General features: G+C 41.7%; 5 protein-coding genes across 5 annotated transcripts in view; 4 read left to right on the top strand and 1 right to left on the bottom strand.

The window, feature by feature from the left end:
* pnp4a (purine nucleoside phosphorylase 4a) overlaps positions 1–1,622 on the top strand; it is a 6,261-nt gene extending 4,639 nt beyond the window's left edge. The window contains exons 5-7 of the mRNA XM_070959234.1: positions 42–232; positions 731–810; positions 1,236–1,622. Of these exons, the coding sequence (XP_070815335.1) occupies positions 42–232; positions 731–810; positions 1,236–1,382 (418 nt within the window). The 3' untranslated portion in view covers positions 1,383–1,622. The remainder of the gene's footprint in view (positions 1–41; positions 233–730; positions 811–1,235) is intronic.
* A 6,266-nt stretch (positions 1,623–7,888) lies between these two features.
* On the top strand, positions 7,889–15,429 carry rem1 (RAS (RAD and GEM)-like GTP-binding 1). The gene is made up of 5 exons (XM_070959269.1): positions 7,889–7,967; positions 10,211–10,611; positions 13,920–14,002; positions 14,411–14,618; positions 14,739–15,429. The coding sequence occupies exons 2-5, from the start codon at positions 10,245–10,247 to the stop codon at positions 15,014–15,016; spliced, it is 936 nt and encodes a 311-aa protein (XP_070815370.1). The 5' UTR covers positions 7,889–7,967; positions 10,211–10,244; the 3' UTR covers positions 15,017–15,429.
* A 7,862-nt stretch (positions 15,430–23,291) lies between these two features.
* On the top strand, positions 23,292–37,430 carry LOC139329373 (protein SSUH2 homolog). Its single transcript, XM_070959667.1, has 12 exons — positions 23,292–23,426; positions 24,571–24,651; positions 24,732–24,807; positions 25,004–25,133; positions 28,145–28,205; positions 28,501–28,622; positions 29,568–29,630; positions 29,865–29,944; positions 30,833–30,925; positions 31,752–31,857; positions 32,440–32,547; positions 33,812–37,430. The coding sequence occupies exons 1-12, from the start codon at positions 23,414–23,416 to the stop codon at positions 33,950–33,952; spliced, it is 1,074 nt and encodes a 357-aa protein (XP_070815768.1). The 5' UTR covers positions 23,292–23,413; the 3' UTR covers positions 33,953–37,430.
* Positions 37,431–40,940: 3,510 nt separating this feature from the next.
* Positions 40,941–57,674, top strand: st3gal8 (ST3 beta-galactoside alpha-2,3-sialyltransferase 8). The gene is made up of 9 exons (XM_070958482.1): positions 40,941–41,024; positions 52,266–52,635; positions 53,120–53,243; positions 53,330–53,468; positions 54,658–54,851; positions 54,929–55,108; positions 55,780–55,825; positions 55,971–56,090; positions 56,309–57,674. The coding sequence occupies exons 2-9, from the start codon at positions 52,485–52,487 to the stop codon at positions 56,474–56,476; spliced, it is 1,122 nt and encodes a 373-aa protein (XP_070814583.1). The 5' UTR covers positions 40,941–41,024; positions 52,266–52,484; the 3' UTR covers positions 56,477–57,674.
* Positions 57,675–60,909: 3,235 nt separating this feature from the next.
* The window catches only part of unm_sa1614 (un-named sa1614), a 16,006-nt gene continuing 11,915 nt past the window's right edge, over positions 60,910–65,000 (bottom strand). The window contains exons 22-28 of the mRNA XM_070958936.1: positions 64,559–64,832; positions 63,984–64,151; positions 63,794–63,857; positions 62,744–62,787; positions 61,758–61,912; positions 61,433–61,558; positions 60,910–61,119 (exon numbers count right to left, since the gene is read on the bottom strand). Coding sequence (XP_070815037.1) covers positions 61,045–61,119; positions 61,433–61,558; positions 61,758–61,912; positions 62,744–62,787; positions 63,794–63,857; positions 63,984–64,151; positions 64,559–64,832 — 906 coding nt within the window. The 3' untranslated portion in view covers positions 60,910–61,044. The remainder of the gene's footprint in view (positions 61,120–61,432; positions 61,559–61,757; positions 61,913–62,743; positions 62,788–63,793; positions 63,858–63,983; positions 64,152–64,558; positions 64,833–65,000) is intronic.

The following is a 65,000-nucleotide window of genomic DNA, read 5'->3' as shown; positions in this document are numbered from 1 at the left end:
TTGCTTATGGTATTGTTTCAGTTGTTTATTGTTGTTTACAGGTTCGGGCCTCGTTTCCCGGCCATGTCAGGTTGCTATGACAAAGGCCTGCGTTGCATAGCGATGGAGATCGCCAAGCAGCTGGGCGTGGCCGGCATCATGCAGGAGGGCGTGTATGCCATGGTAGGTGGACCAAACTTTGAAAGCATCGCTGAGGCCAGACTGCTGCATCGACTCGGGGTGGACGCTGTCGGTAAGAGTCTTACAGGTCATTCAAATCTAACGGCTTTATCCTCTGAGGGGCAGGAAGTATTTGGGGGGGGGGGGGGTTTATGCTGTTAGATAAAATCATCATACTTTATAATGGATTATTCATTTGTAAACTGGGTCATATAAACTGACAAACAGGGATGAATATGTAGATTTTGTTTGTTTAAATTTATTACATTTGTTGTATTATGGTTATCTAAGGCTCTGTGTATGTTTAATTTACACTGGTTTACATTATAAATTAGCCTTTTATATGAGGTTAATATGTTGTGCAGCTAGATGCTGTTTACACACTGAAATGTTTGGTTTATCAATGTGGTAGTGGTCAACACAGTAGTGGTGCCAGTACTGTTACTGTTAGAGTAACAGTGTAACACTGTTACTGCTGTTACTGTTACTGTAAGAGTAACACTGTTATAGTACACAGTTTTATCAAGTCATGTGACCCGTCTCAGTAACTTCAGGTGTTGTGTCTTTACAGGTATGAGTACAGCTCCTGAGGTCGTCGTGGCGACTCACTGTGGTCTGAGAGTCTTCGGCCTCTCTCTGATCACCAACAAGGTAAATGCACCAATCAATAATCCATTAATGTATTAATGGATTCTGACTAATCAACTCCTTAATGAGATTGATCAAATTAACCTTCTGGGGTCAATTTGGTAGCTTTTTGATTGAGTGATCGACCACTGATTGATTGATTGATCTGCGATAGGTGGTGAAGAGTTATGAGGACTCAGGCAAATTGATTGATTGATTGATTGATTGATTGATTGATTGATTGATTGATTGATTGATTGATTGATTGATTGATTGATTGATTGACACATGTGACACATGGTAAAGGGCTACAAGGACACAGATTGATTGGTTGATTTATTAGCTAATTGATTGATTGATCTGTGATAGGTGGTGAAGAGTTATGAGGACTCCGACAGATTGATTGGTTGATTTATTAGCTGATTGATTGATTGATTGATCTGTGATAGGTGGTGAAGAGTTATGAGGACTCAGACAGCGTGAACCATGAGGGCGTCCTGGAGGTCGGTCGCCTGCGCTCTCACACAGTGCAGCAGCTGGTGACCGAGCTGATCAGCAGGATGGAGATCAATAACAACACCAATAATGCTGTCTGAACACACACACATACGGGCTGTATATATTCAATTGTTGTATTTGCAACTTTGTTAGAGCTTTCTCTGATTTTCTGTTTTTCACCCTTCATGGTGTTGTTTATTTTTATTGTAATAAAAACTTTATTTATATCAACATGGTGCCTAATAATCCTCCATCAGGGTAAATTTGAATGTAAGTATGCATTTATGATATTTTACATTAATCCTACAGATTAATATAATGACAACGGCTGTGTTTGATGGTGCTTTAAAATATGAGACAAAGTTTTTTTTTTAAAGATTCTTCTCTTGTACATTGTTCCTGTTGAATCATGGGATTTTATTTTGTAAAACTTCCTGAACTGCATTAAAACTGATTAAAACATTCTGACAAACCCCCTGCTTCCTGTTTCCTGTTTTTGCAGCTGCAGTTCCTCTAATGTCCACTGGAAAAAAACACAGACTTACACAGACTACAAATACGGTCAATACAGTTTTGCTCTTCCAGGGACAATAAGCTCATAAATAAGATGAGGAAATAGGCCACCAAAGGAAAGACCAAAGGAAACCAATAAATGGTATTTTGATTTTGAAACGACGAATCATGAAATGGCAAATAAGAAAACATCTTGAAAAAGACAAGACAACATCACAGAATGTTTTTGCTCTAGAGGACAGAATAACTGTATTTTCCCTTGAAAATGCAAATCATTGTGGTTACAATTCAATCTGTACTATGGAGACTAGAAGCACCTGAAAGCAGAATAGAGACAAGAGAAAGAGACATAATCTACTTAAAGCAGCGTATTTATTGTGAAGTTCCTCTTTAAAGTTTTCTTCTTCAAGACGCTGACAGAGTAGAAAGGTGTCCAGTCTGAGACAGAGACAGAATATTCCTCAGTTGAAATGATGGTCAGTTCAGTGTTTAAATCCAGTGTTTTGGAAATTCTGATTGGTTCAGAAATTCAGCAGATTAGAATGTTTTCTTTCGACAGGAGGTTTAACCTGATAACTGACTTCACAGTTATTATTTAACTGATTTCCTTCCAACTACAGGATCCCAGCCAGAGATAACAGTAAGTTAAACATACACATCAATACATGCTGGAGGAATAATGTTTCACAATGACTGTTAGTTGTACAGAACATATCACTATGACTTCATGTCCCACCAGCCCCAATATGAAACATGATTTATCTGTTATCTGAGCCTTAGCTGTTGTGGAGCTAAACATCTAAATTAGATATAGAGGAAACCTTTCTCAGGCAGAATTTCTCTTTGTTTTTGTTTTATTTTGATTTGTCTTGTTTTGCTTTTTCTCACCTTAAAAATAGTTTGTTTTTTTTACGAGCTGCTGTTTGACTGAAACAATAGTGATGGGCGATGACAAGGTCCTGGTTCAGGGCTAAAAACCAGCCAAGGCTGAATGAGATGAATGATGGCAGAGGCCCTTTGAGCTGTTCTTATTCATGGTAGCTTAAAGGTGGAGGTTCAAACACCACTTTCTGAGGAAGACTGCATGATACAATCAAAAGCTCAAGGACTAAATGGACCTTGTGGTAATATTATTTTCTGGTGGTTCCAAGATCAAGAATAAACTCTAAATCTAATGTTAACCTACATTGTTTTCCAGAAACAGGTGTGTAGGTTTCAGGAGCCCATCGCTGCCCCCTGTTGTTCGGCGTCAGTGTGACAATGACCCAGATGTGGACTTCTGCACTCTTCTTTGTGTCCCTGCTGGTTCTGCTGCTGGTGCTGATGGTTCTGCTGGTTCTCTGCTGGATCCTCAGACAAAGCAGAAGCAGGTAAGAACCCGAAACTGCCTCATACAAGCATCTGCAGCTCAAATTGACTTTAAAACGCAGCATCAACATTTTTCCAAAGTATATTTTTATTCACATTTGGCCGATTGTTTGTGTGATGTACTTTTGAAGCTCTTTGAGTTTAGAAGCGCTTCTGAGTGTTTTGATTCCTCAGAAACCTCACAGAGCTGAAGCTCTCAGCAGGACAGCCTACTGGTGTCCTTACCATCAGAACTGATCCAGGCCATGCCCCCCAGTTGCTGGACCGCCTGCTGGATCGACTATTTCTCCAAGAGGAACCCAGAGCTGAACCTCAAGAGGAACTTGGAGGAGAATATGGACCTCATTCTGGATCAGACCCAGATGTTTCAGCAGCAGCTTCTCTCAGCAGAGGTAGGTGTTACTGAATATTCAGCTGGAGCAACAGCTGAAGCTGGAGTAAAAAAAAATGAGTTTAAAGGACTGAAAGACGAAGTGTCACGTGAAATTTGTGTTGACTGAATTGAAAGTTCTGAAATGAGTCCAAGAGTCTATGAAAGAGTCATCGTTGAAATGTTGGTTATACTGTGAGCTGAAAAGAGTAGAGGTGTCAGATGCATTCAAAGTGTTGAGAGGAGTTGAAATGTCAGCTAAATAGAAAATGTTATAAAGAGTTGGAGAGTCAATTAAAGTGCGATGACTGAGAGTAGTCGACAAGTTTGCTAAAGTACAAGGACTGAAAGGGGGATAGGAGCAGTTAAAAAAACGCTTTTTTTCCTAAAATTTTTATTTATTTTGGTACAGTTAATTTTACACTGATATCCTTCACCAGCTCCCTCAGCCACTCCTCCTCCTCCTCCTCCTCCTCCTCCTCCTCCTCCTCCTCCTCCTCCCACCAGTCAGGATCAAACCGATCACCTCGACCCTCAGCAGTTGGATGCATCCCAACATGCCTCTCTCTCCTCTCAGGGTGACTCCTCCTCATCCTGTTGCTCCGTCTCACAACTTTAGAGAGAAATAAAGCAATCAACTGTAATTTCTGTGAGGATTAAGGACTTTTATTTGATATGAATAACATTTAAACACACACTGACTGACTGACAACCTTGTTCGAATAAAGCTTAATGTTAATCCTAATGTTTAAAATATAGCAGAATAAAAGCTAAAACAAAATAAACATGTACACATATGTAGCAGCACTACAGCACTAACTGAACTGTTGGATTCGTTGCTGCAGCACAGTGTTGCAATTCCTCCAGCGACCATGTGGTGGCAGCAGAAGTCAATATTCTACATAACACAACTACTCACAAGTAACTATTAATATATTAAATCTACTAGATCCACATGGTTCTATGATGAATAATCCATTTCAGAGCTTTAGTGGTTTATTTAATAGAATAGTTTACAAAATTATTGTTGATAAAAATAGACTGAATATTTGCAAAGATTGTGGAAAGTGATTATTTTATTATTATTATTATTATTGAACCAAACAGAAAGGAGGTATAGGTAACTACAGGTCTGCACAATAAACATATAGCAGCCATGAATTTACAAATTATAGCAGGAACAGTATAAAATGAAATAACAGAAAACATCAGATTTGTAATGTCTTTAACAACAACAGAGAGCTTGTCTTTGTCTCAATTCAGCTGCTAAAGCATCCAGAGATATAACAACAACAATAGAAGAGGAAAATAGAGGATATAAAATATGACAATACCAAAGTACATAGAATAAATCAAAATCCGTAAATATCAAGCATGTAATTTACAATATCAAAATTTACAAGAGAGACATTAAAAGAGGGAAGTGCCATTAGATACAAAGCAACACACTGTATTATGTTGAAGTGTGAGATGATGTAAACTTATTGTACTGGGTCTTTATTGTTTTATGTTTTATTGCACATTCTGGGGGGAAGGAGTCAACAGCCAGAACAAGGATTAAACACAACGTGAGATGCAAATGTAAAAATGTCCAGCAAAGCCATAGTAGTAACAAAGCAGTACTTCCAAGGCCAGGCATCTTATAATTAACTAAATATATTACTTTGTGGGATGACGGGTCTGAAAATTAAACCACAAGTTCAGAAAAATTACTTTGTTTTCTGAAGCAACTAAAAATTAACAAAGAAACTGAATCTGAACTCATCTGATCAGTCAGTCAGTCAGTAACATCAGTCTGCCTGCAGAGGGAGTGATGGAGCTGCTGAGAGCATCTGGTTTTACTGATAAAGGGGGATTGAGTTGATGAGGAAACCCCTCCTCTGTTGATCTTTTTAAACTTTTAAACTGAGGGGGAGGATCAAATCTAAACATTTATGACATCCGGAGTTTCAGTAAGAGTACTCACTCTGACAAAGAGGAAGTTAAGTGTCTGTTTCATCTAATTTTCCATGTCTGCTCATGTGTAAACTTTGGAAACCCATTTCTGCCAGAAGAAATGTTTGAAAAGTTAAGTTATGTGATGCTAAATTAAAATGCTGCCTGACTCATGATTAGAAAATTTAAATACTATGAGTACTGGGGCTTCCATAGTAACCAGATCCAGAGTTCAAAAGATACTACAACAATGAGGTATGTGACTTCCAATAAGCTGGAGTATTAACATTTAAAAAAGAATAGTCAAAACCTGTACAGCAGAGGCTGGCCTTTAACCCTCAGTATGGGTGAAGCTCCAGAAACACTGCACATTCATGGATGTCCATGCATGTCTACATTGGCCATAATACCAGTTTTTTTATTGGACCCTCCCAGCCTGGTAAACTCAACACCTGGTACTGGTATATATCAATTAGTCTTACATCTGCCTACTAATTGGTAAACTGGTCCCTGTCAGCTGGCTAGTTAGCAAACAGGCCCTTAAGCTTACTATCATTAATAAAGCAGTATCTTTGGTGGTTAGTCCTCCATCAGCTAGCTAGTTGGTAAACTGATGTCTCTATCAATTAGTCCTTTTCCAGCCTACTAGTTACTAAACTGGTGCTTGTCAGGTAGCTAGTTGGTAAACTGGTATATGTAAGTTAATCCTCAGCTAGCTAAACTGGTGACTCTTCTGCTAGTTAAACTGATATTTTATTTTTTAACAATCAGTCCTTTGTGAGCTCGCTACATCAGTTGGTAAACCGGCGAGTCATCAGCTAGCAAGTAAACTGGTATTTTTTCATCAGTTGATCCCTCATCGACTTGGTAGTTAGTACCTTTATCAATTAGGTCTTCATCAACCCAACAGTTAGTAAACTGGTCCTTGTCAGCTAACGTTAGCAGGTTAGTACACTTGTCCTTTGTCAGCTAGTTTGTTAAACTTTTGTTGGTTAGTCCGTCAGATAGCTAGTTGGTGAACTGGTGATTCATCAGCAGCAAGTACATTGATATTTTCATCTATTAGGCCTTCATCAGCCTACTAGTTAGTAAACTGGTACTTGTCAACTAGTAAGTTACTACACTTGCCTTTTATCAGCTAGTATGTAAACTGGTGTCTTTGCAGGTTAGTCCATCATCAGCTAGCTCGTTGATGAGCTGGTGATTCATCAGCTAGCTAGTATGCTGGTATGTTCTTTATCAGTTAGACCTTAATCGGCTTGTTAGTTAGTAAACCACGGTCTTTATAAGTCCTTCATTAGCCTACCAGTTAGTAAACTGGTTCTTCTTCAGCTAGCTCATTTGCAAATTGGTATTGGTGTTGGTTAGTCCTTCATCAGTTAGCTAGTCAGTCAGTCAGTCAGTCAGTCAGTCAATTGGCGATTCATTAGCACACTGCACTGGTATTATTATCACTTAGACCTTCATCAACCTGCTAGTTAGTAAAGTGCTATTTTTGTAGACCTTTATCAGATAAACCTGTATCATCATTCATTAGCTAGTTAGATTAGTCAGTAAACTGAACCGGTCCTGCGTTAGCTAGCTGTTCCTTTATCAGTTGTAAACTGCTGGTTAGTTCATTGATCCTTTATGTTAGTTATCCTTTATCCGCTAGTTAGTAAACTGATAACATGATAAATAGTGCTGCATCAGCTCGGTAGTCATTTCCCTTCTTCCTCATTAGCCAGTTATGTTCTCTGTTATTCAGTATCAGTATGTCTTTAAACGTGTCATATATAGAAGTTTCTGTTTCTGTCTGTAAAACGCATCAAAGAACCTTTTATCACGCAATGTTTTCTCTGTAAACTAGTCTAACTTATCCTGACTGAAGGCTTTCAACAAGCCAAACTGAGTCTTGTCTTGGTCGAACAGGAAGTGACCAAAATGTTTCCAAAACCAACTCACCCTACACACTGATAACACAACACACATCCACACACACCCCTCACCCCCCTAACGCACGCACACACACACACACACACACACACACACACACACACACACACACACACACACACACACACACACACACACACGCTCCCTCCTCAGTTATCTGTTTCTCCTCTGCTGTCACTGACACACACTCACACTCACTCACACACACACACACACACACACACACACACACACACACACACACACACACACACACGCTCCCTCCTCAGTTATCTGTTTCTCCTCTGCTGTCACTGACACACACTCACACTCACTCACACACACACACACACACACACACACACACACACACACACACACACACACACAGAGGGAGGTAGACAACTCTGTGATTCCACTGCTGAATTTTTAACGCTGTTGTGGAACTTTTTTTTTTCCAGGCGGGTTACTGTGGCACCGGGGCTGGCTACTGTTACACTGACAGAGACAGAGAGACAGGGTTCACTTCAGTCCCGTTGTTTACTGAGGCTGGACGCAAACGAGACTGTTCATGGGGTGTACGGTAAGCTATTCCATCTATTGCATGCTATTTTCTGCTGATGTTTTTATTTCTTTGAGTTTTTCAGCACTCCGTGGATAAAAACTTTAGGCTTCAAAAACAAATTCACATCATATCAGCACATGTGATTTTCATGTATTTTGCATGCAAAACCCCCAATTTAACATTTAATATCACGCGAAAGATATTTAACACAGAGATGTGTTTTGGACATTCACTTGGAAGATACAGGAAGGATGTGGTTTTCGGACACTTTTCGTCTAATTTGGTTATGTTAAAACATACTGTAGTTTCTGGTTGATCTCATTTTTGTAAAAGCGCCTGATTAGACACATACTATGTGATATTTTACATGAGAGACTTGTGACCTTTGACCTCCTGACTGTCTGGTGTTGTGGTTCTGCTGTGGATTAATTAGCAAAAATTTTAAATATACTTATTGGTCACCAAAATTTTGCAGGATTTTTGAAGATGTTTCTATTCACCCAAAATAAGTTACAGCAAGTATGTCCCTAACTCCCCCCAGAGGCAGGAGCTCTGACCTGGCCAGACCTCACCGTCACTGACTGTCGTACTTGGCACCTTTAAATGCTTGAATTATTTATGGTAGAGGGTTTGTTTGTGTGTCTGTGCTCTCTTAGGCATGGTAGACTCTTCATGGGTACATTTGGTTTCTAGTAACCAGGATTCAACCTTGGGCTCGAGTTGTGCAGGTGTTCAATCATACTCTGATCTTCTTTTTTTTTTTAAATTGAATTAGTAAATTGTTGCTCATATAATTCAACAGATTATGCTCCCAGTATATATTGTTCATTATGAGAAACCTACAACAGACTGTTTTGAATGTATGCAATAATGTTTAAACTGGTGTAAAATTACCCTTGTCTAGTCCAAGTATCAGTAACTTTACAACACAGCAGTGTTAGCGTTCAGTGTCATCGTAAATGTAAAGGGATGTAGTCTATCACAATAAATATGCTTCCTCTGGCTCTTCTATCATCAGTCTCTCCTTTCTTTCTAACAGACAATCTTAATCAGGAGTGAATTTCATTGCTCAGAAGGTTTTACATTTTAAATTTCATCTTAACTCTGTGTTGCATCTAACTTGCATTGTGCCTGTTGTAGTAAGTTACAAATTAACTAACTAACTTTAAACTAGGCTATGTTTTAAACATTGCTGGTGAAACAGAATGCTGGTATCAGCTATAACATAAATAGGTTGTAAACTGGCTGGTTACGGTCAGCCATATTTTCCAGAGAAAAATCCAGTATTTGTGGATATAAGTTGCCCCTAAAGTAGTTCACTCTGCTCCAATCAAGAAATAAAAACAGAAATCAAATGAAATGAGATCTTAAGTTGCTCTTTAACAAGTAAAGCCAGTTTCACAACAGCAAAACACACAAGAGAGTCTGAGTGAGGTAGTGTGCGGAACAACGAACGGATCATAATCGAACCAAGAAGCAACAGACTACATCGGAATCTAAATAATCATAATACACATTTTATACCCTGGTATCGTGGTCCTCCGTCCTCTCATTCCTATAGGATCAGAGAGTGGAGTTATAGAACTCTTGAGAATTCAGTGATCAAAATAAACTTCTTGTCGTCTAGCTTCTTCCGTCAATGCCGAATCCCTCTGGACACACATTAAAACCAGGTGGAAAATCGGCCGAGCACAGCCACTCTCCATATTGGAAATAATTTGACTTATTCTTATTTACATAGTTCTTATTTAAACAGGATGTCTCTCGAGATACAATATCTCTTTTTAAGAAAGACTTAGCCAGAATGGCTGCATGCAGCACAGTGCTGTATTTGCACTTCTGATGTGAAAACCCTGTGAGCTCTCTGGTTTAAAGTTCCCAGTCTGTTGCACCTGCAATCACACCTAGCAGTGATGTCAGAGTGTACTGACACACCCAGGAGTACACTCCCGTAGTTTAACTTTTCCCCAGCTGAGAAGTTAAACTGTGGGAGGTTGGTAGAGGCCATTTCTACTTGTAAAAGGTTGTTGACCGCAGTCTTAGAACATGGACAAAAAACTTAAAAAGCAGCATCATGTTTCAGCTTTACAGAGAACTGTGATTAGATTGGAGGGGCTGCGGGACGTCTCCTCTGTCACGCCAAAATAACACTCAGTGTTTGGTCGTTTTCAGTGTCAATCAAACAACCTTTCAAGAATGTTAAAGACCATAGTGAACCAGACTTTATTCTCAAACCTGAGACCACCTTTCTACTCCCTCAGGCCTGTCCTGTCCTGATGCCGTTACCGTAGCAAGATGACTCTCAACACCCAAAGAGAGAAGGAGCCCCTGCAGCGGCGAGGAAGTACACCAATTCCTCCCTCCGACTTTTACCAGCACCCATCCTGGACTCGAGACCCTCAGCTTCCCAGCAGCGCCCAAACCAACCCTAAGCAGTCCTGCACCCAGCGCAGCCACCCACCTTTGGGACAGTCGGCGTCCTACCACCCTGGAGACAAGTCACTCCACTACCGCGCCGAGTGGAGTTCAGACTCGGAGGACGACTCACAGAGTGACTCGGACTGTGTTTACAGAGTGGTGTTGCTAGGCGACCATGGTGTCGGAAAGACCAGCCTCGCAGGAATCTTTGCTGGGATCACAGAGAAAGATGAGCAATCTGGAGGTGAGATGCTGCCATTGTTGGCCTGATTAGTTCATGTAGTTAACTGTTAATCCTTCACATTCTCACTTTAAACAAATACCATATGAAATAAAACGCATGTTTGGGTTCAACACTCAGGGGTTTTGTAGCCTGTCTTGGTCTGGTAGCTCCTGGTGGCTAATGGTAGCAAACTTCAGGTGGATACTGCAGTGTGGCTGACAGCAGTGAGTCAGTTTATGCACAAATCATCTTTGCAAATGTCTCTGGGCAGAATGCTTTCTGGGCTGCAGGAGATTTTTCTGGTTGCAGGAGAACCTGACAGGTGACCAACCTGATGGAATGTATTAAAGAAAAGGTTTGACATTTCGGGAAAATGTTCTTGCCAAGACTCCACTTTCTTCACTCTTGTGTTTGTACAGTAAATGTGAAGCTAATGTCAGCAGCAAGCTAACTTGACCTAGCATAAACAGCTCGCCAGGGTCTGTCCAAAGGTAGCAAAACCCACCCAGCAGCACCTCTTAACATCACTAATTAACATGTATCTTGTAGCTTCTAGCCTGGTTTCCCAGGCAAATGGTCCTGACCCAAAAATATTGTGGCCTCCAATAAAATGGCCCTTTTTTTACACTTCTGTTTTTGTACAAATACAACAAACAAGATAATATCTTGTTTGTTGTATGTGTTAATTATTGAGCTTTAGAGATGCTGGTAGGTGTATTCATATTTAGCGTACAGACAAGAGATGAGAGAGCGAGATGAGAAACTTCTCATCAACCCCCCAGCAAGAAAACAAATATAAGCATATTTTCCAAAATGCAAACTCCAGCTCAGTCCTCAGCAGATCAGTGCTCAGTCTCTGTCTCTGACTTTGATCTTGCATCACAACCTTGACTGACCCAACACCATTGATCCCTTCCTGTGTCACGTGTTGATTGGCCTGGAGCCATGATTGATAACCTGTATTGATCCATGACAGTCTGACATGGTGTGAGGGGGTAGAGCCTGTCTGCTGTTAGTTTTCAAGTAGACTGAGCTCTATGTGCGGTTACACTCTCTGCTTCATGTGTTTATTGTTTTTGTTGTATGATCAGATTCCTCATGCTGTTGTTTGCTTCAATTTATTGTGTTGAAGTTTGCCAGGTTTTTATTTGTCTCTTCATGATCGCAGATATAATTTGTTGTTGGTTCTCCATGTTGCTTATTATTTTTAGCCTTGCTTGGGTCATGGCTGCAGGAATGAAGATGCTGGCCAGTCGGTCCACCACTCCTGAAATATCTCAACAGCTATTGGATAGATTACCATGAAATGTTGTGAAATGTGGAAATATAATAAATCCGGTGATCCACTGACTTTCCATGTAGCCACATTATCAGGTTAATACCTGCAGGTTGGATGGTGTTCTGCCCTTGTTCAAACAAGATGTGTGAATGTTCTGGCAAGAGGGGGAAACACTGGACTTATGCTATGAGAACACCAATGCCTATATGGACTGAGCACTGCCACCACTGGGCTCCATTGACCCAACACTGTCTTCCTGCTTCTGCAATACAAACAAGCACTGAAATGTCAAAGGCCACAAACATATGGCACTAACCAGTGGTCGGAAGATGCAAGTTCAGGGGTACCTTGCATGCACTGATTGGAGTATTCTCAGTGGTAATCTGAATGACAGGGTTAACATCAGGATTACATCAATTTTTGCACATCAACCACCACCCCAGTCAGAAGAGTAAAGAGGTATTTCAATTCAAAACCATGGATCACTCCCCACAATAAACACAGACTACAGGAGAAACAACAGGCCTTTCACTGCAAAGACTGGATTTCATTCAAAGCCATAAACTGCTGTGTGAAAAATGACATCAGGAAAGCCAAACTCAGACAACCTCAAACAAGACTTCAGCAATATGAACACCAAACAGACTTTTCAAAGGGTGAGGACACTTACAGGGAACAACAATAACTCCGACATGACATTACTGGAAGACGTTGCCTCATTCACCAGAGAGATGTGAGCGCTTTTAATGCCCACTTTGACACCTATGACTCCACTCCATCCTCACTGAATCCCTCCAGACTGTATCAGTACCTGTTCTTTGGAAATAATACCAGTCCCCAGGAAACCTACCTCTCTGAACCAGGCCACCACAGACCAGGGGCACTTACCTCCATAGTATTGACATGTTTTGGAAAAAACTGGTGCTGATTTCCATCCTCCTGTTGTCAGCCCGCAAGTAGACCCTCACCAGTTTGCATTTAAATCCAAACGAGGGATGGAGGACGCTGTGGCATGTCTCCTTCCTACCCTACAGCACTTGGACTCCCCTGGCTACTATGCCAGGATTCTGTTCATTGATTTTCACTCTGCCTTCAACACCATTCAATACAACCAGGTGATTAGCGAACTCTACCATCTAGACATCCTGCTCCTCTCATCCACTGGGTGTACAGTTTCTGTAGTAACAGATTCCAAGCTATCAGGATGGGTACTACTACATCACCCACCATCATCACCAATGCTGGAGCCCCACAAGGCTGTGTTCTGAGCCCCTTCCTGTATACCCTCTATACTAAAAACTGTCACCTTCTCCTGAATGTCACAGAGAACAAGGAACTCGTCACTGAAACCCATACTAAACCCAGTACCCAACAGATGTTCTCCATCATCTGGAAACTCTGGGAACTCTCAGTCACACCCCACCTCCTGCTACTCCTGTACAGGACCATCATTGAACCCATCCTCTTACTGTTCTACATGCTACTTTACTATGCTCACTGTCTCCAGCAGGAACAGACTCCTCAAAATCACACACAGTGTCTCTAAAATCATTGGTCTTCCTCATTGGCACTACCATCACTGTTCCCATCTGGCCACAGACACAGATCTCTGATCTGTGAACAAGCACGATACAAGAGCTTCTCTGCCATCACTGCCCTCAGCAAATTGTAGAAATAACACTCAAATGGACTCACTGCATTGTGATCCTTGTTCCTTAACTGTTCTTGTGTGTACCGGCTGTGGAAACAAATATCTATCTATCTTTCTATCTATCTTATTTAATGTGCTCAATATGACCACATACCTGCAAAGCTATTGACATTGCTATCACACACTTTGTGTATTTAGATGCTTAATTAGTATTATCATTGTATTTATGCTAAACTGGATGATGAACATTGTAAACATCATATCTGCAAAACATCAGCATGTTAGTATGCTGACTGTCATTTAGCTCAAAGCTTGCTGTGCCTAAGAAAAGCCTCACAGAGCTGCTAGCGGGGCTTCTGAGTCTTGTTGTTTACTGTTTGTGTTGATTGTTTGTTACAGAGGACGCATACGAGCGTACACTGACAGTAGACGGAGAGGAGACCACACTCATCGTCATGGATACCTGGGAGAATGACAAACTGGTATAGTGTGTGTTGATGAAGGAAAGCTGTGGAACATTAGAGATCACTTTTGAAGTATGGGAACACGGCATCCTGCAGAGGGTTTCATGTTTAGACCCACATAAGATAATAACAGTGATGGCCACTCACATTACGCTTTGGATAGTTTTTCTAAGATCATGAAATGAAAAGCAGAATAATTTGTTGTGAATAAATGCCTTCGACAGCAGCAGTTTACATTCATGGTATCTAAACAGCATTATATTTCACTGAAGCTCTGTCAGCACAACAAATCAGCAAACGGAAGTCTTCTGTGAGTTACATAAAAACACAAGCAGGAACATAAAGATGAATCAGATCAATTTTTCCAAACTGGCTCTTGAAACGTGGATTTCTTTCCTCCTCTGTGTCCATGTCTCTACCCGTCAGGAGGGGGAGGACGGCTCCTCTCAGGACAACTGTCTGAAGGTTGGGAGTGCTTACGTCATCGTTTACTCCGTCACCGACCGCTCTAGCTTTGACTCAGCCTCTGAGCTCCGTATCACGCTGCGACGCGCCCGCCAGGCCGAAAACCTTCCCATCATTCTAGTGGGCAACAAGAGTGACCTGGTCCGGTCCAGAGAAGTTGCTGTGGAAGGTGGGGGTCAAAGGTCACGCGAGGTTTATATATGCACAAATTGATATACAACAAATGATAATGGGTAATGATTGACTGATGCTAGTAGAATAATTTATTCTCTTTCTGTATCTTTCCCAGAGGGGCGAGCATGTGCTGTGGTGTTTGACTGTAAGTTCATTGAGACGTCGGCGTCTCTGCAGCACAATGTGGCCGAGCTGTTTGAGGGCGTGGTCCGACAGATCCGCCTCCGACGAGACTCCAGCGAGGCCGTCAAGCGCCGACGCTCCATCTACAAACGAAAAGAGAGCATCACCCAGAAGGCTCGGCGCTTCCTGGACCGACTGGTAGCACGCAACAACCAGCGCATGGCGGTCAAAGTGAGGTCCAAGAGCTGCCACGACCTGGCCGTCCTCTGAGGACACATGTCCACCAGGAGCGTCAGGTTGGACTTTCTTTGACTTATTTAAGTCCTCTCTGGTTGTGATATAATGGACGGTGGTGTCTGCTGTGATTCTCACGTTCAGCGAGAAGACAAAAACAATCAGCAGCAAACAGAGTCGGTGGACAGTTTCGTACTGCACGTGCTTCACTGTGACCAGCTGGTTTTCCTCAATGACCATTTGGTCTCAAAATGTCCTTCAGGTGACCTGATTACAAAAAACAGACTGACTCTAAAAGGATCATCACTGTAAGGTTAAAGGTTGGATTAGTGTTCAGTTTGTGTGTGTGTGTGTGTGTGTGTGTGTGTGTGTGTGTGTGTGTGTGTGTGTGTGTGTGTGATGATGATGACTGTTCAGGATGTCCTGGAGTTTCCATTGTGTCCACTGTACTGTCCTCCTGAGGTTTCTGCTGTTTCTTCTGTTCAACACTGTGCAGAATAAAGTCTTAAAGGAACAGTCCTCTCAAAACAATGTTTGACAGACCTCAACTGCAGATGATCACCAATATGTCAGAGATATGGATTCCTCTCAGTTCATTCTATCACTTTTCATTCATTCTTCCTGGACCCCGAAGGTCTGCCATGACAGAGACAGTAATATGAGAATTTGTTGGATTTTGACTATATCAAGACCAAAATGGCTATACAATTATAAATGGTCAAGGTAGGTCAAGCAACATGGCCGCCATCAACCAATAAATGTTGCAAGGGGCGGGGCTTAGCAGGGACATGGACATAAATCGTTAACAATTTTTCCAATCATCATAAATATGGGTACATTTCTTCAAGATGTGTTTGGGAAAAGGCAAACTCAAACACTTTGAGCTCGACCCATGGGGGCGCCACAAACACCAAAACATCAAAACCCAGTTGACAGAACTTCATCAATTTCGGTGTGCATGCTCTGTGGCCAAGTATTTACCAAATTCTATGAGAGAAAAAAGGTGCTATATTAGTTTGTATGAGTGGCCTATCCCATATTTGCTCATAACTCAAAATACCTTTGAGCAATCCTGATAAAACTCTGTGGAGACATCATGTGCTACCTCTTGAATACCCCCACCAAGTTTTGTTCAAATCCGATGAAGGGTGAAACAAGCGTGTGATTGGTCCCACTCCGTATTAACCTAGCTGCAGTGACTTAGCTCTGTGCTCTGTGGCTTAGCTTTGTGAAGCCTGAAAGCTGCTCATTACTGCTTGCGGCTTTAATTTTGGCCCATTAAGCTGCTTCATTCTGTTGAGTGCAGAAGGGTCCAAACCCAAAATTGCCTTCTGTGGCTATATCTTTTCCTTATTTCTATTTATTTTGTTTTCATCATTTAGAACCATGATAACAAATCAATAACCTCCTCCACCAAACAGTGATCGTTCAGTCATAGTTTAGTAATCATAACCAGACACAGCAGATACTCTGTACAAAGAGTTTGAAGGCTCATGTCTTCTTTTTTGTCTTTTTTGTCAAAGGAATGGATTAAACAATGTATTTGTCTGTTGTAACATGCTAACGTTAACATTAATGTCCAACTAATTAGCATACCACATACAGTAGTAACCTAGCTTTACTTCCAAAGCCAAGAGTTAGCATATCTATGTTATTTTGTGAGGGCAGAGGTTATAAAAACTCTGTTCAGGCCTGGATGGTATGTGCAGAGTTCAGGCTGTTGATGGTTAGCGTTAGCCAGACACCACGTGCCTTCTCAGTATACTCTAAAGTTAAAAATCAGCTGGTGACAGCTGTCGTTTCAATAGAATTGATGGTTGTCAGATAGAAATATAAAGCAGCTCTTCATGACTTCTGTCTGAAATCAAGGACTCACTGTTCATCATGTAACTAAGAATTTTGTGTATTTTTATTTTTAAAGTGTTTCCTTCATTTTTCTTTCTTTGTTTCATCAGATTTTTTTTTTTATTAGATTTAGATTATTTAGTTATTAGTTACATTGTAATATAATGTATTACTAATCAAATCTTCTCACATGTTTTGTTTTGTTTTGTTTTAGTTGTAATGTCTTTCCTGCAGGAGCTGCAGCGATCAAACCTCTGTGTTTCACTTCACATAAACACATTTTCAGGTCTCCACATCAACCCACGGGCCCCCTGGATGTTTACTGTTGCCATGGCGACCCACCGTCTGTTAACACAGTGGAAGGAGAGGCGGTTTATTGAGTAGTCGTCATGACGAGGGGGTTGCATGCTGACACCTCTGTGGGGCTGACAGAAAACAGGCGAGTGTTCGGCTGTTGGATGGGACAGCGTCTTTTATGGGACCTGAGTTTAGTCTCTCAGGCTACATACAAACCACCCTGTTGGGAATACACACCTGATTGGCTGTATATTGGCTTTAATATGATACAAAGTTGTTCTCTGGAAGTTGCATTTGACTAAGAGTTTACAGCAATGCTAGCGTCTCTGTTAGGCTGTACGTCGGTACAGCGGTAATTTGAGCTAACTGCTAACATCAGCGTACCAACATGGTCATAGTGACAATGCTAACATGCTGTTGGTAAGCAGGTAATGTAAACCATGTTCGCAATCTTAATTAGCATGTTTGCATGCTAATATTTGCTAATTAGCAGTAAACACAAAGTAGAGCAGAGGCTGATGGGAATGCCATTTCTTTTGCAAGTATTTAATTGTAAACCAAAGTAAAAGACAAATTTCAATTTTGGCCTGATAACACTAAAGAGTGTATGAAATTTCATGGCAACCCATCAAATATTTGTTTTGACTAAAAGCCCCAAATGTGAACCTGCTGGTGGCGCAAGAGGAAAAGTCAGGAGATGGCCAAAGTCACTGAACTTTTATTTTTAGAAGTGAACAGAGATGAAGCCGAGCTGCTGTGAAATAACAACAAACTGGCTTAAATCAGCAGGACTTTATCTGGAAACCACATCTGGCAGACTGGTTGTCCCAGTTTTCACTGATCAAATATCCTATCTGCTTATTGATCGGGCAGTTTGGTGACACACACACATGCACACACACACACTCTCTCTCTTTGGTTGCACAGGGACAGTAGATGGAGGAGGAGTGTTTAACATTGATTTGATGAGGGTAATGGAAAAAATGCATGACTCTTCTCAACCCGGATGACACACACACACACACACACACACACACACACACACACACACACACACACACACACACACACACACACACACACACACACACACACACACACACACACACAGTGATGTGTAAACATCCTCTCAGTGGAGGAGGACCAAAGGCTTGAAGTTGTGAGCTTGGCTCCCTCCCGTATCTGTTAAGAATAGAAACATCAGAAAACTCTCCTCTGTTTCCTCTCTGAGGTGTAAAAGTTGTGGAGAAGATTTGATAAAAACTGTTGACATTGTTAGAGCTGCTGGAACTACTTTTTGCTCTTCAGTGAAAATGAAGCACCAGCCAAAGTGGGTCATTAGCTCATGGCTAACAGGGACTTAGCATGCTAAAGGCAGTGAAAGAATTTGACATCACACAGACCCTGCAGCTATGCTGAAGTGGAAAGTAGAGCTTGTGCTTGACTGGTCTGTTCAAAGCTGTTCAAGAGTCAAATGGATGGAAAATTGGCTGCAAAACTAGAAAATAAATGAAAATATTAAGACTAATATATTTAAAATGAGCTACATTTTTTGTTTCTGGTTTCAGTTGTTACTGAACCACCTGAAATATGTAACACAATAAAAGTATCTAATTTAATTTAATTTAATTTAATTCAATTTCCAGTGGAGCAACTATGTTAGCATTTTAGCTTAGGGCCAACAGGGGACAAAAGCCCCATTCAGACTGGATTAACATTACAGGGGGAGGTGGGGAGTAAAATATTTACTGTGCTTCTCTGTAATTTAACTCATCATTCCAGATGGCATTTTTCTGTGAATGACTTTCACATGTAGCTGACGTTACAGCAGCCCACGTGATGAGCTCCTGCTCTAATGATGGCTTCATTGTTTAAAAAAGGCCTGTGCTATGTGTTGGCGTTTACATGTTTGTGTCCATTAGATTCACAAAAACTATTCAAACTTCCTCCGTATTCAATTTAGATGATTTGGTGACATAGTTGGGAGGAAGTGGACAGGTGTTCAAGCGGAGGTGTGTTGTGTGTTTTTAGCAGCTTCAGAGTAAAAAGTGAGTGAAACGTAGTGACCACACAGTAACTGACCCTGCCTGCCAGTTTTACTCTACAAAATGTCCCTTTGCTTTTTGTCTGCCATTGCTGTACATGATGGTGAGGTTCAGTTGCAGAAAACTAATGATGCTCATAATCAGTCATCAGTAATCTTTATTTGTGTGTGACACCAGAGAAGATAAAGACACAAGGCTCAGTGAAACGCAGCCACACTGACTGGGATCTGATTTCCCCCTGTGGATCCATGGACTACTATTGTTCCTTTGTTCAAAAAATAACAACAGTGTGAACGTGAATCGGACCAGAACCAAAAGAAAAGATCTTTTTTGCCTCTGGGTCCAGACCACGTGAACCAAACTTCAAGTGTGAAACCGACCTAGTTTGAAGGCGAACATGAAGATGTCCCCTATACAAAAAAAGAAAGAAAGAAAAAAACATGATGAGCCAGTTTCTCTGCATACAACCAATTACTGAAAGCTTCAGGCTGAATGAGAGGAACATTTTGTGGCGTATCTGTGTGTGAACACAGCGTCACATTTCAGCCCCTTTGAGGTGCGTTTGATTCACAGAGACAAAGCAGAGAACACAGAAAATCAAAACCAAAACCCTCCCTGTGCTTATTTAAACTGCACAGTTTCCTATCAGTCTGTCTGTCTCAGTACTGTAACTCTGCCTCTTTATTCACACACACACTGACACTGAACTATAGGAATGTAAACTGAAGACTGTCAGCAGAGCGAGTGTGTGTGTGTGTGTGTGTGTTTGTGTGTGACTCTGGCTCCCCCTGCAGAATTCTTTTTTCCTACTGGCCATGAACACATCTGCTTTAAGTTGACCGCTGCATGTCAGCCTGTCCGTCACAGTCATTAGCCGTAATGTAAATACACTCATATCAAATCACTGCAGAAAACATTCTCACAAGAAAAGGCAAAAGTTCACAAAATGTTGGTTTGCTTTGAAACTCCAAACAGACAGTGTGTGAAGTCGCTTTCTCATGATCAAATCAGCCTTCTGTTTTCTACATTATAAACACGAAAACTAAATTAAGAAAATCTAAAATAACTTCCTCAATACTGGAGATTAGACGTTGCAAAATGAGGAGAAACTGGAAAAAAAAATGAATTTTTAGTTTTTTTTTCCACATAAATTCTTCTTTTTTTGTCAGAGTTGGTCACTGCACCACATAAACTGTTTTTTTAAGATATTTAGTATATTCACACTTTGCCAGAACACTGCAGAGTTTGTGCTTGCTTTGGGGAGTTTGGTGCCCCCTGGGCCCTGATGCCCTGGTCGGGACCCTCACCCACTGATCTGACATGGCATGCCTGACACTGTCTGAATCCCTTTGTCCAACAGACCGCCTACATCCATGGTCCTCTCAAGGCCAGCAGACGTGTGTGTGTGTGTGTGTGTGTGTGTGTGTGTGTGTGTGTGTGTGTGTGTGTGTGTGTGTGTGTGTGTGTTGTGTGGGGCAGAAATACTCAATTATTCTGAGACGCAGCATCAGCTGAGCCTCTGACAGGGTCCTGTCTGACGTCCTGTTACTAAATTTATAATTTTTTTGTTATTTCAGTTTTGTTCTTACATTTAGCAGCATGCTTATTGTACACAAAAAACACTTCAGAAATATATTAAAAATGTTGCACTTTAATCATTTCAAATGTGGTTTTAAAACCTTGTCAGACTGTTTCGTTTGACCTTTTAAAGTAATTTAGTAAATTAATCATTGTGTCAGCTGCTGCAGTGTAAAGAATGAACCTTAAATCCCAACTGTTGAGCAACATGATCCTGGAAATCCTTTAAGAGCAGCTGACAGGCTGATGACCTCACTGAATCAAGGTGTGGGAAGAGGATGTAGAAAGTCAACACTACAGTAACATCTACACTTTGAAAGAGGAGTTTTATGTATGTCGACCTAAAAAAGTGTACTAGACTAATACACACTGTAAAAACAGTCTGCTCTGTTACAAGTAAAAGTCCTGCATTGAAAATGTCACTTAAAAGTATGTAGTATTAGTAGTAAAGTATTTACAGGAAAATGTAGCCTAACTTAAAGTATTAAATGTAAAAGTACTCAATGCAAAATTTTCCCTGCTGCTGTACTATCATACATTATATCACTGAGTTATTGTTATGCATGTATTCATGTAAAAGAAGGATTTTATTGTAGTTGGTTGAGGTGGAGCTCATTTTAAACTGTTTTGTACAGAACTGCAACTTGTAAATTAAAAATAAAACTTGGAAATCATAAGAAATGGCATCAAAATTACCCAAAGTGAAAGGATGCTTATCTTAAAATAATAATTAAAAAAAAACCTTAAAATGATCATAATAAATAATTAGCAAATCTTCACATTTCTGAATATATATATATATATATATAATTTTTTAAGTTCCTCATATATTTTGTATGAAAAAATCTTAATTTTTAAACTAGCTAAAGCTGTAAGACAAATGTAGTGGAGTAAAAAGTGCAGTATTTCCCCCTGAGCTGTGGTGGAGTAGAAGTATACTGTAAAGTAGCAGGAAATAAAAAGACTCATGTAAAGTACCTCAAATTTGTACTTAATGAAAGTATTTGGTTACCTTCCACCACTCTGCTACGCATTTTATTGTCCTGTATCCAGGACTGAAACTCCGTTTGGTTCTTGTGGTGGAGGTCCCGGCCTCCGGCTTCACCTGTGGAGAGGACTCGCCGTCAGTTCTAATGTTCTTTGTGGGCCCTGGTGGAGAACCTCACCCACAGACCTGACAAAACATGCCTGACATTTCTCCCAGGCTTCGGAGCATACTATCTGAATCCCTTTTTGCAACAGACCGCCTACATGAACTTTAGGCCCATCAAAACTATCAGATGTGAGTGTGTTAAAGGCACAAATGGTCTTTTGTTCTGTTGACACTGGTTTGACAGCAGGCGCTGTGCTTACTCGTTCTGCCTCCCTAATATATTTAATCTAATTGTCACAAAGCAAATATGGGCCCTGGTAGATTTTTTTTATTTATTTATCTTTTTTTTTTTTTTACCCCTGACATTTCTTAATAGGTTAATCCAGCCCTGTCCATGGACAGAGATCAGATGTCCTTGTCCTCTCTGCTTGTTGGCCCACCCAGCAGACCCTTGACCTGATGTTTTAAAGCTGTGAACAACCTGAGGAGCTAAGGGACCTCCAACATGGCTGCTCCCCCCAGGGAAGGAGGAGGGGGCTCGCATGCAATGACACGGGCTGCCAGGATCGTCGGAGCAGCTGTTTCCTGTTGACCTGAGAAATATTTACTTTCACAAACTGCCTGAACATGTCAGACAGGCAGAGCAGTTCTGGGCCTGTTAGGCTGATGTGAACAGCACCGTTTGACATTTCATTAAATGTTCACGTTCAGATCGGGTTTAGAGCCATGCAGACCACCGTGGGCTGCAGACACGCTCCAGAGCTGCATGCGTCCTTTAAACATGCCTGTTTCTGCAGCGTGTTGGATAAAAAGCAGGACTAAGTTGTTCAGTAAACCCTCTGATGTTTAGCTCTAGGTGTTCCGGCTATTTTGTCCTCCCCGTCTACTTTTCCTCGTGCACTCAGATCTGTAATCTATTCCAGATGGGGCGTGGTCCACATTCCCGCAAATGCTAGAGTCAAGCTACCGGAGGAGAAATCACAGCAACACCGGAGGTTGTGTCTGTATCTTTCAAAACAAAAGCATACACTAACTTCAAACGCTGACCGCTTAACCTTTATTTTTAGATGGTGGTCCAGGTCAGCCAGGTTATTGTAGGACTTTTGTATGTGCACACTGTAACGTAGACATCAAAAACAGAGTAGAAACGGACAGCAAAGCATATCGAGCCATACCTTAAACCAAAGACAAAATGGGTAACAATAATCTGATATTTAATTTATACCAGAACAGTCTGCAGACGGGATTTATCAATTTATCCACTTTCGGAACATAATAAGATTAATCTTGTGAAAACGTTCAAATTCCTTTTCGTGTCTAAAATGCCATCTGCATTTAGATCTATGGGAATGATATCATTAAATAGGGTCGGAAACTGTGGTCGGCAGCCCACACTGGATTTAGGAAAACCACTAAATCGTTTGTCAGGTGTTTATTTTTGAAATTTCCACCGGAAGTCGCATGCTCCATTGCCGCTGTTTGAATGTTTGCTGCGGCGGATAGCGGCGGTGTGGAACTATCGGAGAGCTTGCTTAGGTATATCTATCAATACCGATCAGATCGGACTGCAGCAGGATGAACAGTGCAGGTAGGAGCTGAAACACACGGACAGGTCACGACATTGCACGGGTCACCAAAATGACCACAACACCGGTCTGCTGCAGGGCACTGGCTGGCACGCACATATACATGCCTACAAAGAAAATGTCCTGCAAACATTTTATAAAAACGCAAAAAGGTTTCACACAACTTCAGCGCAGATTAAAGCTTTCCTAATTTTCTGGGTGTGAATTTAAACCTGGATTAACGGATCTAAATTCAGCCGTTTTTGATGTAGACCTGATCTGGCGTGTACCCAGAAAAAAAAAACAAAAACGGTGGTCTCGCCCTTCGTTTTTGTAAATAAAGTTTTTGGACTGACTCAGCATTTACAATGACTGGAGGCTGTTGGAACGACGACTTATCTGGAATAATAAAGACACGTCATCTTATTAACTAAACTTAATTAAATACCACAGGCTTACTACGAATGTGACGCTTCATCTTCTAAAAGTGAAATCTTAAGATAAATTGCTAACAGTATGTGTCGCTATGAGGGGTTTTTAAGGGATTTGTTGGTTGATTTTCCAGGTTTACGGGCGTATTGATGGATTAATAATGTGAGTGCATGATTAAACCAAAAGAACGAACAAATTGATCGAAGTCCATCTGATTGGTCCCGCGGACTCCTCCACCGTCTCCACAGTGAGATAGCGGGCGCAGAGCCAGCTGTCCGCCGCCTCCTCTTCTCCTTCTCTACCTCCTCTGCTGCTTTCCTACCCACTCATTTCCTTCTCCACTTCCTCTCGTCCTTTCCTGCATCTTATTTCCTCTCCTTTTATACATCCTCATCTCCTTCAGTACCATCTTCTTTGCTCCCTCTCGAGTCAGGCTAGCTGTTTCCCTCTGTTTCCAGTCTTTGTGCTGAGCTAGTGTCAAATTTCTAATCTCATACTTAGCAACATAGCAAATAAGTGCAAAACGTCCCAAAACGTCACACTGCTCCTCGAAAGGCCCTTCAGGTCCTTGCTCCACCTGCACAGGTGTTATTGTTCCTCAGCCTGATTAGCCCTCCTGAATGCACCAGGAAATAAAGTTACTGTTCTTTTCAGCTTTAAACTCCGACAGTCCTGAACTCTGAAGTAAAAGCCCTCTGAGGGTCTGATATATGAACTGTCTCCTGTTTGTTCCAGCTGTGTATCCCCCTGCCACTGCCCCCCCGGCCAACATGTTTGGCACCGTGCCTGGCTATGAGGGCATCATGGCAGGAGGAGGTAAGAGGAGTCCAACCCGCAACTTCTCACATAAGACTCATGTTCTTGCAACCGCTTAAAGTTTGTTGTTGCTGCTGCAGGAGGTTACCTGCCTCCTCCTATGCCTGTGGAGCCTGTAGCCCCGCCCCAGCCTGGCCCTGTACCTGATGACTGGAGGTAAGACGTCACCTGTCTCGCTGAGCTGCTCAACCTGTTAACCTGTGTGCACCTGAGAGTGGTGGACCCTGCAGGAACCAGCCAGTCCCACCCAGCAGGATGCTTCTGTTGCACTGCGACAATAAAAAAGGCTGCGTTCAAAGACCTTTCTTGTTTAACACATGCTGTGATTCTTGTGTGTGTGGGTGTGTTGTAGCATCCCGTCCCTGTCGGAGGATGTGGCCCGTGAGGCGTTCAAGAGCTTTGCGTCATCTCACTGCTGCTACAGTCAAAGTCCTGCCAGCGATGGAGTCATCACCAACATGGAGCCGTCCAACACCTACAGGGTGATCTGATGTTCACGCTCTTTATGATGCCGTTAACAGCTGGTGTTACTGTTGTGTTTGGTTCTCAAGGACGCTCCAGTAGTGGTCTGTAGTTCCATTACCATCAGCTGATCTAATACGGATCACTGACTGGTCCCATTTTTTTTACAGACTCCGCTTGCCTCTCGACTAAGACCCCATCATCTCCCCCTGGTATAAAGCCGTGGTCTGTGTCTGGATATGTTGTCTGGCCCCTGGTCGGGGGGTAAATGTGATGTTTCCTCATCTTTGGGGACGAGGTGTTTAATGCCATTGATTTTTTTCACACATTTTAGGGCTAGTTATTAACATTTTTCCAAAGAAAAACCAGCAATTCTGTCCTTTTCACAGATTTTTGAGGGTGTAAAGGACAGATTTGCTGGTTTTTCAGTGAATTTGTAGTGTAATAAAATGACTCTACATCCAACTTTAGTGCTAAGTTACTCTTTAAGAACCACGTCTGGTCCACAGACCCTCGTGCTGCACAACTGTTATCACCATCCCTTAGAGTACAGTCAGCCGAGCTTGTCACGTACCTTAATGGGACTTGAATGCGAACAGATGGAGAGGGAGAGAGGAGCTTAGTGCATCATGGGAAGTCCCCCGGAGGTCTAATCCTAAAGCAACATAACGAGGGGCTGGTTTGAGGCAAGTCTGAGCCGGCCCTAATTGTAAGCTTTTTCAGAGAGGAAAGTTTTAAGCCCACTTGTAAAGCCAGAGAGGGTGTCACTGGGAGCTGGTTCCATGAGAGAGGAGCTCGATAGCTGGAGGCTCCCATTCTGCTTTAGGAGACTGTAGGAAGCACAAGAAGCCCTGCAGTCTGGGTACAAAGTGTTCGAGTGGGGTCGTTGGGTTTATGAGCTCTTTAAGATATGATGGTCAGGCACCATCATCATTTTTTCTGCAACTTTTTGAGACAGGATGTGCCTGATTTTTATTATTTTACATAGGTGAAAAAGGGCAGTTCTTGAAAGTTGTTTTACGTGAGAGGTAAGGATATATCCTGATCAATGATATCTCCCATGATTCCTTACAGTGGTGCTGGAGGCCAGCGTAATGCCATCCAGAGTATCTTCAGATAATGTGTTTCCAAGGTGTTTGGGGCCAGGGACAATAACTTAAAATTTGTCAGAGTTTAGTAACAGCATGACTAAGACATCATAGACATTATACCTGCGGAATATGAGCTGTTTTGAGTGTATTAGCATGTTGGTGTTAGCATTTAAAAAGAACACAGTCCCAGAGCTGCTCGTGTTGGTCTCATGTTTACCGTTTGGACTGTGGCTGACTCATGGTTCAGACAGTACAAATGTATCTGATCCCAGTGTGAACCATGATCACAATGTGGTCTGGAGGATCTGGTCACAGTCTGAGTGTAATGCTGCATTTACACATGCATTAACACAAGTTTGTCCTGATCCAGGTCCCATATCCAGACACAGATCAAATGTTCATACCAGGGGGACATACGTAAATGTCAGCCTTGTTATCAAAGTGAACCACTTGTTGACTCCCCTCTCTCTCCGTGCTCTATATCTAAAGGACTGGATGTGTCCACACAGAGACGGGGGACAGTTTGAAGACGCCTCTGCTCAGAGTCTGACAGTATAACTTCATATAAACACTTTAATTGCGGAGACTCTCATGTGACATTAAACAACAGTGTAAATGTCCAGAAGCGATAAAGCCTCTGAGACAGACAATCCTGTTCACTGTGACTCTCGTTTGTCTTGATGGAAGAGAGACGCTTCTATTTGAATCCGTCCATCTGTCCACTCAGGCCATGCAGCAGCTTTCACTTGCATTATATGTGCATAGCTGCGACCATAGCACATTTTTTCCACTTGAAGTGTATTTTCTTACACTCTACCTGTGTAACAACAGTGATTGTGGCGTGCGCTCAGTGTTGCTCCTGAACGCATCCTGTACCTGCTGCTTCTCTCCTGCCTTCACTATGAAGCCCATGTAGACTTTGTACTCATTGTACTCATTGACACCGGTGTGAAATTAAGACAACAGTACCCTCAATACCCCTCTATAAACCACCCCCACCCCAATTGAGGGACAGTCATGCTCTATGATTTGGATGCACATTTCTCATAATGTTTTTTTTTTTCCATGGAGGCAGGTAGCTGTAGGCTACAACTTGAGTTTTAAAGGTTATGCTGAATTAGCTATTAGTAGTTGTTTTTTGCAGCGTACGCATGGATGTACACACAGCTGTCACTGGATTACTTTGATGCTGAGGAAAACTTAAAAATGTGCTGATTCTCAGGCAAGTTCTGGTGTTCTAAGGAGTGCTCTTTTCTAAGATTTCTAAGCGGATTTGTGGACTGTTACTCACCGTGGACATCAGGGAAAATGATATCCTCCGTCACACTGAATCAACTGTTTGAAACTCTTTGTTCTACTGAGAGTCTCCACAATCAAACTGACGTGTTTTGTTTCTCTTATGAATAAACACCAGATTCAGACTCTGACTCGCTGGTTTACACTCCCGACAAACAAAACTCTTGTTTATACTGACACAATCCTCAAAATTCCTGCTCTTGATTTGAGGAACTCTGGACCTCTCTGTTAGCTTGTGGCACGCTAACAGATTTCCGAGTGCTCGCCAGCTGCTGGCAGTTGAAGCGCACACTTCCTGCTGTCTGCGTGCAGCTGGAGTTGTATTGTGTTCAAACTGAGTCTGTTTCCTGTACTGAGAAAGTTTGTTCACCTAAACTGTCAGTGCTACTGATCAGCAAAATGTCATCTGTAATGAATAGTGACTGACTGGAGCATCTTTCTCCTTCTGATTCAGATTCTTCTGAAGTTCATTGATTTTAGTCAAACCTTTGCAATGTTCGTTGTAATTATTACTTGATACTGTAATATTTGCGATGATCTTCTAATATTATGGTATTGCTGTTGTTGTTGTTTCTATTTTTGTGCCTGTCAGTTGAAAACTGTATATGTAGTATCTCCTGTTGAAGTCTGTTTCTGTTCTGTAGTACCGACTGGAGACGTTCAACGAGTCCAGGTCAACCGAGTGGTCCCACAAACCTCACGAAGGTACACACACACATACGTTTATTCAACCTGAGCCTAAATCTGAGCTTAGAAGATCCACAGATAATGTTGTCATTGCTGAACAGTTTTCCAGGAAGTTTAAAACGTATCCCCGATTGTCAGGATATCTTGACTTAGCACTGGGTCCTGCATTTCCCTCCCCCATGTCTGTCAGTCAAAACCTGGAACACAGCCGAAACTGAGATAACCCTGATGACATCATTATGGTAGATTTCAGTTGGTTTTTGTTTTGTTTGATCCGCAGGTTGATGTCGTGTCTCTCTTGTGTTACTGACAGGTGAGCCGGCTGACTTCTACACCCAGACTGCCCCCCGGCCCTGGGAGATCCAGGCCACGCCTCCCAGCCTCTTTACCAATCACACGGAGGAGATCCGCGTGCCCTACACCTCCTCCATCAAGGTGATTGGTTAACAGGAGCTGGTTGCTATGGTTATCTGCTGTTTAATTTACCTTGAGTTCTGATTTTGGTCAAGGGTAAATCTATTGATCTGAACTATGTGATTTTAATGTCCAGCTGATAGCCAATCAGAGAGCAGGATTCTCTGTTGCCAGGGTTAATTTAGTTTAGAGTCTGAATATTCTTGGAGTCCTTCTTTGACTTTCCAGTGGTCCTTGAGTGGGTTCAAAGTGTCCTGGAAGAGGTCCCAGAAGTTCTTGAAGGTGTTCTCGGTAACCCTGAGGTTGTTCCAGAAGTCCATGAAAATGTTAAATAATTTCTTGAAGATGTTACAGGTGTGTGACGTCCCTGACTTAATGGAAGGTGTTATAATGGTCCTCGTACTGGTTCAGTGAGGCCTTATAGAGGTTCATGGGGTTCTTAAAGTTCCATATGTTATTGAAGGTGTCCCAGGGGTTATTGATGAAGTTCCTTAGGTCCTGCGGGGGGTTGAGGTACTCATTGAGACAATTTCTGAAGCCCTGGAAGATCTTACTGAGGGCCGTTGGGGGTCTGGTATCCTTTGAGATGTTCCAGGGCTCCATGAACAGCTTCTGTGGGGTCCTTGAGGAGGTGACTGGGGTCTTTTGAGAGGCTTCTACAGGTTTTTTGTAGAAGTTCATGGGGTCCTGAGTGATTTAGCTGCTAACATAGTGACGCATCTGTACTGTCGCTATGGTTACTTGCAGTTAAATTTACGTTGAGGTCTGATTTAGACTTTGTAGTTCAACTGTCGACCTCAACAGCCAATCAGAGAGCAGCATTCTGATGTGGGACATTCTAACAGCATTAGTGTTACAGATAGTAAAGTTATTTATAACTTTGTGTGTGTGTGTGTGTGTGTGTGTGTGTGTGTGTGTGTGTGTGTGTGTGTGTGTGTGTGTGTGTGTGTGTGTGTATGTGTGTAGGACTGCCACACCTGTCATGGCACAGGGACGAAGCCATGTGATCAGTGCCATGGAGATGGATATGTAAGAAGACAATCAATCAGTTAATCAATCAATAATAATAAACTACATAATCATTAAGTCATTTTTGTTTACACAGCAGCTACATGACAACACTGTAGACAGGAAAAGTTTGATGATGTAAAAGTAGACACTGTCAATGTAGTAGATGAATAAAGAGACAAAATCAGTCAGAGCTAATTTTATGTGAATTTATGATGAAATGCTCCATGTTAATTTTCCTGTGTGTCTCCATAGAAACCGTGCTGGGTGTGTAACGGCTCTGGGACGAGCAATAACGACAGCTGCGGTCGCTGTAATGGTACAGGAAGAGACAGGTCCTGACGGGGCGGGGGGGCGAGGGGGATAGTCCAGGTGCTCCAGGAGCTGTCACTCACAAGCTTTTTAGCTTGCGACCCTTAAATCAAAGTCTGCCCACGTCCTCGAGCGGCATTACCTTCTGAGATTTTTCTTATTTGAATAGATTTTAGAGGCCTGAATAGGTAAAACTATCCAGGTTTTCACAATAAAAGAGAAAAGTAAAAAAAAAAAAATCACCCCATGTTTTGGCAGTTGAATGCTTTTAATCTGTAGCAGCAGCGGTAGGAGTTTGGTTAGCATTAGCATTATACGGCGCTGACTTGGCTGCAGGAGAGCGAACAGTGAACGCTGAGGCTGATCAGTGTCATGAAATTAGAATTACATGCTGCATCGTTTCCTGTCAATCCCTTGTGTGGGAAGGCAGTTTGAATCCAAAGCAGCCTCTGCCACTAACAATTGAAATGACAAGATGTAATTACAGAATCTAAAAACCTAATTAGAGAAAGGCAAAAATGATCAAAAGAAAGGACCAGATCTCTTTTTCTGCATGTTAGACCTCTTTACTGCAGATCCAGGCAGAGCCATGAACCGTCTCTGCAGTGATGCATTCAAGGACCGACGCTGAGAAGTGTCACAAAGATGAGTTCTGTTGCCAAACATCAAACCCAGAAGACATCAGATTGCCTCTGAAGTCATTTTAATAATTTTAAAGGCCACACAACAACTTCATTTCAGCTGAAAAATAAAGCTCCATAAAGTAGATTTTCAGATTCAGATTTTTAAAGGAATGGATGAATCAATGAGGAGATCAATTTAAAATTTGGTCGATCATTTGAGAAAAGTTGAAAAACAGTACCATCTGAAGAATGTGAGGCATATCTAACATTGTGTGTGTGTGTGTGTAGTTGTACAGAGTGTAATTCTCACGGAACGAAGCAGTGTGACACCTGTGAAGGAAAACGACAACTGCTGACCTACATCAACCTCAAAGTGGAGTGGTGAGTACTGATACTACAGCTGTTCCAGGGGTCCTCCAACTGGTTGCTCGACTTCCTGGAGGAAATTTCACTGGTTCTTGAGGAGGTTCTATGAGGCCTTAAAGAGGTTTATGGGGTACATTGGTAGTTTAAAGGTCCCTGATGATGTTGCTTGAGGTCCTTGAGAAGTTCTAGAGCAGGCGTGTCAAACTCATTCCACAAAGGGCCGTGTGACTGTAGGTTTTTCCTCCAGCCAATCAAGAGCATGCAGTCTGACCAATCAGCTGTCTGAAGGCTGAGATCAGCTAATGAAATGAGTCAAGTCTGGTGTGCTGCTGCTTGGTTGGAAAGAAAACCTTCAGCCACTCGGCCCTTTGTGGAATGAGTTTGACGTGTGTTCTAGAGGGCTTCTAAGAGATTATATGGGTCTTTGAGAAGATCAGCTGAGATCTTGAAGACGTTAGAGTAGTCCTAGAGAAGACAACAAACAAATAATAGAAAGTTGATTCAATCCTGTCGAACTTCTACACAAAGAAACTTCAATGTAGTTCCATATTAAATGGATTTTGTGGGCTGTGATGGATCTTGCGGTGGTGCCCTCTGGTGGAATACAGATAAACCTGCATGATGTGAATTAATGATTCAATACCTGAATTTTAAACACTGATATGACACTAGCATAGAAAAATGATCCACACCTCTTTTCAGTACCACAGTTGAGCCGACTAGCCGTCTCTCTTCACAGGTCAACAGCTGACTTTAGGTCACATGACTATGTGGTCATCTTCGATGGGTGGATGTGCATCAGAGTTTGTGTGTGTTTCTGTTTGTGTGTTTTTGTGGTTAGGGTTAACCATGTGGAGGACCACGTGGTGGAGCAGAACTCTGGTCTGAAGATTGATGATCTTCGCTCAGTGAGCGGGAAGGAGCTGTTCAAGAACAGCCAGTACCTGGTACGCACACACATGCACGCACACACGCACACATTATGAATGTACTTAATTAAATATGCGCTCAGTTTTCCCAATTACATTATCTATCAGTGGTGGTAAGTACTGCTCATTTTGTCATTAATTTAATTAATGAATGATGGGTTAAACATCTGCTCACTCGTTAAGTACATGAGTTTTGCTTTGTCATATACTGTACAGAGTGAGGTGAAGAGGCAGACAGTGAGAGAGACAGAGAGAGAGGCATGACATGCAACAAAGATCACTGGATGGAGTCAAATTGGCAGCATTGTAGTTATATTGCATGTGCACCAGTTGAGGCTTTTTGTATATCCAGTTATTACATTATGCTGCAGGAAGCCATGACTCCCTGCCCTTCATTATGGTCATCAAATGAAACAATCCTCCCGTGCTGTAGATTGTACAGAACAAAACATGCAGTACAGTGTTCAGTTAATCATTGAAAGACGACCTGCTGGAAGCTCACCTCAGACAGGTGAAGTTTGTTCATCAGGTGGTGTGAGAGAAAAGGTCATGGGTTAATTCAAAGATGTGGCTGATCTCTCTCTCTCTGTCTCCTCTCAGCTCTATCCACTGCTTGGGTTCCCAAACCCGGCCATCTCCGAGGCGTCTGAGCGTCTGGTCAGAGATCACCAAAGCAAGTACGCCCAGAACTCCAGGATCCTGCAGCAGGTGAGTCCCCAGCAGCCAGATTTAAGATGAGAAGACATGATTAGAGGTCATTAAAATATGTAGTGCATTTAGGAGGAAGCAACACAGACAGGTATCAGTTCCATATTTGTGTGTATAGTACAGAGACAGACATCGCTGTAGCAGCCATTAAGGTCAGAGCTCATTCTAAGGTAACAAATACACAGCGATTCTTATTTCCAGGTGATTGTAGACTAATGAAAACATATCGTTAAATATTACAGTACACTTCAGCACGTAGATCTCCCTAAATCCCACACTTTGGACCTCTATGTACCCATGTGGGTAATAAGTCACGGGCAGCTGTAAAGTGGGCAAATAAGAGAGAGCCAGTCAAAATCTGCCTCAGTCTCTCAGTAAAGATGTGCACATGTCTGGATGCTGTCAGTGCAGAGGAAGGCTGGAAATGATAGCGTCAGTACGAGTGAGTAAAGTCAGGCATCAGTGTAATGAATATGTAGAGTAATAACATTTTCCACAGGGGTTATTTCGGCTCACGTTAATTAGTAGTTCAAGCAAACGAGGGCAGTGAAACCAAACCAGCTCGTATCTGCTGCAGTGAGCTGTTATTTAGCTTAGCCGAGGACTGGGGCTGTTTCCACAGCAACCAGCACACTTTAGTCCATTAAATCTTTCAGTCAATGCCACAGTTTGAGACTACTTTACAAAGGTCAGGCTGTTTGTTAGTTTATGTCAGGCTGTCATGATTGCAGCTGCTTGTGAGTTATTCAAATAATGGTAATAAATAATGAGAAACAAGACGAGCCCTCTGGTTCTTGATAATATCATAATTTTAATATGTATGATCACAGAGACTATAGAACTTTTAAAAGGCCTTGAATTCATAAACATCACATGACCTCCCATTACTGTAACGCCACATATTAACTAATCTAATCTAACACCTGCAGTGTCATCAGGTGTTATAGCGCCGAAAGCAGTCGAATCATCGTTTTCGTTTAAAGATGATGACACAAAACAACTAAACCTTCGGTCGAGGTGCTAGAGAAGTTGAAGTGTTTGCACTGTAAGTAATGAAGAGTCTGTCAGAATGTAATAGTGTCAGTCAACGTATTTCTGAACTTTCAACAGAGCAGGCTAGCTGATCCCCTGCTTCCAGCCTTCATGCTAAGCTACGCTAACCACTTCCTGACTCCATGCTCAACACACACAAGGCTGATATCAATCTGAGCATCTCGCTCTCAGAAAAAAAGGAGAATAAGTGGATTTCCCGTCTCTCCCTCAGAGGCAGACAGTCGAGTTGATCCCCATCACTAAGGTGAACTATAAGTGGAAAGGCGACTCTCACGTCTACTTCGTCTACGGCAACGAGCACCAAGTCAGCGCTGACAATTACCCGGCCACCTGCTGCTGTGTCATCCTGTAGACACACACACACACACACACACACACACACACACACACACACACACACACACAGCTCAAGTCAACCATCCCAAACTGATATCACCATTCTTGTTTCTTTTAATACTGTCCACTCCCTCCAGATCAACTGTAAACCAAACACGACACAAATCTTGAAGATTTTCCCACCAAAGTTGTCCAATCAGATGGATTATTGTGACCAATCATTCTTCAGATGTAATCGTCACTTCAGAGCTGATAGACACGTTAATCCAGCGGATCCGACAAATTCATAATTAATGTGAAAATGCTCCACTCTCAGTAAACACACCTGGAGCCGTGATGCTCCACCAGGTGCCCTGATTGGAACAAATAATGGACTTAAACTGGAGTGTTGTTCCTTCATATCAAGAATTAAATATTGTCTGGATAAAATGTTTATCTTTGATATGAAGAACTGATTTGTTGATATTGAAATTTAAGATTTTATCCTTAATATATTAGAAAAATATATTTTCATGGTTAAACCAGCCTGCTGTCTCCTCAGAGTACATTATTGTCTCTGTGTGGACACTTGTGTTTACCATCATATCTCTGATGTCATGACCACTTACCAAAGATATTTTTCTGTTACCTTTTTACTGCACAGTTCACTGAAAACACGTGCCTGTATGTGCCGTTTAATATCCTCAGTCTTGCATGGAAATGTCATGTCCAAAATATTGCCGTTCCAAGAACAAGCAGGAGCATGTCCTCCTGACGTCTGACCTCACTTTTAGCCTGTAAAATTGTCCTGAAATCTGCAAAAGCCAGAAAAATTGATCAAATTGATGAGATGTAAAAAGTAAGTCGAACATGAGAAGCAGCAAAAAGAAAGAGATATGAGGTTATATATTATCTTACCTGTCTGTAATGAGATGATGGAGCATAATAGATGTGACTCACCTGGTTTCTACCTGTGTTCTTATCTGTGGTTTAATGTTGAAGGTAGAAACCACTTACGTGCTCAAAATGCAGAGATCAGATGTTTCAAGCGGATCCAGATGGTCATGACTTAAAATACATAAATAAATGAATAAAAATAAAAGATTTTCATGACTCCAGGAACATAAGTTGATATTTGGGCTATAAAACCAGTCACAGCAGAAAGTGTCAAAATGACGTTCATCCGTGTGTCTTCACAAAAATGTTTGGGTCTCAAAGCTTGACAACTACTAACTGCTCACAGGGCTAGTTAGTGAGCTACCGTAACTGGCAAGCTAACGGCTGACAACTGATGCTAGTCAGTCATACTAGCTCTCTAAGCTATTTTCTTTGTACTTGGCCGTTTATTCCCCTCTGACATTTTTTTTCTCAGGATTGTACATCATTTCATTCCATAAAGAGCTGTTGAAGCTTGGTAACCGTCAGTTAGCTAACTATCAGTCAACTGTCAGCTAACTGCCACTTAGCTCAGTCAGCTACCCGTCCATTAGCTGTCAGCTAGCCATCAGTTAGCCAACTTTCAGCTAACCACCAGTTAGCTTACTGTCATCTATCCGTTCATTAGCTAACTGTCTGCTAGCCATCAGTTAGCTAACTGTCATCCAAGTGTCAACTAATCTTTAACAAGCAAATAGTTGCAGTAAGCTACCAGTTTACTGTCTGTTAGTTAACTGTCAGCCAACTGTCAGCTAACCATCAATTAGCAGACTAGTTAGCTCTGCCACTAAGAGGACAATTAGCTTGCACAGTTTATTCAAGAGATCTGCCGGTGTGTTTATACTCCCTTAGATAAACTGGATGATGATAGGTGAAATATTAGCTACAATAGCATCCTCCATTTGAACTTAGCGGCTCTCTGTTCCATCAAAGATCAGTCATTACAAAACTTATTTGCCAAGTTGAATTTTTTTGCCACTGAATGAATCCACAGATCACAATATTTTTTTTGTTTGATTTACAGTTTATCAAACGCCTTGCCTTTCGTCCAGACAGGCAGAATGAAAAGACCATGATAGCCTTCATCTCCAGTGTAGAAACGTGTTTTTCTGTTAAAAACGAGCAGCGTTAAATAATCTGCCAGATGTTTGTCACACGCAGCTGTGACAACAAACAAACCTCACCAAAGCCTTGAAACAGTATTCCTAAATGTTTCATACTGTCTGTTTTTTTTTTTTTTTACATGTTATTGTGAGTTTTTCTAAGCTCCGAGTGGTTCCTGTTTTCTGATGTGCATGAAGTTCAGTAATACTCCAACAGCTTTCCTGTCACTGTGACTGTCAGACAATAAACTAACAGTGTGCAAGGCATTCTGGGTGAAAGACAGGAAGGAAGAAGGAATAATGGGTGTTCTGGTCTGGAGAGAGCTGATTACAGACCAAGTTAAAGAATTTCATCATCAATGAACTAAGATCATTTTTAAACATTTTTAGTCTCATCAGAAGTCTGTAAAAGCTCTTTGATTAGTAAACAAGGTGATATTTTTTGTTAGAACTTGAAAAGCTTTGGAGAAGTGTGGATTAAAAAGTAGATTATTGATCTGATCAAAGTCACAGAAATCATCTCTCTGAGGTCATGTGGATTCTTAGATTCATAGATTGTTTTTCAGTCAGCTGCACTGATTATCTGTGAGGCTGGGACTCCCGAAGCTGCATTTTCCAGACAACATTGAATAGCAGCTTACAGGATAGAGCTAGCAGAAGCATCTGAAAAGGCAGGGCAATGTAAAGCCAGACCAAAGCTTTGTCTTCGCCAAGATGGAAACCACGCAAGCAGTTAAATATCAGTGGTTCTATTGCTTTAAAACTTTGCTTGATGGAAGAAACCTTAGGAGCTGTGCTGTTTCTTCTGTTTGTCTCCAGCTTCGGCTGACATCAACAGTTTACCTCAGGACAAAAATATACAACCTGTCCCTTTAAACTGCCTTCCTGCACTACAGTAGATCTCCTGTAGAGGGTGCTCTGCCTTGGGCTCTGCTGCCCCCTGCCTTAAGTACAACCAGGTTATCTGTGACAAACAGGAGGAAGCTGCCTCTGGTTTATAGGTTTTACTGGTGATATGTAAACTGCATTATGTATGTCTCGAGATATATTAGTTCATTTGATTTTTTTAAAAGGAACAAATTCACATTCTGCTTTTCATAATCTTCATGTAGCGTATGGTTTATCTTCAGGGGTTCAATATTCAACTCAAGTTTTATTTTTTCTGTTGTCACAAAAAACTTTTCAGCAGTCAACTGTTATTCCTTGGATGTCAGAGCATTTTTGGACGCAGTAAACATGATGTTAATGTGGCTTTGCTGTTTATTGATGTGATGTTGCTGGAATGTGATGGACCTGTACTGAGTGGAATGCTCCTTTATCTGCAATATAAACGTCTCAAAACAATACTCTAACAAATGTGTCTGTTACTAACCTGATGGAAATAATGTTGTTACGCTGTTAGCATTCAGTAATACTCTGCTGTAACCCTAGATTATTAATCATATGTTACAAACTGAAAATAAACTCTGAGACTCACCTGCTTCTGTCACATCTGTTTACAACCACACATGTATGGAGCCCCGAAACTGTAAAGTGGAAAATAACTTCTCATTTTATCCATTTGTCATAATGGAAGAAACCCTTTAAAACTTTTATTTTATTCATGTATTTAGTTTTCAGTAGCTTTTTTTAAATATATATATATGTGTGTGTGTGTGTGTGTGTGTGTGTGTGTGTGTATATGTGTGTGTGTGTGTATATGTATGTGTGTGTATGTGTATATATATGTGTGTGTGTGTGTGTGTGTGTGTGTGTGTGTATACACACACACACACACACACACACACACACACACATATATATATATATATATATATATATATATCTTAAGAAGATTCTAAGCAGAGCTTCAAAAAGGAAGAAATGGGAGTGAGACAAAAGAAAAATTTGAGTAAGCAATTTTAAAAAAGGTTGGATTAAACTGAAATAGGCTGTTCATCATGTTGATCAGGAGTATATATATATATACATAGTCACCAGTTAACCTAATGAACATGTTTTTGGTGTGTGGGAAGAAGCCGGAGTACCTGGAGAGTACCCACGCATGCACGTGAAGAACATGCAAACTTCACACAGAAAGGCCCGACCCAGGAATTGAACTGGCAACCTTCTTGCTGTGAGGCACGCTGCGCCCCCCCCCCCCCACACACACACACACACATACATAAAATCTAATTAACATACAGCGCAATTGATTTGTCCATACCTTAAAGCTGTTAAGTTACCAATTTTGCTACATTTTGAAATACATATGGTAGGGTATGCAGTACATATATGTATATATATAGACATATATATATATATATATGCTGGACCTTTTCTGCATGTGACATATATTGTGCATATTGGTGAGAGACCTGCATTGATACATGCAACAACTGTATATGTACTTTACATACAGTACAGAAACACACTGTGGTTAGTGCTGCTGTAGAGCACAAGCTATGGAGAAATCCTGCATGTAAACAGGAAAGAAGCTCACAAGTCACATGAGGATAGCAGAGTTCATCTTGAGCTGAACTTACTGAGCTGAAGAAAAGAGTTCAGATTATCAATGTGTTGGACACTCAAAGAGGAAACTGCAAATGTCAACATGACAGTAAAGGAGGAAGTTCAGATTCTCCAGAAGGGCTGTAACAAAGCTTTCATTTAAAAATGCACTGGAATACAGTTATTGTCCTCAAAAGTGGGAAATTGCCTTTTGCCCATTTAGCAGTTCATTAAAACATCGAAACATAAACACCACATCCAAAAATCCAGGTTTGTGTCCAAACTCAGGTTGAAACACAGGATTTTACTTTTAGTGGCACCAGGATGTCCAAAAAACCCCAAAATGTTGTTATCAGTTACATACTTGTAGAAAGCTCACTCCATGCCAATGTGGGTGAATTAACTTTGAAGAAATCAGAGATATTAAAGGCAGTCACGGTGAAAATAGACCCAAGGATAATGAGACCTGAATTTTTTTTATGAGATAACTCTAACTCTAACTCTATGAGATAACAACTTCTGTTAACGGGACTGTTAACATCATTTTATTCAGCCATTAATGCGTTTTATTACGCTGTTGAGTTCTGTGTAGATGATGCATTTAGCAGAGATGTCAGTTGGAGTCATCGTAGAGGCCCGTTTGTTTATGTGTGTTTCAGTGTTATTTTAAACTGATGGTGTCAGGAGACTGTGCAGAATGTGAGCAGTATTCACCACAAGGTGTCGCATTCAGGATCCACATTTTAAAGCTGTATCAGCATGTACTGTATATATACTGTATACTCTGTGACATGAAGGTGTCGTGAATGGTTTGCTTTAGTGGACGTTGTCTTATTATAGACATTGTCTTATTATAGAAAATGCAGAGAAGAAGGCTGAACGCTGAGCTTGATCTCGTCTCTGTCTGCTATCTCTGCTGTTACTGTCAGTCATGTTAATTCATTTAGGGTAAATCCACCAATCACATCATTCAGTACAGTCTGACATTCTGCTGATGTTACTATCACGTCACCAGATCTGAGATGTCCTCTCTGTCCAGAGTCCATCCAGAATGCACCACAGCGCAGAAACAAAGCAACAGCACAAACTGCATTACAGTCCTCTTCTGTCCTCTGCTGAAATTGATGGTAGTTTCTCCCTGTGTTTTATTTCCTGTGTGAATCCTCCTCTCACTGCTGGAGGCTGTCTCACTTCCTGTCCCATGTCCTGTCAGATAAAGAGCACGTGTCTCTCAGCTGATCACTGAGGCTTTTAACGTGTTCTGATTTGTCAGATTAAGAACTAATTTCCATCCATCCTGCGCCTCACACAGACTCCCAATATGAGAGATGGAGATACATCACAGGACCACAGCTTCTGATCAATGATTGATTTCATCCTGCCTCAAATTATTTTTCATTTGATTCAACCACATAATCATTTGTAGTTATGATTTAAAATAAAGTTAAATCATACATCACTGATCTGCTCGGAGAAATCTGTCTTTTTATGTCATGTTTTTGATCATTGATAGTGACAGGATTTGTGTAAATGTGGATCAGGTGTTGGCAGCGCTATGCTGCTATTGATTAGATTTGGGGAAGTTAACATTGCAGCAATTCAAGGTTGTCTAAGATAGCGTTTCTTTAGTTCTCATCCTCAAAGCCTTTCCTTTTGCACCATTGACACATTGAAACATAGCAGGGTGACATTACAACAAAGTAATAGTCTGATACTTTTTTCTTTTTCATATTTATAATACTAACTACCACAGCGATACATACTGAAGGAATTTGACTCCAGTTTCAAATTTCTTTCAATACTTGTACAAAGTATGCAATATACACTTAAAAGATATAGAAAAGGTAAAACAGACATTTAAAAACATCAGAGCTGAGCAAAGATAAGAATCCTACACATACGGCTATATGCACAGTAAATAGGTGAGAAAAAAATTCTATACAAATATATGTAAGAAGCACAAATGACAACAATACGATAAAGAAGACCAGTGTTATTTGTAAATAATACAAATAGTGCAAAAACAAACAACAGAGGCGGCAGCATTTTCAATGGATAACCATAATTTCAACATAACTGCAGGCTACTGTTTGCTAGCATGTTAGCCACCGTGTTTACGACTTGTTCTGAGGCCCTGAAGTGGACAAATAAAGTTAATTACGAAAAGCAAGCGTAAAAATCAACCAACAGAAACTCTGTGACAAGCAAAACTGTGATGTAATATGTTATTATTTTTACATTTTCACTTTCATTTCCTGATATGGCCTAGGCTTTTCAGTTGATTGTCAGTTTTTTTATCATAAACTGCGGACGTTCGGCGCCATTTTAAACGCTTTTGAATAACTGAAACACACACACACACGCAAACAACTGACGCTGGCACAAACACACACGATACCATCAGCACGTCCAAAAACCTGCACACACACATAAAACTCCCGCCCCCCTCTCGCGCCCCCTCTCCTACCACCACCACCTCCCCCACCCTCCCCGGTGGGCGGTCCGCTCTGCATCTTCGTGCCTGAACTCTGCAGCTTCACAAAGAGAAGAAGAAAAGCCGCCCGGCCGCCGCTGCTTGATGTGAGTCCCCCTGAGTTTGCTGTAAGCGGAGCTTTGTGCTCTTTGACCGACTGTTTACCGGATCAGTGTGTGTCTGTGAACGGCTACGCCTCCGTATGTGTGTGTGTCGGTGTCGGTGTGTGTGTGAGAGGTGGCACGGTGGAAACTTGACTGGAAACTTCGGAAAGTTTGCACCAAACTTCATGCAGTTTTCTGCTGATTTTGCGGCGGGCTGCCCTCGCGCTGCTTCACTCCTGTTCGTGTGGTTTGTTGTCGTTTTGTGTGTACGTGTGGAAAAGAATAGGGGTGCGAGGACGATGAGAGCGAGAGAGACATGGTGGAGGAGGGGGCCGAGGGGGTACAGACTGTCTTTAGAGTTTCTGTCTGCACTTTCTCTCACAAAACCCTGTGATGTTCTGTAGTACTCGGTCCGTATTTCCACGGCTTGTCTACTGGGACTGTGCGGCTCTTCGAGTACTCTCACGCAGTATTTCTATGATGATTTAAAAGTGACGACCACCGCATGTAATGTTAGTTTTATACATTTCACCATATCTTAATCTTTTATCAGAGAAGTTTGTAGTTTTCCTCTACTTTCTTATTTTAAGCCAACTACATCATAGCATCTGGTACAGTTTACCGTTATAACTACGCAGCCCATTTTAATTTAATTATACCTGACTCCTGTACTATCAGTCGGTCAGTCAGTTCTTTCCACAGTACCTGTTATTCATAACTTTAAAGTAGTGTGTCCTGTACTGGCCTTTAAACTCTACTGTGTTATTATTTTCCCATGATATCCTTATGGTATCAATCTGCCTTTGTCTTATTGCAGCTCTACTTCATCATAACATCCATGTTTTCACCAGACACAACAATCAATAGCGTTACCTCCAACACGTTTCCTACAAAAACACAAGATAAAAAATGTATTGGTCCCCAGATAAGGTACAGTGAGTTACAATACACTCAATCTATGATATTTATATAGTACTGTGATAGTATTCGTGAGTCTGTCTGTTGTACCTGATTTGTGTATTTTGACTTCACTGTGCTTCACTATTCAAATCTCTTACAGTATAATATTAAAATTAGTTGGTCAGTCTCCACCGCAGTATTATTTTTACAGTATTTGTGCAGATTGACTGGTACGGCAGTGATATTTCTATGAACTGTCTGCTCTGTTTTGATATAGTTGTACTTTAATGTAATTCAATCTGCTACGCTTTTCCTATAAAAACACTTAACATAAACTGTATTGATTCCCAGATAGGATCAACCTTTATTGATCCCCAGGAGCATGCAGTTTAGCGTTACAGCAGCATAAGAAACAGAGCAGTTTCTGGGTGTAACGTTTATCTTTTATGATATTCCTGCAATTTCATTTGATAGTCACCTTATAAAAAATAGATATAAATACAGATATTTTTGTAGGTTGTCTTCAATTACAGTATCGCCCCATTGTACATTGTACTTAACTCTAATTTAATCTCCCACACTTTACCAAAGAAATACTTAAAGTAACAGTATGTCTGCCGTGCCCTATTTTGACTTGATGGTACTCCACTGTATCATTATCTTTTGCAGTTTTCCTATAATTAGGCATAGTTAGCAGGTAGTCTGTAGTTATCTTATTTCAGGTCTACTTCATTCTGACGTCTCCCGCAGTTTTTCTGTGATACTTTCAGTTTGTCGGAGCCGCTCAGCTGCTCTTTCCTGAACGCTAATACTCCTACGATATCATTGGTTGGTCAGTTGTTCCTGCAGTAATTCTTTGATATTTAAATTGCAGTAACATGCATAGTCAGACGAAATTTGCCAGCGACATTGTGCATTAGGTCATTGTGGACAATGTTTAAAATTAATGGTGATGACTGATTCATGGTAATACTGGATATTTTGAGGACTGTTGCATCAACATGATTAAATCTTTGGCGAGTTATTGTACTGGAAACCTTCATTGTGATGACTCCTGCTGTTTCCTGATATATTTTACAGCCTTTTACTGATCTGTCTGATTCCTCTTTTGATTAATAAATGAATCACTTTTTTTTTTAGAAAATAGCAAAAAACGTCCATCACATACTCCCAGAGTCTGAGAGACGTCTTCAGAAGTCTTGTATCATCCGATTGACAGCCCCAAATCCAAAAACATCCATCTTAGGATGATATAAAACAGAGAAAATCAGCATCTTCTCACACGAGTGAAGCTGAAATCAGAGAAATTTTGCTTCAAAATTTACTAAAACGATTCACTGATAATTAAAAGCGTGGCCAATTAATTATGTGTCGATCCAAGGTGATCGGTCAATTATTTGACTGATCATTGCAGCCTCTGCTGGTTGGTTTGTTTTGACTTTATTGTATTTGACTATATCCTAATACTCCAATAATAGTTGGTCAGTTAGTTGTTTCTGTAGCATCCATGATCTTTAAATACTGTGTCTCTGGCACATTTGAACCGTATTGTACATCACTATAACCTCCTGCAGTGCTCTTACAATAGGACAGTGATGTGAAGGGGACAGCTGTGGTGTCCATGAAACAGTCCAGTGGGTTCTTGTACTAGTGGAAATCAAATATCACTAACATTTACCTCTTAGAACAGCTACTTCTGTAATGACCTGCTTACACGTTTTTCGATGTCGTATTCTTACAGTCTTACTAGTATTTCTAACAGACGTGGCGCTTGTCCCCATGAATGAATATTAGTGATGTCGTTAGGCGTTTTATGTTATTTTATCCACTTTATGTCTATTCCCATAAAGGGATATTTGGCTTTATGGTTATTACATATTCTCTTGTCCTGTAGTATTTATGTAGAAAAGTGGCCCTCGGTGATGAATTCAGACATTTTACTTCTTGCTGTGTGTCTTTATATTGCCTTTCCGTGTGCGTGTTCGTGTTCGTGTTTTTAAATGACAGTGTTTGATGTGATGTGTGACTCTGTGTTTATGGTATTTAGCCTGATGTGACATCTGAAACAGGACAGTGGGACACACACAGGAACATAATGACAGATGGAGGTTGTGTGGTCTGTGAGTCAAACCTCCTTCTCTGTATTTGGACAGATGTAATTATAGAGGCCTGATTCTAAATCTGAACTTCAGAAACAGATTGTTACAGACATGACTGGCTGTCTCAAGCCAGATTTATTTCTTCGGCTGAGATTCGCAGATTTTTCTTTACAGTCTGTCTAGTGTGTGACACCTTTTATCCCCACAGCCTCAATTCAGAGGAATGAAAAAATTCATTTAAAAGGGAGACACGTCTGGAAGAGCAATAGAGGAGGAGATCCTTCTTCCAGGACAGACAGGAAATGGATGTTGTCTTTACAGAGCAGAGAGCTGGACCACAAGGACAATTACTCTATGGAGAGCATAAATACTGAATGTAATATTAAGTTACCTTGTTTGTGTCTGAGTGACTGTGAGTCAGCATTGTAACAGGAAGTCAGTGTTTCTGACCAGTGTTGTTTTGTCTGAAGTCACCATTTAAAGTGTGTGTGTGTGTGTGTGTGTGTGTGTGTGTGTGTGTGTGTGTGTGTGTGTGTGTGTGTGTGTGTGTGTGTGTGTGTGTGTGTGTGTGTGTGTGTGTGTGTGTGTGTGTGTGTTTCACTTTTTCCTCTGGTCCCTTCAAACCTTTTTGAGCTGAGCCTCGACATTTTTTCCACCCTGTGTCTGGTCAGTGACACTTACAGGAAATAACAATGTCCTGTTTCTGCTGCCTTCGTGGAAACCAAAACTTTGATTCTTGTCCAAAATCCTGGAAAACTAATGACATGGCCACCAGCCTCAGCTGCACTTTGTGTTAAGTGCTAATTAGCAAATGCATGCATGCTAGCACGTTTTACTGAAATGATGGACATCATACCTGCTAAACATCAGCATGTTAGCATTGTCATTGTGAGCATGCTGATGTTAGCATTCAGCTCAGAGCTGCTAGCATGGCTGTACTGTCTTATACAGTTTTACATGACTATGATGTACAGCTGTGGGAAAAATGACATGTTTTTTTATAGTCATCTATTTCGAGTCAATATTCTCCACAACACAGCCGGGGCGCTCGTAAATTTGTACATCCATGTGTTTGCCGACTTAGTGAAGCTCAGCACAGCTGCCTTTGGTAACATTAGCATGAACGAATGAATGATCCGAGCAGACTAGATTTTGAAAATAGGAGTGAACCTAACAATTCCTTTCATTATCGATCAATTTGTGATTTTTCTTCTCTAATTGCCAACTATTATGATAATTGCTAATTGTTTCAGTCAGACTGTGAAACTCTTGATGGTTTCACCTTATTAAATGTGAGGATTTGCTGTGTTTTTGTACTTTATTGAAAATGAATGAAGGTTTTGGACCGTTGGTTGGACAAAATATCTGGCTGTGTGTATACATTCTTCAGCGAACTCGAGTCTTGTATCTGCAGATGTGGTCGCGCTTCTGACAGTTTGTTGAAGTGTTTTCTTTTGCTAGCACGCTGCCTTTCTCTGTGTGACATCAAAACAGGGCAGAACAATTGTTTGTTTGGCTTTATTGCTTGAAAAAACACTCTAAAAGTAAGGGAAAACCCTGATTTTACAGCTGATTCCATTTTTATCGCCCATTTCCGTGTTTCTGTCTGTTTTCTGCATCGTAGGAATTCACAGGGTCCTTTTACTGCTGCCAAGCTTTGCTCTTTATCTGCTGCTTCCATTAGTTTCCTCTGCATTTCTATAATCAAGGAAAAAATATGCATTTCCCGAATGTGAGGTCAGTCCCACCCCCTCTGTCAGACTGGCTGGAGAGAATGAGATGGGGTCATTGACAGGGGCCCACGGCCGCTCTGTATGTTAGGATAGGCCATGTGGGACGTGGTTGACTTAACGTTAAGAAACTACGTGTTATTTCAAATTTGTTGCAGTGTCATCTTTTGAAAACTAATGTGATGAAGCTCTTCTCTCTGCTCACCTGTTGAATTCACTGGATGAACCAAAAACATTTCCTGTCTTCTTACTTTATCCAAAAACAGCAAACAAGAAGATCAACAACCTGTTTTTGTAGCAGTCCAGAACAGGAAGCTGAAAGTTTGGTGATTTGCATGTAGGCATATTATTTTAGGCTTCCTCATTACAATCAGAATAATGTTTGCATATAGCAGCTTCCTCATGTTCTCTTGAACATGTTCGAAACTTTTCATCTTAATATGACCTTTATGTTTGTGCTTTATTTTCTTTCATGTAGTCGTTGTTTTCTGACGTTCTTCAGTTCAACTTTGTGTTTCGTGGGGGGTTGTCACTTCCTTTTCTCTCATAGACAAGTTTAACTGTACCGTGTGGCTTCTGTTCGGTTTTTCATATCCCTTTTGCACATTTCACACTATCTGTCTAGCACACCAGCATCAGGGCCGTTATGTATTAACGGTCGCAGGATCACATGACATTTATTCATCACGTTACAGAGTGAGGCGCTGCCTGTTGTCAGTTTTTCTTGCACATTCACGCTGCAAAGTAGTTTTCTAACCGCTGTAGTTTGGAGTACCGTACAATTCAAACAACTTGTTTTATGTCTAAGTTTATATGAGCTCAGGCAAAAAACGGGACTAAAAGACTGTGAACTGGTTTTTATTGAAATTCTCTGTGACGGTCTGTCTCGTGAGGACCTGGAAACTTTTCTGTAATTATGTCCTTCGTGGCTCAGTGTGGACATGTACAGTACAGTCACACTGCATGCTGCAGATTACAGTGTTAATGTATGAATACATGCAGTCAGGCAGTATGTAGAAATTAAATGTGAGGTTAAATCACTGGCTCTCAGCGGTTTGCTTAGAGCTGGATATCGTTAAAAATATTGAATTATTAGTTTTGATAGAAAACCTGAGTTTCAGTATGTTTTTATTTTAGTACCTAAATGCGGTCTGTCTGAACTATGTTGTAATCAATATCTGATCAAACTATTTGACCAGAAATCTGATGTCAAGACAGAGACAGAAACCTCAGAATCTGTTGCCATCCAATTAGACTAAAACTAACTGACGGATCAGATGCCATTATAGTGAAAAAGTCAAACTGACCCTTTAATACCGTTTTAATAAACCAAGAATTAACATATCGTGAATGAGCGAATTTGAAATTGTAGAAAACATGTTCTTAACTTCAATGGCATCAACTGTTCCTTGAAGAAAAATACAGCAAGAACAGTAAAACAAGTTTTATTAGTCTTCAGCGGTGTGCGGCTCTGTGCGAGAACTGACACCATTTTTCTTCTGTGGTGTCGTTATTTTCCAGCTCGTCTCTGTACTCCATCAGCAGAACAGCTGGTTTCCATTCTGGTGTCAACACAGAGGTCAGAGGTCACAGAGAGAGAGAGCCAGGAAGGAGTGCTGTCACATGGTTTTCTCTACACAGGAAGACATGTGACCTTTGACCCCGTCACCCCACCCCCCCATCCTCCGAACCCTAAAATAACATGCAGACACTGTGACTGAGCTGATAGCCATTAACTCTCCACCGTCCTGTCCTCTGTCCGCTTCACTGTTTCTCTGTGTGTGTCTGTCCCCGCCGTAACCTTAGGTCATTGTTTTCGTTTAATACCATTTTGACATTTAAAGTTTTACGTTCTGAACGTCAGTTTAAATTATTTTAACTTTATTTCAGAGAAATCTGAAGCTATTTTTCTGTCTGCTTGGAGGACAACTCTCAATATTTCAATACCCATGAGCCTCAGCTGCTGTTGTCATGGAGAAGAAGGAAGTCAGTGGTGTGAATCGGAGCTGTAGCTAATTTAGAATGCTTAAATCTGTCACCATGGTTACCGAATTGATCCCAGACTAAAAAGCAACAAAGTGTCGTTGGCTTCAGCTTGACGTCAGCAGAGCACACTGCAGAATTTGAAGCTCTGTGATTGGATGTTTGTCACTGAACTGCCCCCTGGGAGTCGCAGTAACTTCTCACCTTACGTTTTTGGTCGGCTTGTTTTTTAATCAAAGAAATTCTCTCTGACCAGTCAGTGATCTGCAGTGTTTTAACGCCACCAGGATCGGTGTGCTAAGTTGATACTATTCATAACTTTTGCCAGTTGACACGCTAAAATAACCGTTCTAATCCGTAACAACCTGAACTGAACTGAGCTTGAAGTGCACCTCAGCATCGTCTTCAGCCTCAATTCAATTCAATATTCCTTTATTCGTCCCTCGAAGGGAAATTCCGAATTCCACCTCTTTCAGACATGCACCGCTGTACGTTAATGTTCTGGGTAACACCGTGGCTCAAGTGGTAACACTGTCGCCTCACAGCTAGAAGGTCTGGTGGCTGGTGGCGTGTCCTCCACCATGCCTTTGGTGCTGCTGCTCGAGGAAAATAGGGGGCCTTTCTGTGTGGAGTTTGCATGTTCTCCCCGTGTTCACCCGAGGTTTCCTCTGTAATAACCCCCACTAAAGACATGCAAGAAGATCACCACCTGACCAATGGTGACAAAAAAAAAAAAGATGGGTCCCCGGGCGCAGGCACCGGCATCGGCTGGCAGCTGGCAGCCCACCACTCCTGGTCTGCCGCGGAGGATCGACAGTCCGAGGATGGGTCAAATGCGGAAATATAATTTCACGAGAAGCATGGCGTGTAGTGTAACTCACTTGTGTGACGTGATAAATAAAGTACGTTTCTTCTTCTTCTTCTTAGCACGTTGGTCTCACATCTGACTTTAACTTCAAAGTCAGAACAATAATCTGAGTGGTAGGACCATTAATATTTCTGTATGAATTTTTGAATTCAAATTGATTCACCTGTATTGTCATGAAACTTGTGTACTTTGAGTCATGAAGGGGCTAAAGAATATAAGTACCTTTGAGTCTGAACACAGGATGTGGCCTGCTGAGTTCAACAGCCTTGTGAAGGAAATCTGTTTGAGCTTAATACTGTCAGACTAACAGAAAAGCTCCAGCAGCACAAGATTAGATATAGGCAGAAAGAAATTCAACACATCTTGGGTGCTGAATACAAGCTCTGTAATACATTCTCCACATAGGTATCATCTCTTGTGCACAAAGAAAATAAAATCTATTTAATAAACCAGGAAACATTGAATGAGCTGAAAAATGCCTGTGAGCAAAGAGGATTGTCTTGTCATGTCAGGAGCTTTACCCAAATCAGGATAAATAAGGCTAATTTTTACAACTTTCAATCCACGAAAATAAAATCCTGCAGCAGAGTTTAAACCTGCAGTCCGGATTGGTCGTCACTAGACTCATGGCTTTCGTGGTCCGGACATCCTGCACACCGACCATTTTTTTTTTATTCTCTCGGCCCAGATTTTTTTAAATGGCAGCCCACAAAACCACTCTGAAGTCAACAGATGAAGCGCAGACCTTCCTCTGTTCATTTGCTAGTTATAGCATTGCAACAGGGCGCCCCCCCATTCTTCTTGGTTGTTTGCATTGTGTTGAAGAGGATATCATGGAAGTCTCAGCCGATGACGTCATGGCAGTCGCACCTACATTGAGGTGTTTTGTAGTTAGCTGATTTTGAGACAGCTGCAGGCTGCTTTGCTCTTATTCCAAGAATTAACCTTTAACAGAGACGTTGATCCATGTGTCCCTGTTTTCTGTGTAGACAGATCCACATCAAATATCCAGCTGGTCACTTTGTTATGGACTGTTTCTGAGGCCTTTGTACCAGGGCGAGTTTACACAGTAAACATGGCACACACTCAAGGTCTGTGCTAACATGCTAATGCAGATGCCAATCCAGAAGCTTAGCTTCCTGTCAGGGACTTTTCCCAGCTTTTCTCGTGGGAGCGCTGCCCTTTCCTGCCTGGGGAGGATACAAATAACTTGAACAAATATGTGCAAGTGTGTTGATCTGTTAATCAGCATCTGTCCTGACTCGTCTCCTCTGGTCTTGTTTTCCACAGTTACTGTGACTGTACATGTATGGCAGTAGTTGCAGTGAATCTACAAGTGTTTACATGGTTTAGAGTGCTTTCAGACAGGAAATAAAGAACATTTTTTGCTCTGTTTGTTTTCAGCCATACATTTACCTCTTTTTGTCTTGGTCAAAAGGCAAAAATCTTGCAAGCAGTGACAAGTCATTGGATAATGAGCACAAATAGAAATGTTATTTCCATATTGTCAGTAGAGAGTTGTGAGAGTTGTTTCATGCTGAGTTCAAAATATCTATAATTTTAAGAACTACTAAGTATTGTTGTACACTGAGCTCTGGAAAAAAAAGACTGCTCTTGGTAAGATAATGTAGGTAATAGTATTGAATAACACTGAGCAAGATGAAAATACATCTAACATTAAAACCCCTTCCACACTGGACAAAAAACCACAAACACCCACTCATTCAGTGCAAGTGGGTACAATTCATTCCCGCGCCAAAGGACTCTGCAGTAGTCACGGTTATTTATCGGCGATGGAAACGTGACGCCTGGTCGACACGCTCATTTTTGGGCCCTTTTCTGGAGCGATGTTATGACGCGCACTGAAATTCCGGACGTTGGCACTTAAATGGCCTGGAAACCTGAAGCAGTCCGACATCCCTCAGTCTGCTTTGAGTTTGAAAGAGAGGCTGAAGTAAAACCTACAAAACCTGTGGAACCTCTTCGGCCACACAAGCTATGTTGCTGAAGGGATGATAACCTGTGGACTGAACTATAATAACGTAATCTGTTAACCTTTTGAGATAAACAAACATGTGACCTTGGTATAATCATATGATGAATTCATTGCAGTGAACCGAATCAGGCTGAAAATGATGTGCGTTATATCTCTGTATTGAACCATGTGCTGATGTAGCCTTTATGTTAATGTATCACATTCAGTTCAGACTTGAGAACAGTTGAGGTGCTACAGAAATATTACAGCTCCAACCTTGTCAGATTCATGTCGAGACTTTTTGGTTAAAGTTTCTTGAAAGGTGAATTTGTCGCCACATTTATGTAACGAGGTGCAGGTCAGAAAGGAGCTTTAGTGGGCGAATAGAGGGGAAATTAATGCTATTAGCACTGAGTGTGTTGAACCAGTTACAACAAACATTAGGAAAGAAATATCACTTACACAACAGAGAAGTGAAGAAACACACACACACACACACACACACACACAAACACACACACATACAGGTCAGCTGATTTAGACCACACACACACAGTGAGAGAGAGAGATTGAAGCAGAAAGGAGGAGAGCGAGAACTGAAACAGGAGAAGCTGAACTGAATCCAGATCTGATTGGTATTCAGAGCCTGAGTCTGTCTGCAGGGAGACATTCCTGCAGGAGGAGAGGGGAGGTGTGGTGCAGGAGGAGGGAGTGGGGGAGAAAGAGGGAGGAAAAGGGTGACTCCATTCATCAGCAAAAATCAAAAGCTGGACCTCCCTCTCTTTCTCCCGCTGTGTTTTCAAGGTAGAAGGCATCGTGTTTGTTGTTGTAGATGACGTCAGTGTTGAAGAACTGTTCAGTCATCATCATCATCAGCAGCAGTGATGACATCGTCAACAATAACAAGATAATGTTCTCTGTGCTGAACCCAAGCAGCAACTTCTGGGGCTGAAACATGAAGCCAACGCAGATGTCAGAAGCTGCAGTTCCTCTAACGGCCACTTGAGGCTGGCTCCAAAACCGAGACAGTTCCCATAGACCCCCATATTGAAACTTAACAGCAGAAATAAACGTGTTTGCTGCCTGGTACAAAAAATGGTGTTGTTAATAGCTGATTTTCCGGTTCACGACAACTGTACGAGGGATGAGTTTTGATATAACTTCTCATTTAAGTTGTCTTAAATTTATGCATAATTATGGGCACAGCTGCTTTGAGTGACAGCTAGCCGCTAGCTTTCAGCAACCAGGCTTCATTCGGCGAGTCAGGCTTCCAAAAGCTGTGGGTGACGTCAGGGAGGCCATGTTTTGTAGAGTCTATGATAAACTCCTGTAACCTCACCTTATTTTTTTTTTTTTTGCTCATTTCCTGATTCTGATTCAAGTTTTCTCAGAGCAAAGAGAAGCTGTGGTGATGTCATCTGTTTGCTATGAGCACTTAGTTTCTTCTAAATAGTGTGTCATGGATAAATTGTTTGTTATGGATAACGGACATTCCTCAGAATTACTGAGTTACTGGGTATCTGATTAGCTGCACTGCATAAAACCCAGAATTTCCTTGAACCTGCTTCAGATCATGATGTCTGTAATGGATGATCTACCTCTGCAGCAGTCCAGCAACTAGTCTGCAAACAAAAAGTTTCCTCTTGATCTGTCTATTGTTGACAATGTCTCTCTTTTTGTCTGACACAGGTGTGACCACAGATCCCGTCTTCGCCAATCGGAAAGCAGCACAGTTCACAGGACAGGAAGTTACACGTTCAGGCTCCATGGAGACGAAGCCGAGCAGAGGGACGACAGAACAGGGGAAAATGTCCAGATGACACAGTCCAGCCATGCTGACATAGCAGGCTGAACGGTTGATCAACGCGTGCTTGCTCTGTCTGCCGGCCACTCGTCATCCGTCCAGCCATGTTGTTGAGGAGAAAGATGTGTGTTGCCGCGGCGATTGCTGCCATCGTCTTCCTCATGCTCGCCAGTCAGAGCATCCAAAGGAGACATTTCCTGCCGCTGTCATTAGCCCTGGCCATCAGCCGAGCCACGCCCACCAGCGGGGAGATAGGTGGGGAGCTCATGTCGCTGTCGCTGGAGTAAAAAACGTCTCAGTTTGACAAAACTTGGAGTGTTTACGGTGTCGTCCATCCTAACAATGGATCTGTAAAAGTTTTAACTTTTCACAGTTTCGATCAGTATTCCCCAAATTTGTTACACACATATGTGAAGATTGTCTGATCGTCCTTCATCATTTCCAAATTTGTTTAAATTTCACAAAGACCACCAGAGCTCATTGTGTTGTTGTTGAAATAGCACAATTAATAACAGTAGTAGTAGCAGTACACTGTAGTATCAGTAGAAGTACTTGAAGTTGTAGCAATAGCAGCAATTGTATTACCAATGGAAGTATTAGAGGTAGAAGTAGTAGTAGTTAGTACTATTAGAATAATAGTAGCAGTAGTAGTGTTGTGATTCTTTCAGAGGTGCTAACAGGATTAGCAGAACTCCCGTAATGCAGTGTTGGCTGACTCTCAGTCTGTTTGTGTTTGCAGTATTTAAACCTACAGCGCCTCCCGCTGATCTGACCCTAGACCATCCCATGACCCCCCCTTCTTCCAGGAATATCCAACCTGAAGCCGAGGAGGAGCCTTTAGAGGACTCCCAGTATGTCCTGAGGTAAGACACAGGAGGTCAGTGACTCTGTGTATCCCATGATTCCCTGTTCTGTCCCCATCTCACTCCTCTGTGTCGTCCTCTCTCAGGTCGTGTGGTTGTACTGAGTCCTGTGTTTCAGACCCAGGGGGGTCAGACTGGTTCAGCCAGCGCTATGACCCCAAACAGCAGCCCATCCTCCGAGACACCAGCAAACACTTTGACCCTGACGCGCTCAGATGGTGGCTGGTGAGGATGAACTCCTACTTCAACTAGGATAAGATGAAGCCACAAAAGTACATTTCTACATGATGATTTATTAGTCTGAGGTTTGAAATCCAATTTAAAAGTCGGGTTAGATTAAAAAGGATCATTATCGTGAATGTATATCAAGGCTTTGTTAATTTTGCCCAAGTTTAAGATGTGTTATTACTGTAAACTAATTCAGTTCAGTCAATTAAACAATTTGTATTTGCAGAGCTGTTATCATTTTGCAAGTTAATGCACAGAAATCAATAAATCAGGGTGAGAGATTTTATTAAACACAGCAGCTTCACTGCACATACACATAAAAGGCACTCAAATCACTGTTGGATTTAAATCATTATGTGCCTCAATCCTGTTTTTTCTTGTACTAATGTAATTTTATTCCACAATCAGTGATTAAACTGCAGATAATCATAATGTCAGTATTGGTACTCTACATTAACAGTTAAGTAAATCACCAATAAATACATTTTTTTAGGTGCCTTTTTTTGCTTTCTTTAACCGATCGTGGTGCAGTAACACAGTGTGAGCCCCTATACAGAAAATAATTACAGGCTGCAGGCTGGAAGTGACCTGACAACATTTAATTGATGTGTCAACTCTGAGACTAGCAAAACCAGCTGACTCACAGACAACCAAAAACCGAAGAAGAGTATGTAACTTGCTGCATTGTGGCCATACAATGTGTTTCAGTAAATAGTCAGGACCAATCATAAAAATCTGTATTTTCAGAAGACTGAAATGTAAAAAGCTTTTATTTTTGGTCGAAGCTGTCAGCAGTCTGGATGAAGGGTCTGAGTCTTTTTCCTGCATTTATAGATTCAGTCCTGCTGCAGAAACCATTAGTAGATTGAAGCGGGGGGGGGGGGGGGGGTAGAAATGTTGCTAACATCATCAGTCTGAGCCACAGTATGCTGTATCTGCTCTGTGAGAGCTAAACAAGAACAACCAGAGCTGTGTGCTGCAGTTACACTGCTCATGCATGTTTTTACGGTTACGATCTACGGCATAAAACAAAAACAAGAATCAAAAAAATGCTTTTAGAGCTGTTGGAAAGTGTCTTTTTGTTTTGTTTCTTTCGTTTTTGTCAGACCAAGACTCTCAGTGTCTATAAAATAAACTTAATAAACCTACATTAAAATACAATGTGATACGCTCCACCTCTCCACAGGGTCTTCAGCGGTCCGGTAACGACCAGACTCTAGAGGAAGTGATGTCAGAGATGTTCCAGGTCATTCCCCCGCCCACCGTGGACTTCAGGCCCCTCCCCTCCCGTTGCCGTAGTTGCGCCGTGGTCGGCAACTCTGGCAAACTGCGACAGTCAGGAAACGGCAAACTGATCAACTCCCACAACTATGTAATCCGGTATGTACGTCCAAGATCACTCGTCTTTATGTTCCCAGCTTCCTGCTCCTCATCTTCCTCACCTCTCTCCTCTACAGGATGAACAAGGCGTTAACTCGAGGATTCGAGAAAGACGTCGGGAACCGGACAACACATCACTTCCTGTATCCAGAGAGCGCGGTGGATGTCGAACATGGCGTCAGCCTCGTCCTCCTGCCGTTTAAACTGAGGGACCTAGAATGGCTGACCAGCGCGCTGTCGACTGGCCAAATCAAAATGTATGAAGTATCCAGTAAACATAGAGAGAAAAAACACTCAGATGCCAGTTTATCAGTTTCACCGAGCTATATAACAATATATATGATAGATTTGTAAGAATATAATATACTGTAACAGTATAATGTGTCATACATCCTGAGACAAATCTAAGCCAGACATATATACAAAAATGTATTTTTTATATTGTACAGAAACGTTGTATGTTACTATGAACACAGACATGTACATCAACATGTAGAAATTCATATTATATGAATTTGCACCAAATAGAAAAAAGTGACCTCTGTATGTATTATGTGTAAAAATACTAAACTGGATCGTAAATGTAAACATACAGTAGATGAATACATACACAGCTTAAAATGTGTACTTATGTACTCAGAGCCTTACATATGCACGTTAAAAATGAAATGAAAGCACACAGACAGATCAGCTGCATGGTATATTATACACAGATGATAGACATGCATCTATACTCAAAAATATGCCAGATTATGAGCGTTTGGTATGTATGAGGTTGAATATTTAACATCAGAGGGGATAAAATGTTAACTTGCTGTTATATGTGTAGTATATATGTGCAGACATGCAAATAGATGAAGAGAAATACTGTTTAATATGCAATACTTGAAGTATACTTTGACCAATAACTCTTTCTGTTTGTGTTCAGGACCTACATGAGGGTTAAAGACCGAGTGGAGGCGGATAAAGACAAGGTAAAATAAGCGCTCCGTCGTGCTCTCTCCACATCACACACATGAAGATAAACCTGAAACATCCAAATGGTTAAAATTTTACAGTGAAGAAAAGAGTACACTCACATGTTCGCATACATTTGTGTGTGTGTGTGTGTGTGTGTAGGTTCTGGTGGTGAACCCAGTGTTCTTCAAGTATGTTAATGATCATTGGACCGAGCATCACGGCCGCTACCCGTCCACCGGCATGCTGGCCATTATCTTCGCTCTGCACACCTGTGACCAGGTAGGAGGGAGGGGGGCGGAGTCTGTCACCTGCATACTCCCCAACGCTTAGTCAACTTAAACTCAGGGACACAGCAAAACTCTTCCTTTATATCCATGTTTGATTATATTAGTCTTAGTATCCCTGCACATCGTGGTGCATTCAGGGACACTTGCGTAGAGAGAGACGTAGATGTTATGTTGCAGTACTTCATGGCTGCACTTCCTGTCTGTGTTCAGGTGTCAGTGTTCGGTTACGGTGCCGACGAGCAGGGGAACTGGCATCACTACTGGGAGGAAAACCGCTACGCCGGAGCCTTCAGGAAGACCGGCGTCCACAGCGCCGAGTTCGAAACGCATGTCATCCACCAGCTTGCCAAGGCAGGCAAGATCCGCCTACACCTGTGACACGACCACTGACCTACAGACCGACGGACTGACGGACTGACCTACACACCTGCATACATGCAGCAGTGCTGACTGACCTACGGACAGACTTGTTGACTGACGGACTGATCTGCTCGCTGATTGGCAGATTGTTGAGGCCGAGCACCAGATGGATCTCGACCTGATATCAAGCCTAGTTGGGTTGATTGTGGCTGAGCGTCGACTCGCCCGGCCGTCCTCTGGCACTGACAAATAAATCTGAGCCGACTCTGGACCGTGAATGGCTGCCATGGACATGTGGTCAGGAATCGGACATGTTAACTTGTTGCACGTCAATCATTACATGCGTGCTTTGAGTTGGCCGTCCAGGCGTGTACGTACCTGGATTACCTGTAAACAGAGCCTTCGGGGTGGGCGGGGCTCAGATACGCTCTCTGTGCAGACCCCCGCTGGTTTGAGTTCCAGCTCAACTTGAAGACAGACTGTTTTTCGGGACCCTCCACTGTTGAAACAGACAAGCCGCTGCTGTCTGCGACTGTAAGGATCGACCACATGAGTTTTGCTCTGAGTGGGAAACAACCACAGACGTTTTTTTTATATATTTTTTCTATTGGATTTTATAGACACTCTACAGGGATAGCCTCTTTTTTTAATCAAAGCACTTTGCCCTGGAGAAGTAATAGTCAAAGAAGCCACGTTGATACTTCTTTGTCCAATCACATTACAAGACTTTTTATATTTTATATCATTTATAATCCATCCATTTATTCTACCTGAACCTTAAAGCAATCCGTCCTGAACTGGATGATGTTTCCGTCCTGACAGACTGGAGCTGGAAACTGGGCGATAACATTTTTTTAAGTTCCTTCACATCAGCGATGACGCTTCCTGTCTCGGCCATATATGTCAGTGAAGGCAGTGAGTGGGAGGAGCCTGTGTGAGGTTCTCAGCCTGTGTTTGATCTTCTGCATGTGTTCCATGATGATTCAACAGCGTGCAGGTTTTCAGCTGGTTTCACTGACTGCCCAGCGCAGGAACATTTTCTTTGTTTTCACATGTTTTAAAGTTAATAGTAAAGACATAACTTAAGATGTGAGTCAGTGACTAACCTGCAGACTGTTGAACTAGTGGACGGACGTGATTGTAACTCCTCTGAGTCACGTTCAGCTGATAGGAGTGACAAAGACGAGGAGGCCTGCACGACTTTTAAAGAAAGTTTATTAAACAAATCTTAACAGAGACAAAGTCAAACAATCAGTAACATCATCAGTGTGTGGGGTGCATGAATGAATGGAAGATGTAGTGCAATGTACTAAAGTCCAACCAAAAATAACCAACCATATGAATGACGAGAGACTGACCAGTCCAGCAGGCAGCAGCGGAGTCCATCTGCTGTCTGCTGGATTTCCTCTCACAGGTAGATGACAGTGTGCAGGGCTTTCACACCTGTACTGTGAATGAACAAATACCTTTGCTGACAGTCAGTCACAGATTATTGAATGTCCCTGTTGACGTTTTCACACTGAGTTGAGTCTGAATCTGAGATTGATCATCCCTCTTACTGAAGTTGTTTATTTCAGCTGCGCTTTTTTTGTTTGCACGATGTCTACTATGCGGCAGACGATGTGAAGTAAGCAGGCTGAACAAACTACGACTGCTGGGCGAAGACAAATATGCCATATCAGTGTGTACATGGATGTCAGAACACACCCTCATGGTAGATGTGGGTTATGGGTCACCTGGGAAATCTGGCCTGAAGACTGGATTAAGACATCAGATAATTTATCCGTTCGTCCATCTTTCAGATTATCATTCAGTTTTTAAGAGTTGAAAAAACCGTAATACATTTTCTTTTGACTTTTGGTTTCAAACATTTTAATTGGACTGGCCTTATTTTTGTCGTGTAGAAAAAAATATTTTTTATCATAACTTTTGTTTTCAATATTAATACAGATGTTGACCTTAAAAGTTATCCTGCACTGCTAAACGAATCGGTTCTTCAGAAGCGTATTTAGCGGATCGACGTCTTGCACTAGTAAGCAGCGCCTTTTGTTTTAGTGTCGTGCCTTTGCTAATGCTAACTAGCTAATGTTATTGTCTCTTGAGAGGAAATGTAACAGATTTATGTAGCAAGTGTATCCACAGATTCTGGTGTTAGCAGCAATAATTGATGCCTGGTCTGCCCCCTAGTGGATAAACCTTTTAAACCTCTGTGGACACAGACTATTGGTTATTGACTTTGCAGGTATGGGATTGGGAAAACATTTGACATGACATAATTTTTGGGGATTTGTTTCCAGATTCAGACCAACCCGCCAGTGTGAAACCGCTTTGTAAAGAGCTCAGTCAGCTTCAAACAAGCTTGCTGGTTTAGCGTCTAACAGCAGGGATATGGCAGAAAAGCAGTTTTTAGCATGAAGTGTTGTTTGACTATGTCTGAAGGCAAAGTGTTCACAGTTGCTTCGAACAGCCACTCTGGAAAGCGGAGTGAAAAGGCTGCAGGCATGGACTCCTGGCTGCATCCCACCACCTCCCTGAACTCTGTCCAACAACTCTCTCTTTGTGGTCCCAATGCACAAATGGGGATAACAGCACACTTTCAGACCGTCTCTCCTGAAAGTGATAAAAATTGTCAGATGCAGCTGTCGGAAAGGGAGGTTTCAGACGCTGTTAGATGATCCCACAAGCACTCCATTTGAAGCGGGCTGAGGCCTCTATAAATAATCATAAATGCTGAATCATTATCCGGACGCTGTTGCTCTGTCGGTAACTCAGCTGCAGTTTAGATTTTAACCCTGTTTGTCTTGTTGTTGAATGCACCTGAGTGCTGAGTCATCATAAGCTGTGGTTTAATTGGAAACATCTGCTGCTCATTTTAATAGTTTTCATGCACTGCTGGGATTCAACACTTTGTTGGCTTCTCCGGGGAAACTTTCTGCTGGTAAACTGGGAAATTATCCACCTAATGAGGAAAACTCTGCCACTAAATGACAGAGCAGCAGCCCTCTGGAGTCCTGAGCTGGACTTGACATCTGGATGCATGTTTTGGAAATTGCAGACTATGTTATAGTTAAAAAAAGATTAACTTCCTCACAGGAAAAGAAATTAAGTTTGTCGAGTGTATAAATCCAAAGTTGTGCTTATTAGATTCCCTGCAGTCTGGAAATTTAGAGATTATTTCCTTCAAGAATGCAGGAAGGTGCAGAAATCAAATCAACCAATCAGCTGCTAGTAGTTGTGATCTGTAGATGTAAAGCAGAGCGACGACCACTAACCAAACAAGATGTTTGTATGATGTATGTTCAATTATCACAGCTTTAATTCAGCTCTTTATGTTTAAACTGTGACTCTGTGTTATAAAAGAAAGAAATGTCAGTTTCACTTAACAACCTGCTGATCATCTGTTCATTCATTCATAGTAACCAAACAGACAGAAGCACTGTGATATCTCAGAAACATGTAAATCCTCCACTGTCACTCTGAAAGAAATAAAAAGAAAAGATGAAACAAAACTGAAGTTTTTTTTCTTCTCACATCAAAACTCTGGAGGTAAAAGTTGATACAATCAAACTCAAATGAGAAAAGTTGTGCTGAGAAACGTGAAAACATTCAGCTCAGTGTCCGCTGTGAGGATGGGATGCGAGTCGTGTTATCGTTCCTGTCTCTGCACGCGAGTGTTCGTGGGTCTTCAGTGAGACACATGCATTTTCTAATCACAAGGAAAGTTTCCTGCTGAATCGGAATTATTTGGTGTGAAGTGATAAATAGAAAATGCTGTTATAGCATGAAAAATCAGCAAACTGAGCAATAAATTTGTGTAACAGTGGCGGCAGGACGCTGCCGTACTCATCGCGGCGTTGATGTCTTGTGACATCTAAGGCAGCTGGAAGCATCAGCTGAGTCCCATTTTAGGCTCCGCCTCCTCTGATGCCCACATTTACAGACCGATTTTACCTGAATATAGAGCAAACTGGCATTTATCCTTCGGTCTTCAGTATCCCACAATCCCTTGTGCCCTGGTCACGTGTTGGACCTTGTAAGCCCCACCCCCTCCCTGGAGGCAGAGCCTGAAATGGGACAGAAGCGGCTTTTGTTGTGGCATCTTCACAGGATCAATAACAATAAATTAGAACATAAAAAAAGTTGTTCAGTTGAACTTCAAAATAAAAGTCCAGTGGATTGTTTTATTTTGAAGTGAGCTGTCGCTCTCTGTGTGCTTAGTAAAATATTTTAATTTTCAATAAATAAATAAATAAAAGTATTGTCAACATCAGCCTTGAAGCATCGCTGATTGGTCTGTGCGTGGCCGTCCCCATGGCAACATTATCACGTGCACTCACAGGATGCTGGAGCTGGTCAAGACCAGATCAATCCGGTCCTGCGAGGTGGAGCTTGACAAAAAAAAAAAGTCTGACCTGGTCCATCTCAGCTCATGGGCTCAGCTTCGGCTGCACAGTACTGATCTGGTTTGGTTGTGGTTTGGTTCTCCTGAGCTCCAGGTTCTGGTTCTCCAGGTTGACTGATGTGGTCTGGATCTGGACTGGTCCTGAGTCTGCACTAGTCCTGGTCTGGCTCGGTCCAGGTTGGTGTCAGTCCAAGAGCTGCTGGACGAAGGAGGACGGAAACAAACCTCTCTGGTCCGGTTCATCCTCTATGTACCCATGCTACACACACACACACACACACACACACACACACACAATTTGTTAATCCTTTTTGACATAAACTCAGCTGAAAACAGTACAAAGACAATACAGAAAGAGAAAGACTTTCACTTCCACAACTTCAACCCGCGCATCTTCAGTTCCCAGACGCGTCCTGAGAGGACGTCACACGGCGCTCAACATGTCGCCGCCCACTTTTTTACACACTGAATAAAGTCGAACATCCAAGCTGCTTTCAGATCAGGGTTGTTCTGTCTTCAGTGTGTGATTCTGCAGATATAAAAGACTTCGTACGCTGGGTGATGATACGTACCCACCAATCGCTGTCCTCCTGTCCCAGCACCACCAGCACCTGTCCCTCAGAGAAGCTCAGCTCGTCGTGGTGGTCGGCCTGGCAGTCATACAGCGCCTCGACCCGGTGGCTCGTTGTTCCCCGAGGCTGATGGACACAAGTAAATAACGCTGAAGAACTGTAATACCGATAAATATTAATACATGACTTTTTTTATAAGTAACATGTAATGTGTAGCACATTACTTTTTTTGAGTAACAACCCAAACTGTGGCTCTTAGAGGGTTTCTGGGCTGCTGATGATGCTGGAGTGTTGTTATGTGGTTCCTGGTTTCTGAAGAACTCACCAATGATCTGCGAGGCAGCGGCTTGGGGGCGGGGCCTCTTCGTTCACTCTCAAAGCTCTGAGACCGATGATTGGTGGGAGACCCGTTGGGCGGGGCTTTACTGGCTGGGTGCAGGATGTGGGAGGAGCTACCATCACTGTCTGCCCTCCGGAAACCTCAGAGAAAGAAACGAAAATGAATATTTCAATGTCAAGTTACTTTATGGAATTAAAAAAAAAAAAAAAAAGCCTTTATGAGGACGTGTTTAAGTGTTTAAATGTTAACATGGACAATCAATCGATTGACAGATTGGCCATTTCATTCATTTAATTATTGATTCATTATTTAAAAATATTCATTAATTTTAATTTAACAACTTTTTGAGCAGCTTGTTTTCTTATTTTTAATATTGAAGATATTTTTGTTTGTAATATTTTTTCTTGTCTAAATTATATATCAAACAATGTATAAATTTGCTTCAAAGCAAAAGAAAAAAGGTGGAAAAAAAATAAGAATATTGTCAGAATGTCAAAATGCAGACAAAGTGGCCGGAAATAAAGCAGAACAATTAACAGTTATTTCTGTTATCGATTAATCTCCAGATTATCTTCTCAAATCAATTGATTGTTTGGTTTATAAAATTTCAGAAAACACAAAAGAGTTTTCACCAAATTTTCCCCAAAACGTGGCATCGTCTATTTACCATAACGCCAGACCAGGAAATCAGGAAGATCAGGCGAACTTTGAGCAATAAAATGTTTTTGCTTGAAACATGGTGTAACGATTGACTATCAAAATATTTGCCAATTAATTTTGTCTTGATCAAATAATCAATTAATTGACTGATCATCACAACACAATAATTAAGTAAGAACTAATCTGTTGTATAAGTACTCCGCTGGTTGAGCTCCAGTGTCAACACAGTGAGCTAACATTTAAAAAACAGTCCCACATGAGATTCATCAGACTCCAAACAGATGAAACAGACGTTTCTGAACAGGAAGTACCTCTGTTGGGTCGTTCAGCCAGCGAGCTGAGAGGAGAAGATGGCCTGGAGAGACAGACAGACAGACAGACAGACAGACAGACAGACAGACAGACAGACAGACAGACAGACAGACAGACAGACAATTATTTGTTGTGCAATTCAGCATCAGTCCACCAGAGGTCAGTACAGTCTGTCAGGTCAGCTGAGGAAGTGTTTCCTCAGTGCACACTGATAAAAATAAACTCCTGTCTTTAGTCATACATTTCTTCTTCACTTGATTTAAATGCAGCAGGCAAACATGTTGTGTATCGTGTCTAACTCTTCACTGAAGCTCTTTAATGTTTCCACTGAGGGAAATATTCACAGGATGTGAACACAGGATGTTTTTTATGCCTCCACCTCCATCAGTTGGAAATATTTTACATCTGCTGCATCATTTTAGACACATTTCCACACAATTCAGCCAGACATATTTGTTATTTCTGGAATCTCAGTAGAATTTTAGTTACAAATCAAAGCCAAGTTTAGAAAGTTTTACAGTGCGGCCAATGATTTTTTATAGAAAACATATTTAGAAACAACCTGGTTTCAGCATGTTGTAGGAACTACTTCAGTCAGCAGCTGCAACCTGCAGCTTCACCACTAGATGCCACTAAATCTTTCACACTGACCTGTAAGTCTGAGGATGCTCATGCATCCAGGTGATGCTACGTCAAAGTGCTTAAATAAAGAACCTTTCTAAGTTGCCTTTTTAAGCACATAGACAAACTGACCTTTAAGTCTTATTGTTTAAGTTAATGATCTATTTAAACCTTCTCTTTTTAAATCATTCATTCAGTACTTTCAGCAAACTGTTTGGACTTTTCTGCTTGCTGGCTCAAAAGTTTTGTTGGTGTTTGTTGCCTTTTTTCAAGTTATTTGAGCTTCAGACTCCTCATGTGCTCAGGACGTCTCGCATGTTTATTAAATTTTGATGTTACACCCTTTGTATCACTGCTGCCTTTTGGTTTAATGTAATAAAATGTGAATGTATGTGTAAATTCAATGTGATTGTGACTCAGATACTCACACACACTTCTTAAATGAGGAGTCTGGACCGCTGTAGATCCTGGGGCTGGTTGGCAACCCGTAATCTACGCATACGCACACACACACACACACACACACACACACACACACACACACACACACACACACTCAGAGTTAATAACACAGCATGTCTTTGACAGATTAATTGCAGCATGTCTCTCAGATGTTACCGTGCTTGCTGGACTCGGAGCTGCTCCTCTTGTGTCGGACGGCAATGGGAGGGGGAGGGGTCGACTTTCTGTTTCCTGTCAGGGGGAAGAAGACCTCCCCCTCTTCCTCATCTTCCTCCCCAGTTCCCTCCCCCCCAGCAGGAGGGGGAGGAGGAGGAACATTGGGAGCTGGAGGACGACAGGAAGTAGAGATGATTAAGAATATTTGATCCCTGATTCCTGATCTGCTCTTTTTAATTTGCCGTTAGTGGAAACTGAACACTTCCTCCATTTTGACCTGCTGTCACGTCATACTCAACACTCTACTGAAAATACTTTCCCTGTTTCACACCAACACTGTTTGAACTCCCTGATTACTTGTTTCTGCTGTGCTACAAACTCTGTTGAACTCGCTCAGTCGGCACAAATTACCCTTCCCCCATTGTGTTTCACCAGGCTTTTACCAGCGACAGAACTTCGTTTGTTCACACTCTCTATTATTTCTGCCATTACTGGAATACAAGCTTTTCTTCATGAACCTCTACAATAATTCACATGTAACGATAAAACTCACAACAATCAGAATCTAAGCTCACCTTTGACCCTCGGGGGCAGCGGAGGCGCAGGGGAGGACGGGGGAGGAGGTGGGGGGCTGGAGGCGGAGCCAGAGGGCCGGCTGTGGAGCTCCATCGCCATGGCGAGCCTCCTCCCGACGCTGAGCAGGCCTCCTCCAGCTGCTCCAGAGGAGGATGGGGTGATGGAGGAGGAGGTGGACTGATTGAAGCTGAAGGGACGCGAGGAGAAGGAGAAGGAGGAGGTGAAGGAGGAGGATGAGGAAGAGGAGAAGCGCTCCTTCTTCACCGGACCGTTCTGAAACAGAGGGGGAGTGAAGTTAGTTCATACAGTTTGATGGCGAACAGAGTCGCACCACTAAACTAAAATGATTATTAGAATTACGGTCATGATTTTTGACTAAACTACATTTTCTTAAATACATAAAACAAAAGAAAGATGAAGGAAAGCAGCTTTAAGAAGTTA

The sequence above is a fragment of the Chaetodon trifascialis genome, chromosome 3 (assembly GCF_039877785.1).
Source record: "Chaetodon trifascialis isolate fChaTrf1 chromosome 3, fChaTrf1.hap1, whole genome shotgun sequence".
In the NCBI taxonomy this organism is placed as follows: Eukaryota; Metazoa; Chordata; class Actinopteri; order Chaetodontiformes; family Chaetodontidae; genus Chaetodon; species Chaetodon trifascialis.
Note: the sequence above shows the minus strand (reverse complement) of the source record. Positions and strands in the feature narration are given on the sequence as shown.

Bases quoted from the DNA above. Each gene is read 5' to 3' on its own strand.
- st3gal8 (XM_070958482.1), top strand. From the start codon at position 52,485: ATGTTGTTGAGGAGAAAGATGTGTGTTGCCGCGGCGATTGCTGCCATC. The intron at 53,244-53,329 runs GTAAGACACAGG...GTCCTCTCTCAG, and splicing joins GACTCCCAGTATGTCCTGAG to GTCGTGTGGTTGTACTGAGT. The intron at 55,109-55,779 runs GTATGAAGTATC...GTTTGTGTTCAG, and splicing joins TCGACTGGCCAAATCAAAAT to GACCTACATGAGGGTTAAAG.
- LOC139329373 (XM_070959667.1), top strand. The intron at 24,808-25,003 runs GTAAGACGTCAC...GGTGTGTTGTAG, and splicing joins CCTGTACCTGATGACTGGAG to CATCCCGTCCCTGTCGGAGG. The intron at 31,858-32,439 runs GTACGCACACAC...GTCTCCTCTCAG, and splicing joins TCAAGAACAGCCAGTACCTG to CTCTATCCACTGCTTGGGTT.
- rem1 (XM_070959269.1), top strand. From the start codon at position 10,245: ATGACTCTCAACACCCAAAGAGAGAAGGAGCCCCTGCAGCGGCGAGGA. The intron at 14,003-14,410 runs GTATAGTGTGTG...TCTACCCGTCAG, and splicing joins CCTGGGAGAATGACAAACTG to GAGGGGGAGGACGGCTCCTC. The intron at 14,619-14,738 runs GTGGGGGTCAAA...TATCTTTCCCAG, and splicing joins CAGAGAAGTTGCTGTGGAAG to AGGGGCGAGCATGTGCTGTG.